Here is a 72,089-nt window from a genome sequence, read left to right on the forward strand (position 1 = left end):
CTCGTCTTCCTCAATACGTTGCCGTAGGTGAATCTCGAAGTAACCAAAATTACGAACGTCTAGTTCATCATTCACAAACTGAAAGTGTTCAACAAGGTCTGACCGCTGAAAGAATTTCTGACGAACCAGTCCTCTTATACCATTCAGGTACCAGTGGTTAAAGATCTGGTGACGTAACGGATGCAATTGTTCTTTACGTTTGACTTGTATTTTCACCAGCTCTCGGTAAATCCTTTCTCTCAACTCCTCAGGCAAGCCCAAAATGTTCTCTTGTAAAGTATCCATAAGTATATACACTGTTTTTGGAATCCTTGGGTGGTGGCCAATAGCCTCGTTTACCTTTGTGCCTGATGTAATATCCACTCATAATCAGTCTTCTTATACTTTGGAACAGAGCATAATTTAAAAACGGTTCAATAACTTTGCGTTTACTTTTCACTTGTATTTTAATCAGTTCTCGGTAAATGCGTTCTCTCAACTCCACAGGCAAAGCACGAATGTTCTCTAGCAAAGTATCCATGAATAGGTCATACTAAATCCTCTTTGGTCTGACACAAGACATGTACTGTTTGCACAGACATGGTTTCAATTCACTGTCGAATCTGAATCGTTTAGTCACTAATTTACACGTTACAATTCGTTCAGAAGTTTCGTCTTTCACTAAGTTGACATTGTATTCAAGATGTTGGTAATTCGTTAACTCTTCCTCTGGAATTCGATGCAGTACGTTTACAATGTAGTAGAAAGAATCGTCAATAACAAACCATTCCTTTTTAAAACCAGGGGGTCGTTGATCAATGTCTGTCCATTGGAACACTTTCAACTCAATCAGTCCTTGCATAGCATTCAGGTACCAGTGGTTCAAACACCGGTGACGTAACGGATGCAATTGTTCTTTACGTTTCACTTGTATTTTGACCAGCTCTCGGTAAATGCGTTCTCTCAACTCCACAGGCAAAGCACGAATGTTCTCGTGTAAAGTATCCATGAACAGATTATGGTAAGTTACTTCAATGTCTCGGTCCCACTAAGGGTAAGTAATGACAATTCGGCGACCATCGAGCATGTTCTACATAGGCCGAATCTTGCGGTACCACACGACTGGTACGATAATTCAGACTCAGTCCTTTCACTTTGCACGTCGTGTGCACTTCTTCTTGTTTGTCCCGGTATTCGTAGCCGTAGTTTTTGGGACCGCCACTGACGAAACTTAGAATCTTGTCGTCGGGATGGTCGTCTGTCCAGGCTCCTAAACGGTCTCCTTCGATGTCAGGGTGCTGTTGACTCGGGTGATGGATGTAAATGCAACTGTCCGTGTCAAAGTACAGGACGCGTTCTCCTAACAGTTCTAAAGCTTCGTACAATTTTAAGCGAGCATGAGCTGTCACCTATGCCGCAATGATGACATTTCCAAAAGGGTCGTCTTGTACAAAGTCCAGATCTTCTTCGTAATTGACCAAGATCAAATCCTCGCGAACGACGTCCACGTGTTTCATGTATTTGGTTTTGTCGTGAATCATCTGAAAGTAGCGGGAAGGTTCTGTCAAATATTCCGTCTTGGGTAAACACGGTCGTTGTGCCATTTTACCCCACAAGCAATTTAACATCACTTTGGCAAACGATCGCCTGCTTCGTTTTTCTCTATGTGGTCTAAAGTGATGCCTTCTTGTTCATAGTATTTCTCTTTGAATTGTATTTGGTCTTCGGGAGTGTGACACCAGGAAGGATAGCCGCTGGCTTCTTGTTTCAGTTTCAAAAAGGCATCCCCGTAGTCGGCGAAAATGCCTTTCTGACTGGGATCACCCTTGTGGTATTGTTGTGTCTTGGGAAAGTGGCAAATTTCGTACACTTCTAACAGTTGGTATCCCATGTCCAGAGCTTTGAACAATTCTACGCTGACCCAGGTTCCCGTCAAGGCACGTTCTTCCTGGGTGTGCTGACAAGGTTGGTCTTGGTTGCACGTTTCGGCACAAGTACGGCACAATGGAAACATCAGTTTGCCTTGACAATGGTGAGGTAAGACGGGATGGTATAGGTTCGTGGGAGGCAAAACTTTACACTTGATCAAGCCTTCGTATTGTCGAATGTTTCTCAGGTCGATGTGTTCCGTGAACAATTGTGGGTGCCCTACAGGAAAGCGACAATATTTGCACACGTAGGGATACAGTGAACACACGTCCAAGTATTTGATTTCTTCTCCTTTCTCTTCGTCGGCTTGGTACACAAACAGGTGGCATTTGTCCTTCCTCCGTACAAACTATCCCTCGGGTTCAGTGGGTCCATGAACTGGTAACTTTCCACGAGGCGTTTAAACTCGGGATCGGTTTTCATACGGTGATCGTACTCGTGTTCCCACATTTCCACCACTTGGTATCCTTCCTGTTCCAACTTTAGGCGCCGCTGACAAATGTCCTGGTACAAGTCTTCCATGGTTCGTTGTAAAACTGATTTTTAGTGCTACGATCAGGGTAACAGACGGGACATCCGTGAAATAAGCAACCGTTAAACTCGTACACGATCTTGGGGTTTTCTAAGTCCCAGCCATCGACCGAATACATTCCGATGGTCATTTCGCCCCCTCCGTTGCGGGCATGCTGAATCCACTTGTCTTCCTTGTCGCACAAGTAATGTAACCAGCGTAGGGCTTTGACCGAGTATTGACGTTTGACATAGTGGGTCGTTTGAGGGCTGATGACAGCCACGGTGTTTTCAGGCATGAATCGTTGTCGATACACTAAGGAACACGCTTTGGCAATGGTGCAAGCTTCTTTCAAAGGATCGACCCCTCCGTGTTCCATGAACAGTTCTCGAAATTTTCCACAGCAACGCCGTAAAATGTCCACGTCGGAACGACAATACTTTAGCATTTCTTCCTGAAAGTCGAAAGGGTCCGAGGCGTGAGCCTGGTACCAAGCGTAGAAAGCTTCTCGTTGTTCGGTACGCATGTTGTCGGGGTCGTAATAGTGAGCCTCAGGTAAATGGGGTAGAACGGCGTGTTGATTGGCATCCGTATTGAAAAAGTGTGGAAAGTACCCTTTAGCCATTTCTGTCATTCCAAACGTTTTAGGCATTCGACTCAAAGGCATGGCCAAATAGCTCATCGAATCTTTAAACTGTACTTGTCCCACTTGCATGAAAATGATTTTGGCTCCGTTCAAAGTCACTTTAGGACGTTCGGTGCCATGTTCCGTATAGTATCTGATAAGAAACTGTCCATCGTATCCGGAGAAATTGTGAGCCATCACTGTGGCATGACGATGACAATCTCCGTAACGTTCGATGTCCTCTTGGCTCCACGTCTTGTCGATGGGGTCTAAGACCCATTGGGCAAAATCGGCTAACGTGTTCGGTCCCCGAAAGATTTTTTCACGCCCTCCGGGAATCTTGCTGCAGTGAGGGCAATGACTGAAAATAGGTTCTTGAATGCACTTCTCGCACGCTCGATGAGCCACGCAGAAATTAGGAATGTGATTGCCGGTCTCTTGCATGCATTCGAAATCGAAAAAGTTGAAATTGCCTTTCTTCTTGTGACCGTCCTCTTTCTCTGGTGGGGGTTGGTATTTTTGCACGTAGCATTGGTGTTCCAAGTCCACGATGTGGTGACAAATGTGACATTTTTTCTTTCCTCGACATACGTGTGCCTTGGCATTATTGGTAAGTATGCCTTGTCCACAGGTTGGGCACGATCTCAGCAGTTGACAAGCACATTTCTTCTGTGAACCTTGCGTCTTCAAATGTTGTTGGTAACAGGTAGGGCTGACAAACGTGCGCAGACAAGTTGAACAAGGCACTGGTTCTTCGCTCAGACAGGGTGGAGAGGCCAAACAACCTGAGCATTTCCATCCACAATGCTTGTGTTGCTCTCGATTATTATGACCATAATCACATTTCTCACAGTAATAACCATATCTCAGGAATGCAGTGACACTGGTAATGGTATCGAAATGTTCATCGTGATAATAGACATGAATGTATTTTCCGTCCTTAAAGTCTTGGCCTCTAAACAACAGAGGTCCGCGCACTTCTTGAGGGTGCACTTTCAAGGTGTATCGTGGAGCTAGGGCATCTTGCAATTTTTGCATCTCAGGAATGCCACAGCGTGTGTCTTTGGACAGTCCGGCTTGTTGTAACAGGAGTGCTGCTTCGTTTCGCTGTTTGGCTCGATCGGATCGTTGAATAGTTTTCCAGGCTCTTTTCCATTCTACCGTGTCGTTCTTGTTGGCATAGGTTCGTCCCACCACGATGGCTCGAGCTAAACACATCTGGTCTTGAGGATTGTGAATTTGGACAAGACTACGCTTAATGCTGCGAAGCTCGTTCACCAATAACATCTTTTTGCGTCCGGTCCCTTGAGGAGGAGAGACGTGGGTCATGTCCAATGTGGCTTTTCCATCGGTGATGTCAAACTGGTCATTAGATTGTTGCACGTGTTGAATCTTGTCCATGACTTTGGAAGCGGTCAATTCTGCAGGGGTGCTAAATTCGATCCAAACAGGAGATTTCAAACCGTCATGTTGTATGGAAAGTCTCAAGCGATCGTCTTCTTTGGGTTGACATTGTCGCTTGAGTGCGGTGAGCAAAGAATCCCACACCCCAGTGATGAACACTTCTGCTTTCTCTAACGGTACATCAGCCTTGAAATCTTTAAACTTCACTGTGTATTTGTAAGCCGTGGTTCTAAATTTTCTAGAGGAGCGCTTTTCCGTCTCTCGAATGGAATAGTATTTTTCAGGGTTAACTAAGGGTGGTGAACTTGGTTTAGAGGGTTCGGATTCTGGTTCACTCATGTCCTCTTCAAAATCACTGGCATGAATTTGTGCCAAAACTTCAGCCCTGGTACAAGGCGATAAATCACGTTTCTGCCTCTTACTTTCTTCTTTTTCTTTCTTCTCGAATGAATAGGATCGTTTCATCTTGAGTGAAAAACGTCAAAATGACTCAAGTTTAAACACCATGGACTAATTTATAGTCATGGCAGACCAGCGTATATAAAAGGGTGTGTGTCTTGTCCTTTCACTATTCATTTCACTCTCTAAGCGAGCACAATGATGGAAGAGACTAGCCAAATCGAACGTTTCGTCAGAGCTTTGCGAAGGGTCATCAGAAAATTCTCTTCAGACCAGCCCACGGACTACTCTCCTTCCTTTCGAGATAAAAGTCAAGATACTTGCTATATCTGTCAGAAGAAAGGGCATTGGTCTTCAGAGTGTCCAGACCGTCAAAAAAGAAAAAAAGGGGCTAAAAAAGACAGAAGTCAAGATACCTGTTATTATTGTCAAGAAAAAGGACATTGGTCTCCAGATTGCCCAAAAAAAAACAAGAGGAGTCAGAAGAAAAGAGGGATTCTTCAGAAGAAGAGAGGGATTATTGGGAAGAAGAGAGGGATTCTGCAGAGGAAGAAAGCAGACAGGTGAAGAAAAAGAAACAGGAGAAGAAAAGAAGAAGGGAAGAAAGTGAGGAGGAAGAAGAGGAAAAGCATGTGACGGTGAAGAAATTTAAAAAACAGAGAGACTAAACAAGGAGAAAGAAGAAGTCAATGAACTTTTTTTAAAGTGTTATGATGTGAATTGTGAATTGGATTGTAACAATGGATAAAAGAATAAATTAATGATGCAAGGTAAGTGTCTTTGAGTTTTGATTTTAAAATAAGAAGCTACACTCACGCACTCATATACACGTACTATAGGGGTAAAATGGTTTTTTTTTGAGTTATTGGCAATTGAAATTGTATTTCTTTTCGAGAGACGTGGGTGGCCCTGAAAAGGGCCTTTTTTGGTGTAGGGGTGAGTTTAAGCAATCAACTTTAACTGCCTTAAGCCTTTGCCACGGCCAAGGCCTACTTCTGGACTGCGTACTGTTGATGACGATGATTTGGTTGAAATCACTAAGGGTGGTACGACAGGCTTAGTCACAGGGTTGACGTGTTTAGCTCGGGAAGGTCGTATTCTCTTCGGTCGTAATAAAGAAGTCTGATACATTTGTTTCAGACTTCTTAACTCCGCTAAAATGTCCAACAGTACCGTGATCGTTTGATTTTCACCCTCTTGTTTCTTTGCTGCTACTTCTTCTTCTTCTTCTTGTTTTTTTCTTACCTCTTCTTCTTGCTGCTGTTGCTGTAGGAGAAAAGCTTGTTCCGCTTCCTTTTGTCGTTGTATAAATTTCTCCAATTCTTCTTTCTGTCTCTGTCTAAAATTCTCCACTTGCGGTAATGAAGAAGGTAACGAAGGTTCCGGAACAAATTCTTGCGAGGTAAGAAAATCCACAAAATCCCAATTTACCTCTTCTGAAAGTAAGTCCGGGTTCCCTTGGGTGGTCTCCACTGCTGGTGCACCCCAATGAATCGTTTTCTGAGTTTCCGTCATGTTGAATCACTGTCACATAGATTGACTGCACACAGGCGCTAGCGAATCTATATAGACCACGTGACGTCACAAACTGCTTTCTTCGGATTGGATGCGGGCTGACTGAATTTTGTAACGCGTGTTTGGATTGGTGAATGAACTCAATCCGTTTCAATCCTTCCTCTACCTATAAATAAGCGCAGTTCACTGCATTGATTCACCTGTTCTCGTCGCTTCAAGATGTGGACCACAGTCGAATCATCTACCCTTGCGTCTTCCATGATGTTTAGGACGGACATGCTCATGTATGTCCGGTCCAAGTGGACCGTTGTCAACAAGTCAGACACCAGTCTGTGGATACGAAGAGTGTAAGTAGAAAGACAAGGTTGCCTCAAGAGGACACTGATTTATGGCCCTCGAGTAAGACGCAGCTTGAGGACAAGAAGATGCCGCAGATGCCCTTTATGTTAATGGATGCATTAACATAAACCCAAAGGCCCTTTTCAGGGCCACCCATATTTCTCGAAAAGAGAATGACTTTCAATTGCCTACCCTTTTTTAAATTTAAAAAAAAAATCCCATATTCAATTTCCCTTGACGCTAGATAGTCCCACGATTTATTCCCATGTTCAATTCCCCTTGTCGCTCAACAGTCCCACGATTTTTCTCCATGTTAATTTCCCCTTGTCGCTCAACAGTCCCACAATTTTTTCTCCATGTTAATTTCCCTTGTCGTCAGAGTGTCCAACGATTTTTCTCCATGTTAATTTTCCATTGTCGCCAGAGTGTCCCAGGGGTCTCTGTAATGCTAATTCCCATTGTCGCTAGGGTATCCCACTTCACTACTGCCGCATCGTAAAGAAATGTCACAAAAGTGTCATTACATAAGCAATAATTTCAAACACATTAGCCTAAAACTTCTTCCAAAATTCTTTATTCAAAACATATTCAACAAACGTCAGCTGTTTCACAAATTTGAAAGATAGGTTCACTTAAATCTTAAATCTGCAAACGTTGCAGATTACAATAAACCTGACAGTCTCAAAGATCCCCAAGATAGTTTTGATCAAGCCCATAACACTTCAGCAGAATTAGATGATATCCACTATCAACTTCTGAAACACTTTCCTTATACAGTTCTCAGTATACGACTAAACATTTTCAATTGCAAGTTTTGCAAATACCTAGTCTAGAAAGGACCGTACCAGCCCTTCCCACCATCATTCCATAGTACTAACAAGCTCTAATAATAGTTTGAGGGTGGCTGTGTGGTGGTGTTGGTGGGGTTAATAACCAAGGTTCTGACTTGGGTATAGAGGATTTTGCAGTATTGACAAGTCTTTGAGTTCACGTCATAAAACTCTGTCTAACATGAGGGAAGTTGATGCAAACGACTTCCTGAATGTGAAACAGAGTGCATAATGTTCGATCCGTACAATCGGACCGTTGTATACCGTTAACACTGTCGTTCATCGTTGCGCGCGGCAACCATTATCGATCATATAAATCAGCCTTGAGAAAAGGGAGAAAATAATTCGTACCGTCGCATGTACGTTACGACTGAGTTACCGTTTAAAGTAATCCAAACAACACAATTTCACAGTATAATTTTATTGTAACCTCAAAATGAGAATAGTTATAACCCCATGTTTGTACCTGTACACGGACACGGCTAAAAATAAATTCAAAGTTTTGGTGTGTTTCAGATGATATAACACTTTAGTTTCTGTGAAATCCGTTGAATGGCTTGCAATATATTGCTATCTTCATAACATTCGTAGTAGTCGTCATTGTGTTACAAGTCTATGCTCTATGATTTTAAAAATATAACGGACAGAATGCAGACAACAATCTTTGTAAAATTTAATAAATAATTCATTTCCCTAGAATACAAAGTGAAAAAACGAGGAAAAAGAACTTACGGTATTACGAATTAAGTCTAAATATAATCAAAAAATTGAAGACAAAAGTCCTATTAATAAAAAGTACTGAATAGAATTCAGTTGAAGTCCCGAAAAGATCCAAAAGTGAAGTTGATGTTATAACCTACAAAGTACTGATGTGTCAAAAGTCTCTTGTTGAATCACAAAAATAGTATTCCAGGTTTGAATTCAGTATAAATTCCAATGAATGTCTTTATCCAAGAATTTTGTCAAAGCACTTTTGTGTTTCCAGAGAAAATAATCACTTGAATTCAATAGTTTGAAGGAAATAAAATTCAGCCCGAACTGGTCACAACATTATAAAACTTAAAGTTAAAGCACGACTGGTAAAATCATCACAGTCACAATACAATATAATTCTCTGCTTGCTCAAGGTCACAAATTAGCATTTTCTATAAACAACCATTACCTAATGGAAAATAACCTTCTAGAATGATCTAATGAACCTTGTTTACGTACAACACAATAGCCTATAAAATTCACTTTGGAATCTACGAAACGCTGACCCAAATGAACACGTGTACCCGAATAATAATTCCGATAATAAGCTCATAAACATAGATAATAATAAAGCTATTTTTAGTTCTTTACATTTATGAAATTAAAAAAAATAATAAAAGTCAATCAGGTCAAGCAAAAATGAACTCAATTTTGGATAAGGTCAAGTCCAGCAAACAATGTTACATGACAATAACATGTAATGAGACATAATTTTTTTTTTAAACTAACAGACAGTTTAAATTAAATATAGATAACAGTTGTCAGAAATCTTTCTCCTCATACGATGATGATGATGATGATGATGATGATGATGATGATGATGATGATTTATTATTATTATTATTATTATTATTATTATTATAGTAAGTCTCCAAATGATAGAACTGAATGAGAAAATTCGCTTAAAGACACATCAGTACTAATAGCTGCCTCGCTTGGCGCTCTGCATTAAGAGTTTAGTGTTAGGATTGCTAGGTCTGGTGTCAGGATAATATGACTGGGTGGGACATCATGCTACATGTCTGTGGCATGATTCCCCAGTGCTAGACATCACTACAAACTGACACACTGCAGACATCGTAGCGACATGACTGAAATTGTTTTAAAGCCATGTTAAAAATCCTAATCACATACACACACACACACACACACACACACACATCAGTCAAGGAATAAAATTTCACTCTTACCACTGCACAGAATATGAGGAGGAACAGGGACGAATGAGAATTTCTTATGTTATAACCCGGCAGGATTCAAGTTTCTGATACACTTACCGCGAATTTGGTTCCACCGAGAACTTTATCCAAATTAGAAAATTATTCGGAGTTACTTCCAAAGTGTGTGTGTGTGTGATTCTGATTTTTAACGTAACATTTAACAATGTTTCAGTCATATCGCTACGATGTCTGCAGTGTGGCAGTTTATAGTGATGTCTAGCACTGGGGTATCATGACACATTATCCTGACACCAGGCAAGCCAGTCCCAATAATAACCTCTTATTGTTGAGCATCTAGCGAGGCAGTAGTAAGTACCAATTTTTAATGTCTTAGGTATGACTGGTCTGGTTTCGAACCAGCGACCTCCCGCATTCTAGGCAGACGCTTTAACCATTAGGCCACCGGTGCAGTTACTTGCAAATAAATTGTGGATTGAAGTTGCAAAGATGTTGGTGCTTGCTGACATTCAACACTCTTAATGTCATCACATTTTTCAAAATATGATGTTATTCTAATGACTATATTGAATACAGTCAAAATAAAGATTTAAATGGATTTTTATAGTTAAGTTTAGACAGACAAGGAACGTGAGCATAGTAGAACATGTACTGATGAAAAGTAAAAGCAACAAAAAAAAGAATAAAACGAATTTTGTATAATGTGTTTTGAGATTTTATTTTGAATTTTATTCATGAGAATCTACCAACAAACAAAACCAATACAAAAAATCGAAATATAACATGTTATCGCTACATCCCACGATGTCAAATTCCCGTTAAAAACTCAAAAATCCCACAATGTTAAATTCCCGTCAAATACCAGAGAACCCCGCAATGCTAAATTAAGTTAGAAGCTAGAGAACCCACAATGTTAAATTCCCGTTAGAAACAAGAGAACCCAACAATGTTAAATTCCCATTAAAGACCAGTTGTTGTTTTTGTAGGGTTTAACGCCATTTTCAGCACAATATAGGCTATACATGGCGGACAGTATAACTGATAGGGGAAAAACCCTAGCAAACCCAGGGGAAGAACCACCGACCCACGAGAAGCTACTGGTAGGCTTTCTTACGTACCCACGTTAGCCGAGCCTGAGACTTGAACCCACGCAGACAGAGGTGAGATCCAAGGGTTCTACAGAAGAATGCTTATAGAAATGTCCCTTCTGTCTGGTGCATACTTATAATTCTCTATAGTTGATTATATATACTTTGATTTCTTTCATAGGAATCCAGAATGACTGTGTAGATAGATGAGAATTAATTACTAGATCGTCATGTGAGTGTGCCTGCTACACATGAGTGCATATAACACCGATTGGGTAACATCCTTATTTGGTGATGTTTGCTTAGTTGTGAGGGAATATGGGTTTGTGTGTGCAGACAAGGCGGTGGGTGACGTTTACTCGAGGTCCTGGGTTCGAATCTCCGTAGAGCATGAATTAAAAATTCTCTAATCTCTATGACAGTATTATTTATATTAAAATATTAATTCTGCCTACTGTTATCAGGCATTCTTCTATATATTCCAGGAATAGCACTTTCCGTTCTGTCTGGTGTATATTTATAATTCTCTATAATTAATTTAATGAATCTTTTATAGGAATCCGGAATGACTGTATATACACGAGAATTAATTACTAGTTCGTCATGCGAGTGTGTCTGCTACACACGAGTGCATATAATACCGATTGAGTAACATCTTCTTTTGGTGACGTGTGCTTAGTCGTGAGGGAATATGGGCTCGTGTTGCAGACAAGGCGAACCTGGGTTTGAATCTCCTTAAAGTACGAATTAAAAATTCTCTAACTTGTATGATAGTTTTGACAGCATTTCAAAATATTTCGCTCTTAATCTGGCTGAGTCGAGTTTGCTTTTCAGTTTGGGTGACACATTTGCCACCTTTACAGGGAGCCAGTTGTTTTTCTCAAATTTTGTGTCATTCTGCTAGTATACACTGACGTTTTTATCCAAAGGATACAGTACTTTTTGGGGCCCCGAGTGGCCGAGTGGTCTAAAGCGCTCTCCGTTACGGATCTCTGGCATCTCACCTCTGTCTGCGTAGGTTCGAGTCTCGGATTCGGCCAATGTGGGTATGTGAGATAGCTTGCCAGTAGCTTCTCGTGGGTCGGTGGTTCTTTCTGGGGATTTCACGGGTTCTTCCTCCACCATTAATACTGGCCGCCATGTATAGCCTATCGTGTGCTGAAAAATGACGTTAAACCCTACAATAACAACAACAACAACAGTACTTGTTACAAAAAATGTGTTTACCGTACTATGAACGAAACTATTCTCTATTAGCTGTTCAGAGCAGTGTTACATTTTCTGTGTGACATTATTAAGCCAGAATTCTGATGTGCTGAACTTAAGCTTTCTGATAGTGTTGCAACATTTTATCCAGAAAAATATTTATTTTCAGTTGGGTTGATACGTGTTACAATCATGGCCTCGGGTCCTGTCTCCGCCCGTCGAGATTGAAGACACTGTCATGTTACTGCAACCCTAAAGGGATGGGACAATAAATTCATTTCCTATAGAACTTAACGTTAATATATTCAAAAATAAAACTAATTTTTTGCATTAGATCGGCATACAAGCCACACATACTTCCATTCATTAGAGTAAAAACCGTGAAAAACAGGTATTTCGTAGCATTGTTTCATTCGTGATTTATTTCTTTTTATACTTATGCTGAAAAATAAGGAGACTGCCAGGTTTGTAACGAATAACATAACTTCACAAAAGAGCACCATATGATATGTTGTCGGCAAGGAAGTTAAATAAAATATACTATTTCTTCCAACTCTCAACATTATTTAACACGTACATGGAAGGATCAAGATACACACAATTCATCACATCTACATGTAGTGTCGTGACGACAGCCAAAACTCACCTAGTTCTCATATTCCTATCATCTTTCCATCGCTCTATCCTACCTCATACGTGGCCTATTTTCTGACTGGTAGACTAATTTTAGCTTCTACTGTGAACATAAAATGCACACAAAATAACAAATACTTCCAGATATCCATCATCACTTGAATATTGCTTGAAATAATCATGATAAACAGTCTCTGCAATACATCTTCATGTGCGTACTACTATGAGCATTGTTTTAAAGTGAAGTGTCGTGCAAATAGGCTATTTCGAACTGACTGACCTTGTACCCGTATGACTTAGTTTATCAAATATTTCGAGCTCAAAAAGCCGTTGTTGTAAAGTTTATTTCTTAAAATCCATACTCTCATTATTATTTCTGAACGGTAAGTCAATTCTAAATCAAATCTGAATCGAGGATTATTTTATCTTTATGGATTAATATTATGGACAAAAGTAGATTTTATGTTTGGCCTGTTCACACTTGTATCATTGTGCAAGTTATCTGCAAAAGTAGTGAATGGTGATACCTAAGGACAATGGGACTCTAATGTTAAGTTTGATCTTTGTACCCTGCGGACAAGGGGAATTTAGCATGGATGCGATACTCTGCGGACAAGGGAAATTTAACTAAGGGAATGTATATTGACAATGTATCGGGTCTGTCCTGGGACAATATGAATTTAACAGGGGTGACGTCACGGTAATGAACACGGGGAAACAATGGCAATAATGTTGCAAGGTGGCTGACCTCAGTTGGGAAGAACAGTGTTGCAAGCAGCTGAGCTGAATACGCACTACTGTAGGGACAAACACAATAGAGACATATGCATAGAGACATGGTTAGAGACAGAATAGAGACATAGACAAAGACAACGACGTATATAAATTTATCTACATAAATAATAATAGTAATGCTAATGAGGACTTTGTATAGCGCCTAATCTTTAGAAGCTCTAAGCGCTTTACAGCATTAGACAACACCTATAAGATAAAAAAACATATAATGATATGATTACAAACACAAACACCATGAAATTAGAAAACACAGAAAAAACATGCTCAGAATATTTAAAGTAGGAAACATTATTAGGTCTTTAAGTTTGATCCTGCAGTCGAAATAAGTGAGTTTTGTGAGCACTCTTGAATGTGATCACTGTGTCTTTGTGTCTAAGGTCAGTGGGCAATTCATTCCACGTTGCTGGGCCCTGATATGCAAAAGAACGCTGTCCATATGACTTTGTTTTCATAGTGGGAATAATGAGTACACGATTGTCAGAAGAGGAGCGTAAGTATCTTGCTGGCGTGTACAAATGGGTGAGGTCGGATAGGTATATTGGACTAGAGTCCGTCAGTGAAACGTAGCACAGAGAACAAATTCTGTGTTTGATTCTGGATCGAATGGATAGCCAGTGTAGGGTACAGAGCAGCGGGAAGGTGTGGTCTGATCATGGTACTCTAAGTATGATTCGAGTAGCAGTGTTTTGAACTGTTTGAAGTTTTTGGAGTAGATATTGATACGAACCAGACAGAATTGAGTTACAATAGTCCAGTCTTGAAAGTACTAATGAACACACAAGTGTTTTAGTGGCATCAACTGAAAGATATTTTCGAAAGGAGCTGATGCGTCTCAGCTCAAGATACACAGCCTTGCATATGTTCATGACATGTTGGTGCAACGTGAGAGTACTGTCCAGACTGACACCTAGGTTTCGTACTGACTGTGTGAATTTAATGTTGGTCTTACTGATATATATTTTTTGAGGTAAAGAATGCTACTAAGAAAGTCTTTGTGTTGTGATCAGAATCAGAAAGTCTTATCATCATTCATCTGTAGCTTGTTACATGTCACCCATGATTTCACATCAGAAATGCACCACTCTACACCTTGGATGGTAGCATGAACATCAGTTGGGTGGCTAGATTTGCATATTTGGGTGTCATCAGCGTACAATTGGTAAGACACTGGATGATGATCTATGCCACTTGAGAGCGGCTGAGTGTATAGAATGAAGAGAACAGGTCCAAGAACACACCCCTGTGGAACGCCACAACATAGATTATCTGGGCTGGAGTGTATTCCATTTGCAGAAACAATTTATGTCCTGTTGACCAAGTAGGATTTGAACCACAGTAAGGCTGTATCATAAAAGCCAAATACATGCTAGAGACGGTGAAGTAATATATCATGGTCTATTATGTGTAAAATGCTGCAGACAAATCAAGGAGGTTGAGGACTGTAATCTTTCCGCTATCCAAAGAAGAGTGAATGTCATTAACTGCTTTTAGAAGAGTATCTCTTACCATGAATTAATGTAGACACAAGTCAAAGCAAAACGTACAGAGTTATTGCCAAAAGAGAATTGTACAAAATAAATTTCTTTGTAAAAAGTGACAACCTAATTCGAAGTGAAGAAAGAATAGTGTCAGTGTAGCTTTACAAAGTACTATTGTACTTCTCACCAACATTTTATCAGCTTTATGTATAAAAAAGAACACCATACAAATTATTAAATACGTGTGATTATTTTGCTTCACAATAAGCAAACCAATCCTACCCGATAACGAAAACGATAAGCAAGCAATGTATATGTATGTATGTTTCCAGATGAGTTTGAAAGCTAAGTAGAGTTATGACGTGGTCAAATAAAACACGTATAACATATTTCTTAAGCCTCAATAATTGATCACCTATGTATCTATTGACAAAGCTAAAGATCTAATTCAATTTTCAACTCTGGAAGCGATTACGTCTCTTTAATCACACACACACACACACACACACACACACACACATTCTTTTCGATGTTCAAAGAAGCTTGTTATCTATGGGGTGTCGGAAGGAAGGTCATAAGGGTGTTCTTTCCTTTTAATTTTTCCCAACAGGGGCAAAGATTGATTTCGTCTCAGATTCGGTCTGCATCCCGCATTGCTAGTCATGTCGGTCATCTAGTGAATTAAAAGAAATACAATTTCGGAAGATTGAAGCCTCATCCATTCTTAACATAAATCTTATTTTAATTTGGAATAATAATAATAATAATAATAATAATAATAATAATAACAATAATGATAATAATAAATCTCAGGACCTTTAAAAGTCAATCGTCCGTTAAAAACTACAAGTCTTGGATAATTTGTTGAGACTAATCCATTTGAAACACGCCATAGTAAGACGTACTTTATTACGTTCAGAGGTTAGCCGAATTATACATAAAATTGCAAAGGAGTTTTTCTTTCTTACTATAGGTACGTATGATTTGTGCCAAAATCACGTTGTATTACACTGAATGAGCATTTTAAATACCTTTCTTTAAGATCTTGATGAAATTAAATTGTAAGTTATAGACGTGATTAAATATACACTCTATGTCCCAGCATGCATTTAGTGGGAATCAAAATAATTATCATGGACTACGATGAACAATGTCTCTAACAAGTAGCCCCACTAATAGGTAAACAGTAACAGCTTGCATCAATTTTTTTCTATGCAGCTTTTAATTATTTGACCTGTCGGGAACAAATTAAAAAGGCACACTTTTTTATTTAACAACATACACTAAACGTGCAAAGAATATAAAATTTAATTCGTGTTTATTTCATCTTAGCAGTTCATTTAAATATATTTGATTATAAAATACTATATTGTGATGTTATTTTACATACAAATTTTCTTATGATGTGGCTGAAAAAAGTTTATCAACGACCCAAAAATGTTTGTTTATTTTTATCAATGGCTAGGTGTTTTTAGTTTTCTGGGGTTCATGAATTCATAGGTCAACCATAAGTAAATAATTTTATTATCTAACTAAAACTAAAAGTCGGTAATTGGTACATGATTACTAATTGTATTATCTAACTAAAACTAAAAGTCGGTAATTGGTACATGATTACTAATTTCATTATCTAACTAAAGCCAAAAGTCGGTGATTGGTACATGATTACTAATTTTATTATCTAACTAAAGCCAAAAGTAAGGATTTTGGTTCATGATTACTAATTTTATTGTCAAACTAAAGCCAAATGTCGGTAATTGGTGCATGATTACTAATTTTATTAGTCCTTTTGCTGTAATGGTAGCAATGCTCAGCTTGAAGAAATCGGAGATGTAACAAAGAACTGAACAACCGAAATACAAAACATAGTAGCTTTAAAAGGTACTACGAATTTAAATATTTGAAATCGTATACGTTCAAATCAACAAGAAACAGTAAATATTCAGACATAAAATTTTTTTTACAGAAAGTATGATAATTTTTAAGTGCTAAAATCATTTTAGATTTCAATCAAAATATGAGAAGAAGAAAGGAAATAAAGAAATACGGAAGAACAACAGATCAATGGAAAACAATCCATAAGTAATTAGTGATGTATGCTTGCGCTTGTGCTCTAAGCTGAATTGTGGCAAACAATATCGCGGCTAGTTTTGGCGTATGTCGATAAACTATTGCATAGCAGATATTACAACCTCTAGCTGTCCAATGTTATCAATGTTATATATTAGCTAATTGTATATTGTGATGGTTGGACAAGAACTGATCAAACTGAGTGGGTCGCCTTGGCAGTTTTGGCTACGTTCTGTTTAAATATACAGAATGTTTTTATCCAAATTGTAAAATATCTTCACCACATATACATAAAAGTCATGTAAGTAGTGAAATACCATGCACTGTCCATTTATTTTAAAAAAGACCATGATTTGAAATAAATAGTCTTGGTAATGAATAGGTGTAGAGTTCTAAGTTCCAGCCGATAACTTTTCAGCTGTACATGAGAAACTCCCGTATTACTCTCGCATGCGCAGGAGACGATGACACCATTTATGTTTTTCACTTCTAGAGAGGTTGATACCAGTTATGTTTTCACTTCTAGAGAGGTTGATTCCAGTTATGTGTTCACTTCCAGAGAGGTTGATGCCAGTTCTAGAGATATACCATATCTGAGAATAGCAAAGTCAGAATTCTTATACCGTAACTAATTTTTATCTGCTGCCAAATTGGGAAAAAGGGATGTTTCTAGCTTAGCGGTTAAAGATCACTCTTGTAAATATAAAGATGTCTATTTTTAATATTAAGATACTTTCTTTCTCTTTCTTTTTCTTTCTATTATGAATTTTTCTGTCGTTGTTTTAAATAGGTTTCAGTTTTAATATACAAATTTTTTAAATAAAAACTTGCAGACATCCAGTAGTCTTACCCGTCGACTAATGGCTGTGTAGTCTGGTGATATCTACAAAATAAAAATATTATTTTGATGATGTGAAAGACGCGAGAACCAGTACATCATGTCTAATCCTAATCAGATTAAGAAGCACGTACACACATACTCGAAATAATCTCTAACCCTTTTCAATGTTTAATTGTCATTAAAAAATATAACATTTTAGCTGATGAAAATTTCTTTGATTTACCAATTTGTTTCAGAATGGTTCTCAATGACATAGGCCTCATTTACATGCAATACTGATACCAAAGAGATTTGCACACTCACACCCACACACATGTATATTGCCTATGTATATGAAGCAATGGTTAAAATTCCCACTTTAATGACAATAAATATGAAATATTGTTCTGAATTTGTTGTTATTTCATCATTAAAGCGATTTCGTGGTGTACGTAACCATGACAACAGAGAGCTATATATTTTAGTGTGGCTACTCGAACAGCATCCAAGCTGATGGGTAGAACCTACAGAAAACTAGTAAAGTAACCTCGTACTGATTTCCTGTTGAAATGCAAATTTTTATCTTTAGTGGCGAGTACATGGACTTATTCCTTGTTTTATAATGTCATTACAAGTTCATATGACGCTGAATATCGGTGTCTACAAGACTTCATAGTTACCTCACATCTGATTAAAATTTCACGTATTCATTGATCAAAGAAAGTAACGTAAAGCACAGGCGTGAAACTGTACCGTCTCACTAACAAGCCATGTATCGAATAACACCGTCTTATGTACATGGCGTAAAACTAAAATACATTTACAATATACAATCTTGCCTGTCTTACTGATCGAATATACATAACAGCTGATAACAGCTCAGTTACAGAAACAGTTTTGCAGCATTTTCCATGTAATAAGGCGCTTCGTCAGAGTAAGATACAACTGATACCAGTAAGTAAAACTAACAAGAAACATAAATACTGAGCGAAAACCTAGACTAGTACATGTTTGAATGGAAAGAAATCTACTGCCAAAAGTTAAACGGTGAAAAGAAGAAATAGTCGAAACACGCTATTAAAATAACGAAACTACATGTACGTTTGTGCTGTTGTTAGAAATGCAAAGGGAAATAAGGTGACGATGATCTCTTTAATTATTTGACTATCATACTGAGAAGCAAATAGCATATATATACAAATTAGATAATTATTTCATTTCAATCCTTCTGAGAATCAACCCTAGATCTAAGGGTTATGCATCTATCATCTCGCGTCCGTACCATCTCGACTACGCACACAACTCCGCCAAAATAGTATCTCATATTATCACGTATCCTCTCCTTTGATCCAGGGATATCACTTTCCAACGTGATGTATAGTTATAACTTTCTATACGAACTTTTATCTGCCTTGATTTCTATCAGAGTAATTCCGAGTGACTGCCTTTAGACCAGAGTTAATTAATGGGTAGCTATGCAAGCGTGTCCGCTACAAGCAGATATCTAAATCCATGACCAGGTTTCATTTCTTTTGGCGATGTGAGGTTAGTCGAGACGCAACAAGGCAAGGCAAGGCAATGGGTGCAATTACGGTTGTTGTGACATATAGGGAAGACAATGAGTACCGTAACCAACGTTTAATTACATATTTACTGAGAGGATAAAATTAATCTTGTTTTCTTTCAAACTGCGTTCATTATAGAACAAGCTACAAAGTATACTCCGATGTGACGTCTGATGGGCGAGTAATACAAGTCCAATAGGGCGACAAGCAAGTGATACGAGCGCGTATCGCTTGCCTGAGTTTTATATAACCCTCGCCTAATACGCACCCTATACCTGTATCATCAATCAGTACCACTAAAAGATGATCTCAAATGGGTAATGATTTAATATTGAGTGTTTGAAACGAGTTGAATAATACCACCCTTTGACAGCCTTGGTGAGCAAAAGCTGGGCATTATTCAACGAATTTCGTAAACTATTACCCAATTACGATTCTTTTTATCAAATAATTTTTATTTCAGTGGAAATTATTTAGATAGAAAGAAGAATGAATAATGTGCATTCTGACAGACGCTGTACCTTTCAATTGTGAAGCGTAAAATATAGCCCCAAAACAAAGTTGAACCAGTAAATGTAGATTAAATCTTTTTGCAACTATCAACCAAAGCACAGGCATTCATCCGCATAAACATAACATTTTAACATTTTACAAAGACAAACTCATTTTTTTAACACAGAATGTCCTATGCGTACGATGTTACATTGTTTGATACGATACACAGTACCAGTGAGTCGATCAGTTATTATCCGAAAACGTAACTTTCACAACTAAACATTACATTGTTCCGATATTCTTGTGAAAGAGGGTTATTGGATGCAGAAATTCTCATATTTATTGTAATGTATTTGTGATTTGGAACAATAGGCTATACAGAAGACTTAAGCAAATTTCTTTTAGAGTCGGATTAGCATCATATATTTACAGCGTAAATATGCCGTAGTTAAATAAAGTTCTCTCAGCTGGATACCAGTTTATGTTCACATTCTTCTGTGAACAGGAGTGAGTTTATTTGTTTCTGTAAGTTAACATGTAAACCACGCTAGTATATAGGCGGATTCTATGTTACACACATACCGCAGCTTCCATCCCCACCCCACACACCGAAACATTGTATCAAGAAAGATAACGCGGAATGTGACAAAGCAGCTGGAATGTGGCAGTCCACGGAACATCTGCTTTAGTTCATTCAGAAACAAATTTAATCAGCCAAAACGTAAAGCGCCTCCTACGTGAGTGTACATGAGTTGTTTACAAAGTAGCTCCTAATACACTATTTGGCACACGTGAGTGCAATATCTTAAAATACTGAACGATTCTGACAATGTAAAGTTAACGGAGATAAAAAAAAATGGGGATATAATGAATGTTCTTATTGCATTAAACGCTGTAATGTATGTGTTATTTTTTATATATAAAAACCCCACTATAATGTATGTGTTGTTTTTGTATAAAACGCTATAATCCATGTATTGCTATTGCATACAACACCAAGATCGATGTTGGTATTGTATAAAACACTAATGCATACGTTGTATTATATAAAACAGTTCAATGTATGTGTAATGTATGTGTTTATATTATTTAAAACTATATTGTATGTGCTTTTATTGTATAAAAGACTATAATTTATGTGCTGTTACTGTATAAAACACCAGAAGATATGCGTTGTTGTATAAAACACTATGATGTATATGTTGTTGTTGCATAAATAAATCATCATACTACATTTTTGTTATTGTTTAAAGCACTATAATGTATGTCTTGTTTCTTGTATCAAACACTAGAATCCGTTCGTTAAAAGATGTGTATTTGTCTTTGTTGATTGGCAGTGAGTATCAATTATTAACTTTAACAATTTGTAAGCTGTTGCATTACTCACATAGTGTACATCACATACCGTATCATTGATTCTCTCCCCTTTTTGTAAAATGTCACTGGTATGGCTCCCTGGTGAAAAATACATTTAAATGGCATAAGTTCCGTTACTTTCCATTACCCACTATTCGAAGAATTAACATTTTCAGATGAATATTTATATATCTGTTATGATGAGCCTGATAGGGAAAATGATAGGTCTTGATGTATCTATCGGGTTTGGCCAATGTGGAATTGAAAGAAAGTTTGCAGGTAGCTTCCCGTGGGTCGGTGGTTCTTCCCGGAGCTTTCCAGTATTATTCCTGCACCAAAGATACTGGTCACCGTGTATCATGTGCTGAAAAATGGCATTAACCCAAAACAACCAACCAACCATCTTACATGTGGTCTCTCGTCAACCAATAGAAATCGTTTTTCATGCATTAATCTTTACCTGTAGTCTTTCGTTATCCAATAATAATCGCTGTTCAAGACAGTATTTCGTTCATGTGGTCTCTCGTCATCCAATAGTAATCGCTCTTCAAGACAGTATTTCTGACCTGTGGTCTTTCATTATTCGATAGTAATCGCTATTCATGACAGTATTTCCTACTTGTGGTCTTTCGTCATTCGATAGTAATCGCTATTCAAGACAGTATTTCTTACCTGTGCTCTTTCGTCATTCAGTAGTAGTCGCTGTTCAAGACAGTATTTTCTTACATGTTTTTTCCCGTCATGGTTTGTAGAAGACAGGAATGTATCATCAGAGTCTGAAATAAATAAATAGGAGCAAATTTGACGATCCACGTACACATTTCAAAATAGATAAATAATATAAACTTTGATAATTCCCAACACGTTTCCAAATAGATAAATAAGGTAAACTTTGATAATCCGCAACACGTTCCCAAATAGAGGGAGGATGTTACATGCAGAATGGACATAAATAGTGACAAATGCCATTTTTGTGGACCGCATACTTACGAATACTCATTTTAACTCTCTCTCTCTCTCTCTCTCTCTCTCTCTCTCTCTCTCTCTCTCAGTACATATGTACTGAACATTCGCTTTCATTAATGTGAGTTAAAGTTCTCATTATAATACATTCGGCCCCTGACCGACAGCTATGAATACCACCCACCTACCCCCCCCAAAAAAAAAAACACAAGTAAAGAGAAAACCAACCTAGCCACAACAGAGGAATTTGTAAGTGATAGCCTCTGTGTGTTTTATCTTTACCTATATTTACTAGCATAACCTTATTGCAGAGTACACTCACCATGTAAATTGAAACCTGTCATGGCTTGTGATGCAGTCTTAATACATTATGCCCTTAAGTCATATTACGATGACGGTTTTTCTTTAAACGTATTGAATATCGAGTGTTTCCATTGAAACCGAAATGCATAAATGTGGAAACTTCATATATATATATGAGTAGAACAGATTACAAGATGCCTTGTGAAATGACTTACAATTTATCAGTATACAATCAATATATAGTTACCAGCGCAACATATTTGACCTTCTTGTAACTAAGGAATCATAATCTAGACGCCGAACAGGCAACACGTGGATTTGTCGCTGTTAAGAAGGGAAATGGATTAATGCGGTTGCTTGTGCTTCTCAGTAATGAGTGTTATAATCTATATCTTTACGAGAAAGAAAGCCTTCGAGTGAGAGTGATTTAAGGGACAGGTATTTAAATATCGCGTGAGCATTACACTTGCAGTCGATATTTTGAAAAAATTTCCTTTGCTGACCCAATTTTGGGGTCTTTTTGTTTCATGGTATTTTCTTTGCTTCATTATTTTGCATTTTTGTATATATTTTGATAGAGATTACAATATTTTGCCCTTTAGAATCCAAGACTGTTTAGCTCTTTGAGTTTGTTTGCAAGGGTTAACCGCCTCATATTTTCAAAATTCATTGAAATAAATTAGTAAATGCTAAAGAGTGGGGGGGCCCCGAGTGGCCGAGTGGTCTAAAGCGCTCTTCGTTACGGATCACTGCCATCTCACCTCTGTCTGCGGCGGTTCGAGTCTAAGATTCAGCCAATGTGGGTATGTGAGAAAGCTTGCCAGTAGCTTCTCGTGGGTCGGTGGTTCTTTCCGGGGTTTTCTCTGGTTCTTCCTCCACCATTAATACTGGCCGCCATGTATAGCCTATCATGTGCTGCAAAATGGCGTTAAACCCCACAACAACAACAACAACAACTAAAGAGTGGTGTGAGACCCCAGTCTCTAAATTGGATCTTAAGCCCTGAATAAAGTTTAGAGAAACAATGGATCAGGTAGAATTAGGAGCAATTAGTACCAAACCAGTAATAAACTCAGTACTTACCACAAAACATAAGTAGAGGAAGATAGATTATTTGCATATCACCCCAAGGGTTGTCAGACAATAGATTTTGGAGAAACGGCGAATGCACCGAGGCAGCCAGATGTACTGATGGCCCTACATGTACAAGGAATTGACTTGGGGAAAATCGATGGCCTCCACAATGATGGATATAACAAGTACGTTTTATATCCCAAAGACTTTGACACCCCCTAATCACATCTGAGTCAATAGAAGTGAAGGGGATAACTGACCAAGTTAGAGCAACACCACCCTTTATAAGGGAAATGGAAGGGAAAACAGGTGAATTGTTTGTGTCTGGGCTACCACTTGAAATAGACACAAACGAATTGGTGCATAAAGTAGAAACCAAACTTCAAACGCAAGTCAAGGCGCACAAGATGGCCACCATTTGGGGGTTCGGGCCAATTAAATCGGGAGTAAGAATCTTACTGGTCAAGAAAGAAGATACAAAAGAATACCAGCACATTTCTATGTAATGGGCTTTAGGCTCAAAACATGGTACAAGGGATGTGAGTTAGAGAGGAAATGTCCGAAATGTGGGCAAACCGGGAATGGCCCCCAACAATGCACAAATAAACCATCAGCCCCTACATACGCAAGTAAGGTGGCGACAGTCTTAAACCCACAAATAATAGAAGATGAGGTGCGTGCAGAAATTTCAATTGCACAAACACACCAAAATACAATCCCAAAACAGACCAGTGAGACATTGCCACCAGAGATAGCGGTGTCAATACCGGAAATAAACCAAAGTTTGGAGCAATCTCAAATTACGTCAGAATGGGCAAAAATTCTCAGCCCAAATAAAACTGGAATTTGTCACACCTCACCCCGAACCAATTAAAACTAAAATTAAATTCAGTAACAAATTCGCACCATTGCAAGAAGAAAAAACATCACTACAAGAAAAGGAAGAGGAGGAAATGGAAGGGGATCAAACAGACCTTTCTGGTCTGGTACCCCTTACATCGACTCTACTACCCAATAAGAACATAAAAAACGAAAAGCCTTCTCAGAGTCAAGCTCTTCACAGGACTGAGAAATAGAGGAAAACAAATTCGACACTCCTGAAACTGCACATAAAAAGGAATTTGAAACACTGCAAAACATGACAAAGAAAAACAAAATGGGACCGGAAACTACGGACAGAAAAAATGGACAGACGGACATAACGGACAAGAAAGAAATTGACGATGAAAACGAAGAAGAAGACAAAGACGAAGAGGAAAATGACGAGGGAAGCGAAAGCGACGAGAATTTTGAAACAGGGACAGAATACGAAAGTGACACTGACGATACACATAGGACCGGAAATACAATGGAAACCGACATGGACACGGAAAATACAACTGACAAGACCAATGCTACTGATCAAAACACAACAGAAATTCCAATTAACAGTACACTAGGGGGTGACCCAGTGCCCCCACAAATAAACCCATAAATCTAATCTAACTATAAAGTAAACATTACACTTTTCTTTTTTAAAATTAAATTATGTAACAGTGAGAACAACCGTGCGACAACTTGACGAAGTGACAAAAATGGAACGAACAAACTTCCGTTTATTGTCAATAAATGCTAATGGAATAAATAAAGAAAAAATACTAAAACTTAATAAGGACTTAATTTACGATGTTTTTTTTTACAAGAAACTTACAATGGCTTCACCAGAGAACTTATATCTTTATGTGGGAAAAAACTTAATGGAATAGTAATACTAAATAATTACACAGGAAAAGACTTAACAGGGGGCGTTGCAACAATAATTAATAATAAGAAAGGTGTTAAATGGGAAAGAAAGGAAGAAGGGGATTTTTTAAAGGGCGATTACTACATATAGTTATGGAGAACATACATTTCGTTAATATGTACCTACCAGCTAATAAATAAATACCTAATAAATACCGAAAGCAACAATTTTTAGACAGACTATCAAAATATCTTGAAAAATATACAGTAGAAAATTTAATATTAGGGGGCGACTTTAATTGGGTGGGGGACAATATAGACAGAATAGATAAACTGACAACTAATGATCTAAGATTTAAACCAGAAATGGAAAATTTCTTCACAAGACATAAACTAACAGATGTATATAGAAGATTGAATATTTTAAAAAGAGATTTTACATATGAATATAAAACAGATAAGGGTAGCAGATTGGACAAATTTCTATGTACAAATTATGATAAAAAATATATAAAGAGGCAGGCATCATGAACTAAATTAATATACGTAGATACAGAAGTAAAATCCAGAAATCAATGAGGGAAAGGGAGCTGGAAATTTAATAATAAAATACTGGAAGAAGTAAATTTTATTAAAGAGATAAGAGAAGAAATTAAAAAATATATAGAAAGGGGAAATAAAGATAATTTAAATGAATGGGACCAACTTTAAAAAAATATCTAAAAAGAAAGCAATAGAATTTAGAAAAATAAGGAAAGAGAAAATTAAAATGGAAAAAGAAGAAATAAATAGACAACTAGGAAAAAGAAACACAGCAGAAGTGTTACAAAAACTGAGAAAAAGACTGAGATACTGGAAGAAGAAGGAAAAGGTAGAGAGGTAAGAGCAGGAAAATGTACAAATGTAAACAAAAAAGCAGACTACTCAGTAGAAGTGAAGAATTAAAAAAAGGGGGGGGGTTGGATGTATTGAAAATTTGAAAATAAATAATAATGAGATAACAACAGACAAAGGTAAAATCTTGAATCACATTAAAAACTACTACCATGGTTTATACAAAACAGAAGAAATAGAAGATAAATCAATTGATTAGTATTTACAAGAAATTTAATGCGAGGTGATATCGTCAGAACACAAAGATTTGTATAACGAACTCACCTCGACGTAAGAAATTTTAAATACAATGATTGAAGGCATAAAAGTTCCAAACATAAAAGAGGAAATAAAGATGTTACAACACGCCGATGATTGTGCAAACTTCATAAAAGACACTAATTCCAATAAATACTTGATACAGGAATTTGAAAAATTTGGAAAAGCCTCAGGGTCCAAAATCAACCATGAAAAAACGGAAATACTAAAAATAGGAAACTGGAGGGGAAATCAATCTGGATTACCCCCCCCCCCATCAGATCAAGGAGAAAATCAAAGCACTAGGTATATATTTCGGAAAAGGAGAAGAGAAAACAAACTGTAAGGACATGAGAGAAATATAGACAAACATGTGAACATCTGGGCACTTACGCCACTCTGCCTCATGGAACAGGCCCAAGTGGCCAAAACATACATATATACAAATATTAATTATATACTAAAGTCAAATGACATTATTAATACAACAATGCAAAAATAATAATTGATAATCCCATGATTAACTATACTTGGGATTTTAAAACACATTATGTAAAAAAAAGAAACTTTATATAAAGCAAGGGAAAATGGAGGACTAGCAATACCGAATCCAACGTTAATTAAGCATGCTAATATTTTAAATAGATTTACAAAAAATACAAATAGTGCCATAATACCCTTGGGAAGGGATATATGTATATTGGTTTGAGTTTTTTTTTGTTGTGAGAAACAGAAGAGACATTTATCAAAATAATAAATTTGTAAAAGAACCTAGAAATACCTAGAAGATTTAGATATATTAAAGAACTACTACAGATGTATAGAGATACTAAAGAGCTATGGGAACTAGATGATCAACTTACATACAAATGGATAAGGGAAATAACTACAAAAAATATAAAAATTGAATAGAAGAAGATAAGCTATATATTAATTGGGAAAGAGCATGGGGGGCACTGGGTTAAACTAGGCTCAGTTAAAATACAAAGCCTCTGGGTCAAATACATGCATGATGCATGATTGACGGGAGAGGTTGCAGTGCGACGGCATATTGCACTGGACAACAAATTTTTACAAAAGTCATGTTACTGAAATAAAATTAGTCAATTCTTATCAATTTTTATGTGCTGAACACGAATATGACAGTCAAATTGCAAAATTGGCTCTAGTTTTTTTGTAATCTGCAAGAAATTAATGTTTACATAACGAAATGCATTCCAATAGTAAAAGGTCAACTGTAATAGCCTACCTATAAAAAATCAAGTCATTGACTACATCTTAGATTTCTTCGCCTGTCTCTTGTACAGCTGTTCGGGAGCATCTCTGAGGAGTGTCCAGCAGTAGTCAGCCAGCATTGTAGTGGACCATTTTCCCTGGTATCTTTGTTCCATTGTTGCGATATATTGATGAAAACGTTCGCCGTGTTCATCACTAACAATACCACAGTTGCTAGGAAAGAAATCCAAATGGGAATGAAGGAAGTGAATCTTTAGAGACATATTGCAGCCAAGTTTCTTATACTTCATCAACATGTCTTCTACTAGTTCCTTATAGTTTTCTGCCCTAACATTTCCGAGGAAGTTTGTAGAAACTAGGCGAAAAGCATTCCATGCTTGTTTCGCGTCACCTTCCAGCAAGTTGTTGAACCGGTCATCTTTGAAAAGCTCTCGAATCTGAGGACCCACAAAAACTCCCTCTTTAATCTTTGCTTCGCTGAGTCGAGGAAATTTTTCATGCAGGTATCGGAATGCTGGCAAAGTCCGGTCAATGGCTTTCACGAAGTTCTTCATCAAACCTAGTTTGATGTGAAGGGGTGGTAGCAAGATTTTCTGAGCCTCAACCAGAGCTGGGTGTTGGATATTCTTCTCTCCAATGGCTACATTCTGCCTGTGAGTCCATTCCTTCCTCATGTAGTGCATTTCCCTTGCTCGGCTATCCCACTCGCATAAGAAACACATGTATTTTGTATATCCTTGCTGCAGTCCCATTAAAAGGGCAACTACCTTCAAATCACCACAGAGGTGCCAGCTGTACTTGTTATACTCAATGGAATTCAGTAGCTGCCTTAAGTTATCGTATGTCTCTTTCATGTGGACAGCATACGCTACTGGAATAGATGGAAGAATGTTTCCATTGTGCAAAAGCACAGCCTTGAGACTCAGTTTCGAAGAGTCCACAAATAGTCTCCATTCTTGTGGGTCATGAGTGATTTTCAAAGCATTCATGAGGCCCTCAATATCGGAACAGAATATCAGATTACTTTCCTTTCTGAAGAAAGGCTCCAATTGCTGGTGGCGCTTTCGATATGCAGTAATTGTGACATCTTCTTCTAGAAGATTCCATTGTTGGAGTCTTGATCCTAGCAATTCTGCCTTGTTCTTTGATAAGTCCAAATCACGAATCAGGTCATTTAGTTCTTCCTGTGTTATTCTGTGTGGGGTTGATGATGCACCACAGTGAAAATCTGGATCACTGCATGCTGATGGACCAGGAGAAGAACAGGTCGACTCACCTTTGTCTTCGTCAGATGAATCAAGAGAATATTCTGCTGGAGGTTCTGGAATAGGAAGTCCCTCACCATGTGGAACTGGTCTCAATGCAGACGGAATGTTTGGGTAGACTATTCTCGACTTCTTTCGCTTCGTTATTCCGCCGGAAAGAGGAGGAACCAAGCAGAAGTAACAGTCATTTAGGTGGTTGCTTGGCTCTCTCCACACCATTGGGACTGCAAACGGCATTGATGACCTTTTGCAATTCAACCACTGTGAAAGCTGTGTTGTACATGTAGCACAGCATATATGCGGAGCCCAAGGCTTGTCTTGGTCACCAACCTTGCATCCGAAGTAAAGATGATATGCCTTCTTCACTTGAGAATTGATACTTTTCTTCTGGTTGGCAAATGTCACTTCCCCACAAATATAGCAAAAATTGTCCGCGGTATTAACACACTTTCGAGGCATTACTGTTCTTTATTGTACGTAAATGGATAAAATAATAAGTTTTATGTAACAGTAGCTTGAACTGTCTCGCACAACGTCTAAAATATTTTAAATGCTGAACCTATCTGATTGGGCTTTATATAGTACACTGCTTACGTCAGCTTCAGCAGCCGCCTGGCATTAGTATAATAGGCCTACACATGTATAGTACACTGCTGACGTCAACTTACTTCAGCAGCCGCATGGCATTAGTATTGCATTGCATCAGAAAATGATGCAATCAACTGTGGATGATGTGAGCATGATGGTATTATGCAATGTTACATCATTATTCCGGATGTTGCTGCAGTCCTACTGGAGAAATTTACACAGTGAAACATAGAAAATGAGGTATATGAATATCTTCAAAACGAGAGCCAATACAAATTTTTCACGGTTATATTCGTGTTCGGCACACCAAAATACTACAGATTAGGGCCTTTTCAAGTCAGTAATGATTTCACTGTTGACCAGTGTTGTCCGAGTACCGCCAAATTGTCCACTGTGTTAAAAAAGCTATTTTTAGCAAACATCATGTTATCACTCAGTGCGAGAAAAGAAAACTGGACAGACTGAGAGTTATAGAGAAAATTAGTAAGAACGACAGATATAGAAAAGAAAACTTACTATACTTAGATGGGAAATTTGACAAAGAAACACTATATAAAATAACTGACTATATTGTAGACACAATGAAAGCCTGTGGCCAGATCATAGTAATAGGGAAATTAAAAAAAAATAATAAAAAATTATTTAAAAAATAAATAAAATTCAATCGCATTTTAATTTCAAACATTTAACAAGTAAATATACAAATCTCCCAGTCATATAACTTCCTAAAACTGAAAATTTGTAGAAATATCCCACACATAAATTCTTATTATGACTCTCAAATCTTCCAGTCATATAACTTCCTAAACCTAAAGGAAACCTTTTTTCTTCTCCATGTTTCTCTCATTCCTAATGGATATAGAAAATGACAAAAAAACAGGGAGGGACAGGGATCCCTAACTGGGGAAGTACGAGACAATGACGTCACGGGGCTACGTCACATGGCGCTACACAAAGTAAACAGGCCCGTGAAAGAGTTTAAAAATCACCCCAGGTGGGAAACTCAGGCGTACAATGCAAAGAAATAATTATTCGTATTTACTCTCGACCTAATTCACTCTGTCTCTGTTACACAGCTCCCGTACTGTGTATCTATCCCCATTTAGCGGGAAATAAATATAAAAATTACCTTTGGGATTTTTTTGGAACATGATCATTAAATAAATAAAGGCGGACTAACTCGAGCAGAGAAATACAGTAAATAAAGAAAGAGTGGACACCTGCTCGAGCCCAACCGACCTAATCATATTAATCTATGCGAAGAGCGACACAGACCAACACACACATACAATAGTTTTTTTTTCTTCTTTTCAAAACCAATAGTCCACCGTTTCATCGCCAAAATCGCCAAAATTCCAAATTTGAAATAAATATAACCATTGATAAAATATAAAATTGTAAGACAACTGGGTTACAATTTGAAATAACTGGCTATCCCTACAAAGAAAACTACATATAGCATACATACATACCATATAGCAATATACACATAGCACACACGGGATATAGGTGACCTCTAGCCATGGTCAACTAGAACATCAGGGATGGGACTTCGAGTAAGTTGATAAAAACCAATTCGGAAGAATTACCCTGTAGAAAACACTAGGAAATCCAACAAATACCCCGTCAAAAAATATTTTAAAATAAATTTTTGATCGGAATTCTTTTCTTAAAAAACATACAACACACCTGGGGGAAAACACATACATATAAACACTTTCCTTTTTCTTGGGAGGGGGGCATCTGTCTGGTGCCCCCCCCCCCAAAAAAAAGTAACCAAGGAATGACTTATTAAGAGCAAGCGATTCATTACCGGTTAGACCAGTATTTCTGATAATATTTAACCCTGCCGTAAATTGCTGCAGGAATTCAGAATTCATGATCAATACAAGGACTACCCTACATGAGTAAAAAATCTTGTAAAGACCCGGTTTTCTTCAGCTCTGCTGTATAGTCTCTGAAAATGTCACAACATCGTAAATGTAATTCAACTTTCAGCCCACTGGACCATTTTGAGACCCCAGTCCGAAGATAGATGGGGTCAAAGCAATAATAACACTCGTGTACATGACCACAACAAATTTAAATGTAAATGAAATAAACTTCGCAAGTTGATATTTTTATTCGTACACAATAGAAGGGCGAAAACTCACTGAAAGCGTCAAATTTGAAGGAAATTAAGTTAAACGGGCCATTCTTTTGTTCTTAAGTAGTAAGAGAAACAATCATACATATTATGGTGAATACCTATGTCTTCCAAGCTGAACTGTGGACTGGATGATATTGGTATGCCTTCCTCTGAAAAGGTAACGAAACTATGTAAACCATTACAGTTAATTCCATTATGAAAATATTTGAAATTTGAAGGAATCAGGTTAAGGTTTTTATGCATATAAATGACTATTATCTTCGTCTGTTGTAGCGAACTTTACAAATTGATGTGCAGCCCCAATGCTGACACAATCTTTTATGTCTAGAAAAGTACTACAATATCAGGAAAGGATCGGGCTGAGGGGGTAGGTGGAGCTTGCACGTGCCCCCCCCCCCAAAAAAAAAAAATATGAGCGCACAACAGCCTTAATCTATCGTAATGTACGTTTTCTTTACAGTTACATGGTAAACATTATATCCTGAAACCTCTCAAAATGCAGAAATTTCTGGACGATTCTCTTGAATTTCCCCTCCAGGGGTTCTATCCAAGAAACCCTTGCCTGCTCGTTTAAACCCCACAACAGACAGACACAAACTTTCATGTATCCATCCCTCATTATATCTTATCATCCCTTGAAAAAACCAAGTAACGAGCATTTTTTCTTACATCTTTTCGTTCGCAACGCAGGCATTAAATGGAATAATGAATGCATTAAAAAAAGAAATTAAATGTTCACTTTACATTATTTTCTTTAAACTTAGTATCGACTTGCCAACATTTGTTTTAATTTGGCTTGTTGTACATAAAGCAGACAACGAATGCGGATGTTTATGCGCTAATTTTAGGGATGCCCACTTTTGTAAAATCAAACAAAAGTCATAAGTGTGCAACTTGAAAAAAGATTATCACTGCATTATGAATTCGTCGATATCACTCGTTATCTTAGAGTTTTGTAGCGTTATGGTTTGTCGTATAAAGAGGTCACTACGACTTTTTTCTCTTATTAAAACGTCAGCAATTTTACTAATCGTAATAACAGTCGATGGAAAGCAAAGTTAAGGAAACGTACACTCAGGGCCGGCGCCAGACTATCTGGCGCCCTAGGCAAGGTTAGATTCTGGCGCACCCGCCACCCCCCCACCCCGGAAAATATCAATTTGTCTGCCCAATTCTTTCCTTGTTTATACCATTAAAATAAGGAGTTACCCTCCTGAATTTGGTTTCCGCGGCAAACTAAAAGTTTCGTATACGCGTGATTCCACGGAAAAACTCGTGGCCTAAAAAAACACTCGAACATAATTACGTCCTAAAAGTTTCGTATATGCGCGATTTTCACTCACTCATTTTGCTTGTTCCGGTCAGCCTGGTGTTTCGGTCAGACTGAATCTACCCGATTATTTGTCCCTGTATGAAATAAACCAGGATAAAAACGATCCTCAATAAAACTGATATGTATTTATTTATTTTTCAAAACTGTTGTTGATTTGGAGAAATGCGCCCCCTGACATCAGCGCCCTAGGCGGCTGCCTAGTTTGCCTATATGGTAGCGCCGGCCCTGCGTACACTAAACTTTGGAAAGTCTGTAGCGATATACAACCTGCCTTAAATCGCCCGACAGAGCAGAGGAAAACTGATGTGGGTTCAATAATTATGTTATACTAATTATGTCATTCGCTCACCAGCATATACTATTTTGTGTATTTTATAAAAGGAGAGCATCGAATTCAGTCTGTGTAAACCAGATCAAAATGTTATCTCCTCAGTAACCTATTATTTGATGGGTATTATATCCCTTACTCTTCATTATACTGTTTCTGAATTATATATATATATATATATATATATATATATATATATATATATATATATATATATATATATATATATATATATATATATATATATATAAAATGTACGCTGTATCATTGATATAGCAAGATATGTATAAATTTTGCATTAAAAGCAAACGAAGTTTGCCGAGTTTCCTTTAAATGAAAACTTTATACAACAAGTGGCATATGAAAGATACAGCGAACATAATACCTATATTTTATTTATAATACATACAAATATATATACTTGCATGCATGTTATATATATATATATATATATATATATATATATATATATATATATATATATATATATATATATATATATTGTACGCTGTATCAATGATATACCACGAGATGTGTGCATTTTTACATTTTTCTTTAAAAGGAAACGAGTCTATGCTCTTAGAACAAGTAAACAAAAAGAGTGAATACAACAAGCTTTTTAAATTTAACAAATAATTTATTTCCCTAGAATACAAAGTGAAAAATAAGAAAACAGAATTTACGGCTCTACGAATGAAATCCAAAATAATCCATACTTTAAAACAAAGATCCTAGTAATAAACCGTTCTAAGCATAATTAGCTAGAAGATTCCGGACATAAAATTTGACCCTTGATCAGATTGCAGACATTTAGGAAGGCCAAATTGATTAAAAAAACTTGATCAAAACCTTTACTATTGTTTTAGTTTTATTATTCCTCAAAGGAATTGCCTATGGGAATCTTGTTGATGCACACATTATGGTCACCGGTATTGGTTACCTGGCTTTGTCATAGGTAAGGGACCGACACAATCTACCATTATTCTGCTAAATGGATCGTCAAATGCAGGAATAGGTTGCAGATGAGCCTTAGGTATCTTCTGATTTGGGTTATCCTACCACTTGACAAGGATGACAAGATCTACAGTATTTACAAGAATCAGTTTTAATTTTTGGCCAAAAGAAGTGATTCAAGATATTGTGATAAGTCTTATCAATCCTTAAATGACCAGCAAAAGGAGTTTCATGGGCCAGACTAAGTAATTCCTGTCGTTACAATTTTGGAACTACAATTTCATAGTTCACTGACTACTCTTCACCAGCAGATACCTCGCGAGGTCTTCATTTTCTCATAAGAATTCCATTTTAATGAAATAACAGACAGGTACTTCTGTGGCTTCAGTTTCATTAATGGCCCTTTGAAACAAACAGATCTCAGGAACGTTTTCCTGTTCAACGACAAGTGATGCATTTGCTTCTCTCCCTCCTCGTTCTCCAATTGCAACTGCATTTGTTTCTTTTCTTTCTGTAACTGCATTTGTTCGTTCTGTAATTGCATTTGTTCTTTCTGCAACTGCATTTGTTTCTCCTCTTTCTTCAATTGCGATTGCATTTGTTGCTCTCTCTCCTCTTTATCTAACTGCATTCGTTTCTCCTCTTTCTGAAGTTCAAGCGTTTTTTAACTCTAATTCCATCTTGTATTTCAATTTTAATTCCTTTACTTTTATGTCAGAGTCCGATACAGATTTACTGATCGAAACCAAAGCACTTTTATCCAAAACAATCTTTTCCATCAAATACTGGACCAATTTTTTTATTTCTTGCTTCGTTAAAGAACATTTTACCTCAGAAAGATCATATTTTCTGGCAAGTTGAATCAATTCATCTTGTTTCAAACAGTCCAACTGCTACTGAGTAGGATTTGGAAGAAAAAATCTCCACTTTTGATGACGATAAGTTTGCGATGATATTGTGTACCGTATAAAATTCATTTTGAAAACGGAGATTATTAATACTTCTATCGTTTTCTTCATGCCTCACAAGTGATAAATGAGCGGACAGCACACAGTGGCAAGGACACCGTTGCAATAATATATATATATATATATATATATATATATATATATATATATATATATATATATATATATATATATATATATATATATATATTCAACTGGGAGGAGATCAGTAAAATACACACGAACCTATAAATATTTAACCGATTTTTCATTGCCTATAACCTTAGTTATATTAAAAGTCATAAGTGTTTCGAAAGGTTGAGACCTCAAACATTTCAAAAGCTATAATCCCTTAACAAATGGAAGACGTACCGGGTTATGATAGTCCCAACCATGTACAATGCAAGGAGTTCTGGGCGTTGAACCTTTATGATAGGCCAAACTTAAAATGCAAGGAGCACCGGGCTTATAGATTGTCTGATAGTTAAGTAAAGCGCTGGTGATTCTGGACCCTGAACTCGTATGATAGTCCTGACATGTACACTGCAACTGTTCTGGGCCTTGAGCCTGTATGATAGTCCAGACATGCACAATGCAACTGTACTAGGCCTCGATCCTGTATGATAGTCCAGACATGTACAATGCAACTGTACTGGGCCTTGAGCCTGTATGATAGTCAAAATATATACAATGCAACTTTACTGGGCCTTGAGCCTGTATGATAGTCCAGACATGAACAATGCAACTGTACTGGGCCTTGAGCCTGTATGATAGTCAAAATATATACAATGCAACTGTACTGGGTCTTGAGCCTGTATGATAGTCCAGACATATACAGTGAAAATGTACTGGGCCTTGAGCCTGTATGATAGTCCAGACATGAACAATGCAACTGTACTGGGTCTTGAGCCTGTATGATAGTCCAGACATATACAATGAAAATGTACTGGGCCTTGAGTCTGTATGATAATCCAGACATGTACAACTCAAGGGGTAATTGGTCTCGAACATTATGGTAGTTGAAACATGTAAAAGGCGAGGTGTACTGGGCCATGACAGTGGATCAAAACCCAAACATTCTATATGTAAGGGGCACTGATCCACGACAATGTATCACAGTCCAAACATGTACAATTCAAGGGGTACTTGAGCTTGCAACTGTATGATAGTTCAAACATGTAGAAAGCTAGGTGTACTAGACCATGACACTGGATGATAATCCAAAAATGTACAATGTAAATGTACTGGGCATTGAGCCTGTATGAGAGTCGAAACATGCAGCTCTTTTTCGATAATACTATTTTGAATTTGATTGGCATATTATTCTACTTTTTTCAAAGATGACAAATTCTTCTACTTACACATGCTCCAATAATGCATCATAATACAACAGCAGTCAAACGTCAAACTCCAGTTTGAATATCGTTAAATAATTCTTACCCGTGTGACCAGGGTGGATCGTAATTTTATTCTGTTATGCCTTCTATCATATCTATTACTTTAACCGCATTTATTTTCGGTTTGCATTGCAAATACTGGTGTGATCTAATACAACTTTATATTGGTCTATTTAGCACGTTACAGAGACAACTATTAATGAAAACAAATATCTGGAAAAAATAGAAATATTAATTTGTCTCCAGCTTCTTGGGACAAATTATTCTTTTTGTTCTACAGGACTATATTAGTACAGCAGTAGTTGTGTTAGTAAGAATGTTATTATTGGTAGTAGTATTAGTAGAAATACTAGTAGTAATATTAATACTAGTAATTTCGTTAGTTGTGTACTTTATGTTTAATTTTATGCAAGATGTTAAAGAAATTTTGACGTGTGCGTGTAAACGTACCCTTCTCGGTATTTTGAAGAAACTGAAGGAAGAAAACCAATATGATTGTTTGTTTCCCTTTTTCTTTGAGCGAATTTTATTAAAAGGCATCTAGGGAAAATGGTGGCTATACTCATCATTAGTTATTACATAATTGTTACAAAAAAGCAATATTTAAAGAAAATCTGATTATGTAACAAAAATTGAAATTATTAAGAGGATAACTTACTTGGCTTAAGATTCAGATATTTAAGAATGTCAAGAAATACTGGGTTATTTAAGTGAAATCTCTTAAAAAGACTATTAAAGAAACAATGCAATATGAATAGCACATTTTCATGGACTATTTCTATACATTTCAAACGGTAAGTGTAGTAATCGGGTAAAACATTATGTTTACTCCTAATGAAATACTGTGAGAAGACATAGGTCTGTGCTTCCTTTTTGAAATCTCACGAAATAAATGAGAAAGTTTACAAGATTCCTAAAGCATGACTCATTAAATCTAGCTGAAATTTTAATAAAGACTGAAGAATTAACTGATTATGATAAAATTACTTTTCACAACACTATTACGGAGCGTTTTGACTATTGAAATATTTCAATTGAGCTACATAAACAACGTCTTCAGAATTACTTGTCAAAACTAATGTTACTACTGTAATAAAAATATACAGTTTCCAGTACACAATGCAGAGTGGAATGACCAAGTCCAGTTTATGATTCACAGTGGAATGACCAATTCCATTTTTGATGCATGGTGTACTAACAAAAAGACAAAGCTTTCGGTGCTTGGCTGGCAGTAGAATCACAAAAAAGGTTCCAGTTTATGGCACATAGTAGAATTGACAAAAACCAATTCCAGTTTAGGATACATTTTACACTGGCCTAAAAATGAGATCAACAACAGAAAATGTTCGTTACTGATTTGAAAAGAAACAAAATGACAATGGAATATAATAAACACGTGCTTTTTGAGAGATGTGTGAAAAAGTATCGGCAAGCATTTAAATACACGTCCTTATAAATATTTGTCTGAGTGGGATTTAGTCCATTTGGTTGGGATAGTGGTGGTTATCGCATGTCAAGTGGGTTGAGATGATGATGGTTGTCGCATGTCAAGTGGATTGTGATGGTAATGGTTATTGCATGTCAAGTGGGTTGGGATGGTGATGGTTATAGTATGTCCAGTGGGTTGGGATGGTGGTGGTTATCGCATGTCATGTGGGTTGGGATGGTAATATTTATTGCATGTCAAGTGGGTTGGGATGGTGGTGGTTATCGCATGTTAAGTGGGTTGGGATGATGATGGTTATCGTATGTCCAGTGGGTTGGGATGGTGATGGTTATTGCATGGCAGATGGGTTGGGATGGTGGTGGTTACCGCATGCTTGTATAAATAAAAAAATTGGGCTCCTGTATCGTACAACTATTTTTGTTTCAAAGACAAAATGAATGTTGCATTTGAGAAATTAGGTCATGCGAAGATTGTTGAAAAAGAACTTAACAGCGTGTCGGACTATTTTTATATTTTTGAAGGCGTTTCTTTAATTAACAGGGATGATTAATGAATTTCATATTCGAAAGTGATTCAATATAAAGCCTGTAAATTTAAGTAATTTAAGACAGATCGTCGAGTCTAACACTTACCGCAGCCAAGTCGTCAAATCCTCCATTCCGTGCAAAGTCGCGTGGAAGCAAGCCATCTTTGTTTTTCATCCTCAGGGAATGGTGACTGCCAGGAAGTTTAATAAGCTGCATGCAAAACTGTGTCAACCCATACTTTGCACCAAAATGTAACAGAGTTGGAAGCACAGACTTTGAATGCGAATCTGAAAATGAATGAAAACAATCTATTTTCTGTCTCTAGCTGTGAATATTATAAGAATGGCAGATTGTGCTTGAATTCATATACCAACAATATATTCGCAGTTTGTTCATTTCTTATCCTTTGACATCAACAAAATAATAGTAATAATAATAATAATAATAATAATAATAATAGCAGAAACAACAACAACGTTTCAAATCGTGCCGCTTAATGGGGTGGTATTTGTATTCAAAGAATATGTCTCAATTACATTTTTCTTGTACATGTAGAAGATATCTACCTTTCTGGAGCAGATATACCGAAATGTTTCAGGAGCTAAGTGGAAATATTGTACTGTCACGAGTGGCGAAGTTTCCGTATATTTGCTAAAAAGTTTCTTTCTAATGAATATTTTTTAAAGCTAAAAGCCGTTGATTTGCATGGGTTTTCTACATTCTGTGCCGATTACTACATCAATAAAATAAAGTTCCCAAATTTTACTATATTTTGTAAAAGCGATGTTTTACAATTTACCTTATACATCATGCTTCAAACTGTGTATTTTGTCAAAATAATGACTGTGTTAAAACAAGAAGGATGACATTTTTATTTTTTTAACACATTTCATACGCGGATTGATACTATCGGGTTGAGGTAACTAGTAACATAACAGAGCGGTTGTATCTTATATACCTCAGAGCGTAACATCTTTAAAGAAAAGATTTTAATCATCGCGAGTGATATTTTAGGGTTCTTTATTTTGTTTATTGCATAAATGTGTACTAGATTGTCTACAGTTGACACACTGTAGGATTTATAGACCCTTATGTCGATGGAGAGAGAGAGAGAGAGAGAGAGAGAGAGAGAGAGAGAGAGAGAGATCAAAAGAAGAAGAAAAATAAAATTGGCCTAACTATGCAAATACGGGTCTGAATAACACACATAAAGTCAGATATTCTTCGTAAATGGAAAAAGAAGTTCCAAACGTGATATCACCTTCGTGGCGATTAAGACGGTAACGCAACGGTGGCTCAGAAGAATATAGTTCAGTAAGGATATATTTCAATATATAACTATGAAATTCATGATAATTTTTTAAAATTAGTATCGCTCTTCTTACATCCATTAACTTTTAGGGATATAAGAGTAACGTCGTATCTTAATCTCACCTCCGGATCTTTGGTCAAAGAAATTGCTGACTGAGTTATAATCAGCAGAAAGCAAGTCTACAAGTTCCATATCAAGATCCTGTCGGTTTTCTGGTACAATATGAAGACACTGACAGATAAACTCGACTGGGTTGATGACGCTATGAAGAAGCGAGGTGATCTGTTCCATCTTCGGTTCCACGCAATGTACGTGCAGCCTGGCTTTTCCGTAACTGACATTGTTAGCAAACACCTCAATTATTTTTTCACCAGGTTTTGCATCTGAAAATATTGATGTGCATAAAGTCCATTTTTATATAATTTTTTAAAATCTTTTATTTATATTTTATCAGTGAGTTTGAGTAAGTTACATTTATTGGAATCCCTCCCCGATAAGGAAATAAATATTTGTATATATTTATCAGAAGTGCATGAAATTCAGAACGAAGCAAAATACGACGGTAAAATATTTATTTGACATAATAAAAAAAACTATGAATACAGAAGCTATAGATAAAGTGTTCAAACACTTTGTAAGATCAACAATGTGGCCCGATATGCCAAACTAATAGATTAAGCGCCATGATGATACCATAAAAAATATAAGCTATGGTTGACTTCAGTTACCTCCAATAATAAAGCTGTATGTCATAGAGTTCAGGTGTTGTGCTTCTTGTTTCACACCGTCCCACTCCTGAAGGACCGTAACTTCTGTGCCCTCGTCAACTGGCTTGTCGAAGATCAGGATAACATGCTGGTGAGGCTTAGATGAAAATATTACAGACTCTATTCAGTTTAGTCGTAGATTAGTTTATTTAAAAAAAAAGTGGAAACAAATTTTCACCTGCTAAATCAGCGACAAAAGCACTGTTGAATGATTCAGATTAGATAGACTTGACATGCTTGTTACCAATAAACAGTCCAATACGAATTCGAGATCAAAGAACCTAAATAATATAGTTTTCCTTTACCATCATGCATAATCATAATCGGAAGATACGACAAAACACACGGATTCAGCCAGGAGTTTCACATCTGAAGTAAGCGAAGAAAATGTGATTTTTACTTTGGAGATTAGTGTTTAGAGATCTAATTAGCAAACAGTGGCATTAAAGGTGATTTTAATGTTATCATATATGTGTTTCTTGATGCATTTATCTATTAAAAGTTGCCATTAAAAATTTAAAAAATTCCAAAAACAAAATCCATTACAGAAAGGTATAGATTAGATTAAATACGTGCAAAAAGTATCGGAAGATAATTCTACTTGGAACATGTTTATCTGTGTCACAAGAATATTCATGTTTATCTGTGTCACAAGAATATTCACGCTTATCTGTGACACAGGAATATTCATCATAAAACTTCTTTAAGCAATATTATATTAGAGGTTTCCATGTAGAGGAGAAATGTATACAAATTACTAACGGAAACTCTTGCATTTCACACTTAAATGAACTATTCACTTATACGAATACTCTCTACCTTTATGTTCTCGGGCTGCCATACTTGAAATTGTGTCACCGAGGAGGATGGTAAACTGTTGCATTCAACATTCTCTACAATTTGCATTACATGTATTCCGAGAGTCGAAAGACCAGTTCCAGACCGGAATTCCAATAATGACCACCTGTGAGAGTTTCTGACACGGGATGCTAAAATCTTGCTAATCTCATCCCGGCTCTTAACAACATGGAAAATCAGAGCCACGGAGAAGTCTGGATTTGGGAACAGCTTATTAAGGTCCGAATCTTTTCTTGACTGTATGAAGTCATATGACTCGGGTGTAATTAATAGTATAGAGACACCGGAAAAGGAGGCTTGTCTGGTATCTGTGTCTTGCAGTTTATGGAGATTGAACTGTATGTTATATCTTTTTCTTGCAAAGAAGTCTTTGATTTCATGGGCCAGAGTACCTCCGTCACTCTGATAAAATATGCTATGGTACACTTCCTTTGACATTGTTGTTAATGGGTACAAATCTGAAATATAAATTCGTCGAAGATAAATCGTTGTCTAGCTATTGTATTGAATTTTGTGAAAATGAAAAAGGAATCGTATACCAATAGAGAACGACTTAAATCTTAAAGGCAAATTTCTTTACTTGATAAAATTAGGGAAATTAAAAAAAATATAGTTTGATATGTTGATTTTAGATGATTGTCAATAAATAAATAGCAAGTAAATGCACATTTAAATAGAAAGACAATAACTTGTCGCTGGCCTACCCGTTGTTTTAAGTACAGCACGGGCCTACCTGCTGCTATAAGTATTGTTACAAGCCTGGGATATTTGCTTGAGCGAGCGGTGTCAAACCCTGGCGCGATTCCGCTAGAAGTCACAAGTTTACCCCAAATTTCCAAAGACTTCAATACAACTTCAGACGTGAATTAGAAAGCCCGACGTGTCCATTCTATACATACATTTTGCTCTAATCAATGCAAGATCACAGATCTCACAACTTGCCAAATATCAATCAACCGTACATATGCATTGTTTCTCTTCATCAACGTTCCGTACCGTCAGCAGTTCACGCCGAAGGAACTATACAACTATCCCTTAACATAGGGAACTATTTTAACTACGCCACCTTAGGCTAGGCAATTCAAGGTTTCAAGGCACAAGTCGCCAGTACAACTGCATCACATTTGCCATCATGGCTACATAAACGGTATCTTCCGAGTCTCTTCTTATTGATATAATTGTATAATTTACCAGTTTCCTACCGGAAATACTGCCACTGCGGTCACATCACCAATGTACACCACTAGATTTTAATAGGGACTATAGTACTCCAGGGATACTCATGTGGTTTTGACCTGAATTCACTAAACGTGAATCATGGCATCATGGAAACTCACTAACACTTCACTCCGTGACGTCTGCTCCGAGTAATTGGCTAATTATTTCGGGCTAAGGAATATTTACATTGCACCGAGCTCAAATAATCAAACACGTAATCACGAAAATCTAAGAATTCCTTAAAACGGGGCGCTATTACCAAACGCACATACTCCAAATTTATTACAGGATAACACGGATCTACCTACTATTATAATTATTATGCATACTAACCTTCTATTATAAGTACAGCAAAGACCTACATACTACTTTAGGTACATCAAGGACCTACCTGCTATGATAAGTACAGTACGAACCTACCTGCTATTATAAGTACAGCATGGACCTAGCTGCTAGTATAAACATAGCAAGGACCTACATACTACTTTAAGTACATCAAGGACCTAACTGCTATTATAAGTACAGCACGGACCTACCTGCTATTATAAACACAGCACATACCTACCTGCTATTCTAAGTACAGCAAGGACCTACCTACTATTATAAGTACAGCACCGACATACCTGCTGTTATAAGTACAGTACGGGCCTACCTGCTGTTACAAGTACAGTTCGGACCTACCAGTTATTATAAGTACAGCACGGAGATACCTGCTATTATAAGCACTGCACGGACCTATATGCTGTTATTAAGTACAGCACGGACCTACCTGTCATTATAAGTACAGCACGGACCTACCTGCTATTATACGTACAACACGGACCTACCAGCTAGTATTAGTACAGCAGGGGTCTACCTGCTGCCATAAGTACAACACGGACTTACCTACTATTATAAGTACAGCACGAATCTACCTGATATTATAAGTCAAGTATGGTCTACCTGCTATTTTAAGTACAGCAAAGAACTACCTGCAATTGGAAGTACAGCACCGACCCATCTGTTATTATAAGCACAGCAATAACCTGCTATTATCAGTACTGAACGGACCTACCTTATACTTTAAGTACAACACGGACCTACATGCTGTTATAAATACAGCACGTTAGGTGTAACATATAAATAATATATCCTGTAAAAGAAGCTGTTGGGAAAATGTTTTATATAATATATGTGCAATCCATTTTAATCTAGAACTAATTATGTATCTCCCAATAAGTTTAACATTGTTCGGTTTGCTCCTTTCACAACACGCTGTCATTTGAGAGATTTCACAAGTTTCCTGACTCGTTGAAATTCAGTTTTTAATTAAGGTAACAAATTAATTCCTTGGCAATATAATAAAGTGAAACGTACAAAACCAAGTGAAAAACGTTATAAACCTACCTCAATATTTCCCCTTTGTCACTCAAAACATGCCTCTACTTTTTCGTATCATGAAGTAACCTGATCAGAACCGTCAAAGTAAATCATCTGTCCTGATGTAAGACTTACTTACGTATGCACGGGTTTCTTTTAAAGTCTAAAAAAATAAGTCTTTAGTAAACCATAGTAAAAGTGTATGCGGAAGTTTTAATCCCTCATCAGCTATTTCTTCTCTCGTAGTTCATGTCCACCGATACAGAAATACATTTATATAATTCTAAATAATAGTGCATCGTATGACTTCTTTATATTAGATACAAGTATGGGGCAGGATGCATGTCGTTAATTAGGCAGATGCATCGTGGTGAAAATCTCACCAGAAGTTACCATTCATACGAAGTTTCATACTTATTAGTCACTTAAGCAGTAAGACACTAATGGTGATACTATTAACAACGTTGTTTGTAAGTGACGTGGTACCACAGTGTAGCAATATGAGTGGTGGCGGCGATAGCTGTTGTAACAGTAATCAGATGCGTTGTCCATTTAGTATATATGCATGGAGGGGGGTAACCCAAATGCATACGCTTGCGTATAGGGGGGTCGGGTGGGTCTACTGAAAATGTAAGTACGCATAGGAAACGTGTGTGTGTGTGTGTGGGGGGGACCTCGTTAATAATTTGTCTAATACGTAACCTGTTCGATTGGGTTCACTCGGCGTTTGAATTTTAGCGGACACTAGAAAAACTGTTTAAAGTTATGCAGCTTATTTCTTTGATGCAGCCAGACATTCAACATCAATGGACTGATGGGCTGTCTGTTTTATTAAACACATTAATATTGTTAATCCTTTATGGTTTCTGCATGGATTAAATATAGACCGTTCTATAGAGTGGGAGTGGGGGTGAGTCAATCGTACGTACGCAGGTAGGGGGTGTAAAAAAAAGTACGCATGTGTACGGCTGGTGGTGTGTGTTAAGCTTTGCCAGATTTTTCCGAACGTACTAAATGGATGGCTCCTAGGATCAAAAATAATAAGTAGTTGAGAAAGAAATAACTAAGCAGGAAAAGATTGGTAGGTCATTAATACAACAATCAAAATTAAACTGTCAAAATTTGTTCTAATCAGTAGAATTGGGATGGTGGCATTATTGTGTAAATATAAATTAACATTGCACTCTCACTATGGAGTGTATGGAATTTTGACATTAAATCGAGGACGGTATGGGGGATATGAAAATTTAACATTATGGTGAGGACGGAATTGTCTCTTTGAAAATGTTAAAGGGATGAAAAGACACAACAAAACACTACAGACAGATAAACACGTACTTATTAGACGGGGAAAATCTTTGGAAACTCTGGCGTATGATTCTGTATCGGGGGATGTAGTTGTAACATTGACCAACTTTTGAGAGAGAAAATAGCGCAGTGGTTTCTTGACCTTTTTTTATTATAGTTTTCTTTAGGTTGACAACGTATTTTAAGTGGGTGGCATGGCTAAGCCATTATGATACACGGGAAGCAACATCCTACTAACCAATGTTGTCAACTCTGTCAATATATTTACTGTTAAATGTTTGTCTTCTAGTGTACATTGTACGTTGTTTTCTCCATTCACGTGTCACCAGCTGAAACTAGGCATTGTTAGAGAAGAAAAATGACTAAACTAATGTTTACCAGTTATAATTTATTAGAAAATGAATCAATCTGACCCGGTACACCAAAGTGTCGATATGAGAATATAAATTCAATGTCACAGAACTGAAACACACTCATTTCAGTAACTGAAATTACTAAAAATGCTATAGTGAACAGCTAATTTAGGACACTAGTATAGAGCTGCCGATTCTGAAACCCCTTCGTACAACGATGAATAATATGTCAAAACGCTACCAAATTTTGTGCAGAGAAAACCCCGAACGACATGGAAAGAAGGAACACCATAAAGATAATGCGAATGTCACAGCTTCCCCTAGTGGAATGTATGTTTAAAGCACTAAGTTTCGTGTCACTAAGAGAATAACAACAAATGAGAATATAAAATATTTTTAAAAAACCCACAAAACCTCACTGTGGTAGCACTGTAGGTGCGCGCAAAAGAGTTGCTAGCATATAATGCAATTAACGATCAAACATATAAACAATTTGACATGAAATAATGTTTTTCCAGAAGTAATTAATACTAGTGATGATATATAGATGACGGTCTGTACTGGAAGGACAAAACATGCTAGACAATAATGCTTACCCAGTGATGATGAGACAAGTCTGAAAAAGAGACATGTACACGAATAGTTTTGAAATATCTAGTTTCTCACGATAGTTTGCACGATATCTCAGACGTAGACGTGAATAAATATCATACGTGTTCTGATTCAGTCTCATCTGAAGCAGTTACAAAATCATTTGAATAATGTGATCCATCAAAATAAATACGAGCTCTAAAAGTGAGAGACTGATAGCACAATTGTTAAAGACTTGAACAACATATTCATTGCAAATCAGAATGCAGAAGTAGAACCGTGTAACTGAGAAAGCACAAGCACAGATATGATAACAAAATAACTCTGAATACAAATATAATCAGCAGTTTAAAAACAACCAATAATTTGTCTAATACTGATTTTAGCAATCAAAATATTAAATATTTAGACATTACCGATACGAAATAATATGTTAATTCTGAGTTAATTAATGAATTGACGTGTTATGTGCAGTACATATGAACTAGATACAAATCTAAACCTTGAAAGAGAAGATGCCAATGATTTGGATCAAACATTTGAACTGGAATTGAAATTGCAACAGATAATGAAAGGAAATCATATGATTAAGTCGTAGCATTCCGACATTACAAGCTGACAGATCCATTATAATAGAGAAATTTAAAAGAGTAAAAAATTGGCTCGTATAGTCTTGCATTGGTTGTAGGAATGGGTACGGTAAAAAAAAAATAAACAGAAACTAATCATGACGAAAATGAATTAAATGAGGAAACAGCGTGAATCATTGCTGTAGGAGCCAAAACAGCGTTAGAGTAACCTGATTCATTTTAAAAGGTAGTCGGTACTCTGTACAAAACAGACAAAATAATCCGGAAAATCTTTTATTTCAGCAACAGAGAAGATCACGATTACAGTCGAAGGTTGCAAAACATATTTTTTATTTCTAGGATTAGAAATTAAGACAGCAATTTATCAAGTCAACAAAGTATTTTCCGAAATACAGTACAAGAACACAAAACTTAGTACGATAAGTAATGAACACATTTGTATGAATCTGGCTTGATTTAAGACAATCACATAATAATAGATTTCTTGCTTGAGGCCGTACTTTTGTCATCATTGAAAAAGGATACAAATGCAAATCAATATAAACGAAAATAGATATGCCCACAATATGTATGTTTTGTTGCCTGCACAGATAAATATTCATAATAATCAAATAAGATTGGTTATGTTGCGATACAAAGTCATTATTACCTGAACCATATAAGATAATAATATGCTAGTTGACAGACTACAGTACCACTTGGTTTTCATTAAATTTGTTGCAAATATAATAAAGAAACTTTTGTGTGACATTATTGCAATATGTTGCGTACATCAGGTAATTGTCACCAAAGGATGTCAGTGTAATTCTCATAGGTTCTGGATATAAAATGGTAATGTAGTCATCACAAACCATATAATACCACACTGTAGAAACATTAAAAGACAATAAACGGACAAAGCTATTAATGTGTCTGGAATTCCATTTCGACTGCAAAGATGAAAAATAGTTTTATATTTCACTTTCATTCCTGATGACTGTTAAGTTATTACATAATATGTGTATCACTTTGTAACTCGTGGCATTATTCCTAAATCCCCTGTTTAGCATGCTATTCTTGGGCTTCGATCGGCCTCAAAGCGCTCTGGTTCAAACATTCGTTTTGGAGTCACCATCTAAGATTGCTTGCAAGAGTTCTGTGGATTAGCTATTTTAGAGAATTGTCTACATTAGCATACAAACTGAATAGATGTTACGTCAAGAACTTTTATGGTTTCGATCTATTAACTTAATATTGTGTGATTTCCATTTCTATCATTTTCATAGTTGCATTCTGATATTCATTTCTGCAATGTCCTGTCTGATCTTTGCGTTTTTGTTTGTACTCTTCAGCTCTGTTGTTTCTCTCTTTCCGTGTTTTTGAGGCTACGCTTTAGCTCTGTTGTTTCTCTCTTTCCGTGTTTTTGTTTAATATTCTTTCCATGCCTTCTGTTTCTATAGAAAATTGATTTTGTTTTCTTTACGATAATCTCTAAAGTAAAACAGATTTTATTAAATGAATATTTTGCAGTATGCAGCTGGTGATATATATTACTTGATCAGTTTATAATTTTGTTAAAATATGTCTCTTTCTTAATTTGATCCACACTCTTGTTTTGCAGGAAATCCCTACTCATATACTAGCGGAAACGCATACCAAAACTAGAATAGTTTTCATACTTGGAATCAGATTCATTATGCATCCAAGTTATGCATTCATATATGGTTTATTTAGGATAAATAGCTAATCCCAAGTACTTCTATTATCTATAGACTGATATTAAGAACTAAAAACGGATGATATATGAAGGCACAGACTTTGGCAAATCAGTAAAGAAGTGCACTCCATGAAATAGGAGTGAAATGAATAAACGAAAGCAAGCAAATAAGTAATTTTTTGTACGCATTTCAGGATTTTTAAAAAATTCTCTTTGATATTATTAGTAGATATCAATAGTGTCCTTTCGATGTGGACATTTTGATAGCCACCGGGTTACAGGTAATATGCCTGTCAGTCAAGGGACTGGTTTGGCTGGAAGAGGATCAATAAGGCAGCCCTCATTGATTGACCCAATCTTTTTGAAAAATATAACGCTTCTTGCATCTCTATTAATCGTCATGCAACAATATAATTAAAATGCAATAGCTCAGTACTATCTGAACACTGTGGTCTACTGCGCTTAAAATACACTATTACATTGCCTATTTTAACTCATATACAAATACCGTAAAATAAATTGCCTCTGAACATTTAAGTTACAGTGTTTTAGTTAATAATATATTACTTAAAACTATTTATGTGCTAGACGTAATATTTGGCTGTACCACACCCACCCACCTGTTATGCCTATTCGTATTATGAATAGCCCTTAAAATTTCTGGAGTGACTCTGGTCAAATGTGTTGTTGTTGTTGTAGAGTTTAACGCCATTTTAGCACAAGATAGGCTATACATGGCGGCAAGTATTAATGGTGGAGGAAGAACCCGGGAAAACCCCAGAAAGAATCATCGACCCACGAGAAGCTACTGGCAAGCTTTCTCACATACCCACATTGGCCGAACGCGAGACTTAAACCAACGTAGACACAGGTGAGTTCTTTAGACCACTCGGGGCCCCGTCAGATATGTTGGACTTGCACCAAGAGCATTTGTTCCTATGGCTCGAGCAATTTAATCTTTAAGTTTAATATTTATTTTTTTGCTAAATTGTGAGAGATTGATCGTACTATAATCGTATACAAAATGACAAAATAATGAAACGACAATTGAAAAACTATAAATTTACCTTAAAAGCTTATTACTGCACTTGTATTAGATATCACCCGTCTTTGTTGGAGAAAACACCACTTCTTTTATCATAAATGTTGTCCAATGTGCCGAGTTGATTTCTTGTTTTGTTCTGTACAGGTGATCTTACATTTATATGAAGTGTTACTTAGAAATGAGGGGTACTTGAAGGGAAAGAATTTGACGACCATAAAGCGAACGTCCCGCAAAGCGTCACAATACGCTAAATAAAGTTATCTTTGCGAATTTAAAGTTTAGAGAATTTGTAGATAAAAGAGGGCTTTTAAGTTTTGTATCTGTACTCGCATTTGCTGATGCAAAGAAAGTCTTTACTTTGGCAGGGATTACAGAAATGCGTCGGGTACTCTAAATTACTGCACACAACACTATTTCAGACAGGTAAAATTCGCTTATTTTCCTTTCAGAGAGTGAAAAGTCACGACTGGAAGAAAGAATGATTTTGATTTGTTCCTGCACGTACGCGCTAGTCTGTTCCATTTGACAAATAAGAGACAATGGCGGCAAGTCAATCTGGGTTGTTGCCTGGGATTAAAAATAAAAACATTTCCTTTTGACTGCGAGTTTAATTGGATACAGCGTGTTCACTAGTGCATGTGCAGTCACTCGCATTGTACATAGCAGCCGATACGTTATCGTGGTTCCAAAAACTCCTGAGTTGTTGTTATTGTTGTTTTGGGGTTTAACGTCATTTCTTGGCGCACGACATATTATATTATGGCTGCCAGTATAACTGGTGGAGGAAAAACCAAGGAAATTCCCGTTATGAACCACCCACCCAAGGGAAGCTACAAACAGTTTTCATACATACCCACATTGCCCTAGCCCCTAACCGCGGACAGTGGTCAGATGGCAGTGATAGGTAAAAGCGAGCGCTTTAGACCACTCGACCACCAGGGGCCCCGACTCTTGATGGGCTTTAATGTTTATAATAATAATAATAATAATAATAATAATAATAATAATAATAATAATAATAATAATGATAATAATTTTTAATAATAATAATAATGAATACGACAACGACGACTGATGATAACACAGGGAAGTTGCATGAAATGTCCGACAAGTTTAAAGGCTCCGTTGAAGCAATACGTCAATAACACCATAATAACTAAATGTCAGGACAAATGTGGACGAATTTCAATATATAGTTCAAGAAGAATGCTTAAAGTGTTATGTATATTTAATTTGTCTTGCTTGTAGGTTTATGTGCACGATTATATGCTATGCATCTTTAATTTGTGTTGTGTAATTAATCTTTGTGTTTAATTGAATATATGAGATGGGCTTACCTGATTACAGTATTGTTTTATAAACAATATATCGCATACTTAATTTTTCTTTATGATCGTAGATTATATATTAAGATTATTATTATCATTTGCAGGAAACATGCTTACTTGAGTTTAGCTCATTGGTATTCACTCGAAATATCCAGGTGTACATGCTGCTTGCCATGTTCTTTATTTAAACTTCAGTAATTGACCTGGGCAGCTTTGCACGACGCAACGGAAATTTACGAGTACAATCCTCGTAAGTTTTAAACGTAAGAAACTCTTATATTATTTTGCAACTGTGTTTCACAAGGCTGTCTGGAGGAACACTGCGTATGTCTAAGAAAAAACTTTTGGGTAAGGTGCTCTCTTTTATGGAAGGTAGAAACTAAATCAGTAAAATATAAAAGGGCACTTGCAAGATACTTACAAAGGACTGCGACGATGATGATGATGACCTGAACAATAATAACAATACAATGACCCCCAAATATGTCGGGCAAAACATGCATTGATTATTGGTCGTATTGAATGACACACGCACACACATATATATATATATATATATATATATATATATATATATATATATATATATATATATATATATATATATATATATATATATATATATATATATATTGCGTATAATTGATTTAATTTATATTTGATTTAATTTAATTGTTCGTAAGTTTTAAAATATTTTTATTCTTAGTTTCGTTACATGTTAAAATAATGTAGATTTGTTTAGTAGGAACTCGATACTTGTCGAGGAAATAGTTTGACCTTGACTATTCATCTGTAAACACCTTAAGATGACATAGTTCCCGACCTTGATTTAGAAATCAGTCAGAGAAGTAAACGACATTTTATTTTTATTCCATTTTTAGAGTAAAACGATAGTAGTGAAAGGGGTGAGATTAACGACAATGGGAATTAGCATTACAGACCCCCCCCGGGTAAGATTAGCGACAATGGAAATTTAACATTAACCACCCTGGGTAAGATTAGCGACAATGGAAATTTAACATGGGCAAAAATCCCTGGGTAAGATTAGCGACAATGGAATTTAACATTGGAGAAAGGAAAAAGAAGGAAATATCCATTCTAGGGACAAAGGCATTCGAACAATGGAAAAAAAATATCGATTCTAGGGACAAAGGCAATTGAACATGGGGAATAGAGTTTGGGTCTGTCTAGGGACAAGGGGAATTGAACATGGGGAATAGAGTTTGGGCCTGTATAGGGACAAGGGGAATTGAACATGGGATTTTTTTTTTTAAAAAAATTTTAAAAAGGGGTAGGCAATGGAAAGTCAATCTCTTTTCGAGAAATGTGGGTGGCCCTGGAAAGGGCCTTTGGTTTCATCATCATCTTCTTCTTTTATTTCCTCCACTTCTGTAGCCATCTTCTAACTTTTGCCATCATTCCTTTCTTCTTCTTTTCTGTTTCCGGTATCCAGTCCGGGTGACCCATGGCTCGGAACTTCTGTTGGATTTTTATCCAGTTAGCGTTCAGTTTCTCTAGTTCTTCCTTTTTCTTTCTGTTTTCTTCTTCTTTTCTATCTTTTGCCCACCTGTCCTTTATTTTCTCCACTTCTTCATCTATCACCTTTCTCATCTTTTCTTCCCCTTTTTTCAATCTTTCAACAGTCCTTTTGACAAAGGGCCACTCTGACCTTTTTTCTATCTCTTCCAAAACCTTCTTACTTCTTCTACCTTCTCCAGGGCCTCTTTTAATGTTCCCACTCTGACATAAGGGGGATTTATTAGCCCTCTCAGTCTCTTCACTTCTTCTTCAATTAATCCTTCTATCATCTCCCTGGCTAATTTTAGTTCGTTCACATAGTGCACACTGGTTCTTAACCTCCAATCTCTTTCAATCCTTTCAACTCCATATTCACCATCTACGATCCAAAAATAAACATGCCTTAAATCACTGAACAGTTGGGAAACTTCCATCTTCTTTTTTATTCTTTGTAGAATGGTTTGAACATCAAACCTTGTGGGTTCTTATAGTGAAAGCGCGGACGTGAAGGAAAACATCCCCTACTTTTCTCATTTCATATAATATACTATCCACATAAGTGAAGCAACATTTAACAAACCCCAAATCTACTATTTACACACGCAAATCATTAAAACTAAATCCATAATCTACTATCCACACAATCGTACGTGAGCGGTTACAAAACCCAAACTATACTCTCCACATACGCTAAGAAACAATAAACAAATCCATAATCTACTATCCACACAATCGTACGTGAGCGGTTACAAACACAAACACAAACACACAAACACATACACTCACACTATGAAAAAAGAGTCAGTGTTTATATTCACACTACTCTACATACACACATTGGCAAACCGATTGTTATTTCTTTTCTAGAGTATTGGGTAGCCCTGAAAAGGGCTGTTGGTTTTTAACTCCAGATGCACCTATCTAATGCTGGAACCTTCCTGGCCTGGCGCCACACACACATCTTCTTCCCCAGTCTCTTTTCACTCTTTTTTGGGGGAGAGCAGAGGCGGAATATGTGGCTTCAGAATCCCAATTTTCTGTCTCTGGGATTCTGAAATTTCTTCTCTCCTTTTCCTCCTCTTCTTTTTTTCTTCTTTCCTCCTCCTCTCTCATCCTTCCCTCTTCGACAATGGCCTCCACGGCCAGTTCGTTCAACAGGCGCCTGGCATATTCCACGTGCATCTGGAGTTCTAGAAGCTTTACAATTCTGGTATTCATTCTCTTCATCAATCAACAAGGGTAGCTAGACTGCCCAGCGAGTTTCAATTTATACTGAAAGCGCGGACGTGATGGAAAACATCCCCCTAAAAACATAAAATTAATCTTACCTAGATCATGACCAAAACAACGCGCAGACCTAAAAGAAACACTCACTCACTTTTTTATACTACCCATCACTATTCTAAAAACATTTCATTAATCACTTCAATATACTATCCACATACTCAAAGCAATCCAATCAAACCCCCAAATCTACTCTCCCCACACCTCAAACAGCCAAAAACATGATCTTAATCTACTATCCACACCAACGTACGTGAGCACTTACAAACACACAATCCTATACACAAACACATACCCTCTCACTATAAAAAAGAGTTAGTGTTTATATTGACACTACTCTACCTACACACATTGGCAAATCGGTTATTATTTCTTTTCTAGAGTATTGGGGTAGCCCTGAAAAGGGCTGTTTTTTTTGTTGTTTTTTTTTGTTTGCAATGGCAATCTTTTAGTTTCTAAGAATGCGACGTCCTCTGAGGATAGACTTTCTGACGATAGGTCTGCTTCTTCGGAAAGAGAAGAAGAACTCTTTGGTGTCGATACGACAATCGACAAAGCCTCTCTCAGGTTCAGGTTCCTGCTGCTGCTGCTGCTGCTGTTGTTGTTGCTGTTGCTGCTGTCTCTGAAGTCTGTACTTCTCTGTCCATTCTTCTTTCTCCCTGTTCACTTCTTCTCTGAAGAACTCTTCTATCAGATCTTCAGTGACTTTTAGCATTCTCACATTCTCTATCTCTTCTGGCTTCGGTATCAGACTGTGTCTGACCCTATGCAAATTCACGTAGGCTTCGTTTAGCTTAGCTAGTTTGGAGCACATCTTCGTAGGAGGATGAGTCGACAATGGATGGTTAGACTGGAAACTACCCCGGTTCTTAAAGTCAAAACGCGGACGTGAAGGAAAACATCCCTCTACGGTTTTCGAGCCGCAACGTTCAATGAGTGTCATGAGAGGGATAGTAAGAAGTCAAAGAGCATGAATCAACATTCTTATAGCCAAACAAAAGGCAAAGGCATTTTTTTTCTTCAAAACACAACATTTTTTATTCAAAATCACTTAACACTAACCAACAACTCTAACATTTTTAACAATAATCCAACAATATAACATCAAACATTTTTTTCAAATCACAAACATGTTTTTCAATTCACACTCTACTTTAAACAGGGTTGACAACGTTGTGAATGAAATTGTGATTTCCACTGATGGAAGTCATTAGGCCATTGATGGACACTACGTTTCCTAGCTTGAGACAAAAGATAAGCATAATGGTCACAAAACCATTGATCTACTTTCACATCGTTTCTTGAAGAAGAACGATGATCAAAATGAGTCACTAAATGTTCTAAGGAATAGCCCAGGCTGCGATGATGCAGAAAATACACACAGTACTGTCCACACACCAAGGAATCTGTGCCTTGTAATTTTACATTATTGAATCGGGTGGTCTGAGCATTTCTTCTCATAAAGTCAATGATATCGTCTTCCAAAGGGGGCAATCCGTACGAATCGAAATATTCCACACATCCTTCTTGAGGAAAGTAGACGGCTACCCAGTGGGTTCCTGGGAGATGACTGTCGTCCGTGTTGATGACATAAGCTAGATGGTCTTGAGGTTTGCGATGAGGGAGTTCATCTTTAGCACAGACGACAGGATTCCAAGAAGCAGTGTACGAACTGTGGTTCAAAAGGTAATAAAGTTCCCAGGTATCCATGTTTTTTTTTCTTCTTCACAGGTAATAATAAGTCATCAATTCGATCCTGACTTTTTGCTTGAAAATGTCTGACAAATAACCGTTTCTTCGTTTCGTCTCCCCACTCTGATTCAGGACAGCTTCGATACGATGAATCTCTTGAGTGGTTAATGGTGGACAAGAATGTTCACGCAAGTCTTTATACCACTGATGCAACACGACTTCGTCCGAGATGAGACTCCAAGCTTCGTCCAGATACTCATTCAATTTTTCTTCTTGACTCAGCATCAGGCATTTATCGTGTTGAATTTGACTGGGATGATCGTTTTGACATCCATAGCACTCTTTCTTGATCAATTCCGTCATTCTTTCGAACAAGTGTTTGGCAAAACAGGAGACTAAATGGGCTTCTTGTTCTGGCCATCTTGACTTCATCAAAACGTCATCGTCTTTGTCTTGGGATTCTCCTTCCACGGTCTCCTCACATTCCATCTCCAAAGTTTCTCCACTAGGTAAAGAGGGATAACAGTCTTCCATGGCTTCTAATAGTCTAGAATGACTTCTCTCAAACTGTTGATTTCTATGGTATTGTCGAATTCGGCATACAGGAGGACGTTCACCGTCTCTGTTAGATTTGTAGTAAACTGAATTTCCACACGAATCTGGCCAGATTTTATAGGGTGGAAATGTCCCTCGTCGCTGCCTTGGTCTGGAGTGAAATCGAAAGCCCACAAAGCGTAGCCTCCTGCGTAATCCTCGTACGTAATGCCGTGACTGGTGTTGGTTCCTAACTGACCAGTGGCTTCGTACAGGGACAAGTACGACCTCAAGTAATTCTTCTTGTCAAAGTTAGGTTCGAAAGTTCGGGTACACAAGGTCTTGCCATCGCGACTGACTTCGATCTTGGACACGTCAAAGTGTTTAAAGTGGAAAGGATTTTTAGCCAAAGCTCCGTTGAAGGCTGCATTCTCGACGATACCAAGGATCAAACGTTTGGGTAACTGTCCTTGGAACAGATGATCTTCGATCATGGATCGCAGCCCCGTAGGAATGGTGAAGGTTTTCACTTCCACAGGTCGTATGGGATACTTGGCGGTCGTTCTGCTCAACGTCTGACTGATGTCGTTACCCACTTTAGGTAACACGTCCACGCGTCGTACGTAGAGCCTGGCTTCCTCGATGACAGTTTTGCAAGCACTAGTACCTATCAAATGGAAAGCGGCACTACTACGATTCAGTCTCAGGCGGAGATTCACTCCGTTCAGCAAATACTTTTCTTGTAACCACATGTCCAAATGCAAACGATCCATCAGTTCTAAACTATCTCCACTTTTGATTCTGTCTCTTCGTTCTACAAATCCAGCATTGTGTTCTTTGGTTGTATTAATTTCGAATTCTTCAAACTGGCCTGCATCGTCAGTTTCCCAGACCACACAGGCATTGAGATGTGTGTTCTTGGCGTCTATTCCGTACGTCAAGAGATTTTCCAGGTACGCTCGATAAGGGTAAGTATCCATGCTGCTACTGACTAGTTTGTTATTCAAGTACAAGTCCACTCCACTGAACAAGGAATGCATGAAATTGTTGACGGGAGCTATTACCTCATCACCATCTAGGGGCGTATTATCCTCATCGACAACTTTGACTTTCAGGTACAAGTAACTGCTATTCAGATCGATGTAATCTTCGGGCTGTCCTTTGATTTCAAACTCGATTGGAGCTGAGGCTGTCAAAGAGGAGACGGGGTGAAATTCCACCCACTGTGATTCTTGCATGATTATCATGGTGGGGGTCATGGCAAACAGATCCAGTTCCGACTTGGAACAAGCGAAAGATTCTCGGTGCATCATTTTGTTCTTTCTCAATAATCGAAAACGTCTAAGTCTCGAACGGTTCTTCTTTTCTTTGTCTTTCTAGCTTTAGACGTGTGAAGTCTGGTGAAAGGGTGTTTTCTTCGTCGTCTCTTTCTGCCTTGTCCTTGCTGAATGCCTGACTCGGTAGCGTGCAGGGCATTTATAGGTGTTTCTCGTCGGCCCAAAAGATCTTTGCCCGTTTGCTGCAAGACATTTTTGCCTGCCCTCATGAAGGCTTCTTTAGGGTTTTGTTTATCGATGATGACATTTTGGAAAAATTCTTTGCCTTGTGTCAGTGCCGCATATTTCAAGGCGTGCAATCCGCTTGTCACCATCGGTTTCAAGACTGGGGCTACCGAACGAAAGGCCGATTTCAGCATATCTCCTAAACCGTGTCCTCGCTGTCGAGCAACCCCTCGGTACACTGGATACATGACTTACGAGTCGTGAGAGAACCGTTTTCGAAAATGGAATTTCACCGTGACTTTTCCTTTGGTGAATGGAATATTTTGTCCCAGATCTCCTTTTATAGCAATGTTGACAGTGTCCAAATAAGACTTACTGACAGGCAATTAGTGAGGATGGACAAATTCGCGGTGAACGTGGTAAGTGTTTCCACCTTCCTCGTCAGCGTTCGTGGCAGAATCCACTTTGAAAGGAATGACACGCAGTAACGGTACGGAGGTGTGTCCCACCACGTTGTACTCCACCACATCGGAGTACACAAACATCAAATTCAGTCCTTGGTTCAGTTCTACCGGGGCACGAAATAACTTGCTAAAAGACTCGTTGTCGTAAACGATGGGTAATTCGTTTTTCTTGATCATGGCCATTCTCATGTCCATGTCTCCGCCCAACATGTCAAACAATTCAGGACAAAATAAAATGGACAGGATTTTACTCCCGTCAAATTTCATCAAGAAGCGACGAGCTGTTTTGTGGCATTCCATGGTGATACTTTTTTTGACACTTTCCAAAGCTTTCAGAAACACGACATTAAACCTGGAGGTAATGGTGCTCACCAAATGTTGACCACTAAAATAATAGCCTGGGGGAACGAACAAGTGATAGGTGGTGTACTTTTGATTTCTTGTGCCAGGGGTTTTCTTGTCATATTTGCCATGGGTATCCAAGTACTGTTGCATTTGCTCGTCATAAACGTCCACATCAAAAAAGTTTTGATTGGGAAGGACATTGAGGACTTGGGTCGGGTGAATGATTTCCACTAAAGCCACTTCCCAATGGGCTTCGTGATCTAATGGTATGGCCTGAGGTAATTTGGCCGTGTAACAGCACAACGCCTTGTTGGGAAACACCTCCATGGAACTGTCACTGGGTAAGGTTAAGTAAAATTGGTTTTGGTGACTCATAATTCCAGAGTTCTGTGGCTGTCCGAGGGGTTACTGGACGTCAGAGGTGTGTCTCCGCCCAAAATGGGGTTCTGATTGTGGTTGTTATTGGAGTGGTGACTGGCACTGGCACTGGACACAAGGTTCCCGTGGCTCCCGTTCGAGGAGAATTTCAGGGAGGGATTGGGAAGCAGGTAACCGATGCAACTGCTCAATAAAATGGTCCACAATTGTTTGTCTCAAATTGGCGATGGCTGCCCCGATGACACAATTCACCACGAAGATTTGGCAGGAAAAAGACGATTTGCGTTTTAGGCACACGTTCTCCACACCACACCAACAAGGGTTGTTTTTGTAAATCTTGCAGAGAAGAACTGGGTGAAGGAGTGGTCGACGTAGCTGCGTCTGTGTGAAAGGGCATGATGGTCACATCTTTTTATAGTCGATGACTTGCGAAGCGTCGATCCAAGAATCAAAACTGGGTGGATATCCTTTCCAACGTACTTTGACTTCTTTGACACGTCGTTTGCCCACTTTACGGGTTCTGCGTTCGAGAATGCTTTCGATGTCGTACACGTCGTCTTCTTTTTTGGTGACACGTTGTAACTCGGGCAAATAAAACGTTCCTTTGAGCACTTCTCCGTTCATGTCTTCCAATTTATAGACGGCAGGATGACGGCCATGCACTCGTTCAGTGACACGAAACAATTCGGTGGTCCAGTTAGGTAAGTAACCTTTGTCGAAAGTGCGTTTGGTTTTGCCAATGCGCACCCAATCTCCTACGGTCAACTCTCCACTTTTCTTGGGGACAGCCCTCGTCGGGGACGTACCAAACAGGCGCTCGAACACCAACACTTCGTTCTCGGGAGTCACTTCTTGCGGGGCACGTCCGATGCTTCGATGGTAAGATTGGTTGTACGCTTGCACCAGGTGCGGTAAGATGTCGATGTACTTCAGAGTGTGGTGATGCGTAAACTATTTCCACATGCGTTCTTTCAAAGTGCGTTGAAAACGTTCCACGATGCTGGCTTTGGTTTCCGGATTCTCGGTGGTAAATAAATGAATGTCACGTTTCTTTAATTCTTTTTGGAAAGCTTGGTTCAGAAATTCGGTGCCTTTGTCCGTTTGCCATCGAAGAGGGTGACGACCGCTTTGTTTCAACACTCGTTGCAGGGCTCGCACTAACTCGCTGCTCGATTTGGAAGTCAAGGGCACGACCCAGGCAAATTTGGAAAAGACGTCGATGACACAAAACAAATATTTGTAGCCACGATTGTAGCTGGCCAAATGAGAGACATCGGCTAAATCGGCTTACCATTGATGATCGATGCCTTCCACTCGGGTGCGACTTCTGGCAAACTTGCGTCGAATGGGTTTGTGTAAAGTGTAGGTAGCTTGTTCTTGTAACCATCGTTGCACTTGAGGTAAACGGAGACTTTTCAGTCGAGTTTTGGCAGCACGATACAATTTTTGAACTCCTGCGTAACCTGCAGGATGGGAGGGATCGTAGTAAATGCTGGCTAAGACTTTTTCCATTTTTTTGTGTTTGTCTGTTAACAAGACACCCACTCTTGGAGGATGCTACTCTTTTTCTCTTGGGGTACTTTCTTGGATTGCAATGCTTTGCGTGTGCGACCGGCAATAGGTGTTGAAGAGGAGGATGTCTGAGCGGGGGATATCGGTTCTTGTTTCACTTCTGTCTTCACTTCTGTCTTCACTTTCTTTTTCTCTTGTGATGAAGAAGGGGTGGCCATCATCTTTTTAATCCATCCAATTCTAGAGGTAGGTGGTGTTGTTAACTTGCGTACTTTTTCTGGTGGAGTTTGAAACCCTTCCTCTTCTTCTTCTCCTTTTTCTGTCTTGGTCACTGGTAGTGGTGGTACTGGTACTGGTGATGGTGCTGGACTTTTCATGAAGGTCTTAAAATCTTTCAGAGTGGGTAGAGCTGTTTCGTCTAAAGCTTTTTGGTGAAAGAGTTGCAGTCGTTGCAAGAGTTGACCGTACTTTTGCGATTTTTCTGTTTCGGACAAATCTCGGCGATCCATCAAGGACTGCAATTCGTGTTGTAACTGGGACATCTCGCTCAAATGGGGATTGGGAGGTAAATGCGGGGTGCGTTGTTCTTGCCACCGATGGTATTCCATCCATCGTTTGTAAGGCACTAAAGCTAGTTTTCGTCCTTCCATGGGGTTGTCAAGGGTCGATTCTGAGATCTTGGGACTTCCGAGGGCCTTTTTATCTTGCTTCCACTAGTCCTCCCAACATGGTTCCCAAGACTCCTTTCAGTAAGGGGCCTAACAAGAGGGGTAAAATGCCTCCACGTTGGACCAACATCTTCTTCTTCTGACGAATGGGAATTTTCTTTTGAACCATTTGGCGAAGAACGTGACGATGTTTGCCTAAGCATTGTTTCTGGTGTTTGGACAAAGGGATCGTGCCTTTCAAGACGTTCAAACAACATTCGCACACGGTATCGATGACCTCTTTGGAGGCTGATTGAATGAGTTTTTTTCGTAGAGGTGGAGAAGCTTTGGACAGGACAGATAACATGTCCCCATGTTTGACTAAACGTGGAGGTAGTCCTTTTCTTTTCTTTCCTTGGGGCTGTTTAGAAGAGGGATGTTTTCTGGAGGGTGACATCTTTGAGTCTTCAGGAGCACCAAAAAACACTGATACCCCGACTTGGTCACAGGCCTTTTTTATACTGGAACGCGTCGCCACTGATTGTCTTTACGTCGTATCAGTTTGAGGACAGGCATGACACGTCGTGCAGGGGTACATAACGGACTAAATCGAGCCAGTTCTTGCTTGGACAAATCCAGTAAACTTTGTAACATGCCCGATCTTTCTTGAACTTTCATTTTGGGAGAAGGTACTTTGTGAGCAGCAGCCACTGCCACTAAATTGGAGGGTCCTGCCACTGGGGAAGTTCTTTTTGGGGTCATCAACGGAGAAGTTCTTGGTGTGATCAACGTCTCCAAGTACTCTTCAGTTCTTGGTGTCATCAACGGAGAAGTGGATGAACTTGAGGCTGCCGCAGACGCAGTCACCGCCGTGGCAGGTCGTGGTTTGCGAGTGTAAAGTTGCGTCCTGGCCGAAGTGCCTCTCTTGCTGCTAGTTTTCTTCTGTGGACTTTTCTTTTTCTGGGGGCTTCTTTTCTTTTTCCGGGGTGGCGTCTGGTAAGAGGAGGGTCCCGCCACTGGAGAAGTTCTCCTTGGGGACCTGGTCTTTTTCTTCTTCTTGGAGCTTCGTTTGACTTTGTTCTTGGGGAGAAGTTTGGGGGCATTAGGATCCCATCTTAAGAGAGAGCGAATGATGACCCCTCCTAGAGTACCGCTCCCTCCAGGTTTCAAAATGATTTGTTTTTTGGTTTGAGTGTCGATGCGAGGATCGGCCAGTTGGGTCAAAGCGACTTTGTTTCGATCAAAAAGCGTTTGGTTTGATGAGGAATCTGAATGATTCCTTGGAGTAATTGACGTGCCGTCACCGTGAACCATAGTAAGACTTCTTTGAGACTAGGTTCTAAGACAGGAGCTCGTATTTGTGGATTTTTTTCTCGACTGATGCCATACAAGGCACGAATCAATTTGACGGGAAGATGCGACTGAAGGGACGTCATGTTCAAAATGTGTGTGAGACAGACGAAAAGGGTCTGAGGTTTTTATAGATTTTTTTGTGGAATGAAGTTAAGTCGTGGACGGAGACGTGTACAGGACAGGCCCTCCGTCTTGGCCCCAGTGGTGAAACAAGTGGGTACGAAATCGGAAATCATCGGGAGTCGTAGGTTTCAAATCGACGAGTAAATAGGCGTGTGGAGTTTGAGTGGCATCGTCGTACGCCTGAGTCAGCCAAGGTGTCCTTAACTGTTTGGCTAAGACTTGCACTTGCGATTTATCTCGAGGACTTTTAAAGAAGACCACGTAATGCGCATTGAAACTAATGGTGCGATGGGCTTTACTTTGTTGAAACAAATTTTGGGTGATGTAAACGACACTGGCATTACGGTGATGCCCTTTACGCGTGAACCACAGTTTAATTTCTTCTTCGTCTTCTCCTAACATGTCGTCGAAAATGACCAAATGGGTTTGACGGGAGTCAGAGACGATGCCGTCGTCTTCTTTAGGAATGCCTTCCACAAACACGATGGAATCGCCTTGACTTTCTCGCAAAGAGGTTGTACGCCGATTGCCACTCTTTGTAACACCACACTATCCGCTGAGGTGGTCGATCGATCAAATGATGTTTATGTTCGATCAAACGTTTGACGAATTCGGTTTTGCCTGAACCGCTAGGTCCGGCAATGAGCATGTTAAAGGGATGACGAAGATACAAAGCCTCCCAACTGGTACGATCTAAGTGTTCGTCGATGACTTTGACAGTGGAGGAAGAGGGAGCAGAGACAGCAGAGGTAGCCATAGTGTGAGGAATGTCACTTGTGACACAAAAACAAACAAGACGAGAGTTTATATACTTTTTTCAGAACACGTTTATTGAATGTTTAAAACATGAATACGAAAGACAAAAAATACATAAAAGCCAAAGGCTTAAGTACAACGATAAAAGGCACATGATAACCATCAACGTGGAATAAACACAAGTGTCTGTACAACATGTTTTGGGTAATGTTCTGACCAGTTCTATAGGGGGTAATGTCACACAAGTATCCTCCCGAAAGCGTCTTTCAGGGATGTCCACGACAGTCCTGTCCTGGGTGACTGGTTCTTCTGGTACTGTCACTAACACAGGTTGAAAAGTCGCAAGGCTCACAATCTCATTCCATTTCAGAAGCCCCACACTTGAATTGTGCCTTTCTAAACTTGTTTTGTGTTTCTCTGAAAGTATTCATCTTGTTCACTTGGTCTTGGTAGTCACAATGAACTATCGATCTTGCCTAGGGTTCCTTTTTATATACAGACCAATACCGACGTGTCCATACGGTAAGGTGAAATGATTGGGAAGTCGCACTCGCTTCTGGTACACGATTTGATGGACTTTTTCCAAGGGTCGACTGACGATGTGGTGAGTGGGTAAACGTACAATCTTGTTCGGTTGATAGGTGGTCACTTTAAAGTGTTCATCCTCTCCGGATTGCAAGGCTTCTTTCAATACCCCAAAGTTGACCACACGACTGGTACGATAATTCAGAGTCAATCCTTTCACTTTGCACGTCGTGTGCACTTCTCCTTGTGGGTCCCGGTATTCGTAGCCGTAAAATTTTTTGGACCGCCACTGACGAAACTTAGAATCTTGTCGTCGGGATGCTCGTCTGTCCAGGCTCCTAAACGGTCTCCTTCGATGTCAGGGTGCTGTTGATTTGGGTGATGGATGTAAATGCAGCTGTCCGTGTCAAAGTACAGAACACGTTCCTCTAACAGTTCTAAAGCTTCGTACAATTTTAAGCGAGCATGGGCTGTCACGTAAGCCGCAATGATGACATTTCCAAAAGGGTCGTCTTGTACAAAGTCCAGATCTTCTTCGTAATTGACCAAGATCAAATCCTCGCGAACGACGTCCACGTGTTTCATGTATTTGACTTTGTCGTGAATCATCTGAAAGTAGCGGGAAGGTTCTGTCAAATATTCCGTCTTGGGTAAACACGGTCGTTGTGCCATTTTACCCCACAAGCAATTTAACATCACTTTGGCAAACGATCGCCTGCCTTCGTTTTTCTCGATGTGGTCTAAAGAGATGCCTTCTTGTTCATAGTATTTCTCTTTGAATGTCTTTTCGTCTTCGAAGTGTGACACCAGGACGGATAGCCGCTGGCTCCTTGTTTCAGTTTCAAAAAGGCATCCACGTAGTCTGCGAAAATGCCTTTCTGACTGTGGTCACCCTTGTGGTATTGTTGTGTCTTGGGAAAGTGGCAAATTTCGTACACTTCTAACAGTTGGTATCCCATGTCCAGAGCTTTGAACAATTCCACGCTAACCCACGTCCCCGTCAAGGCCCGTTCGTCCTGGCTGTGCTGACAAGGTTGGTCTTGGTTGCACGTTTCGGCACAAGTACGGCACAAAGGAAACATCAGTTTGCCTTGGCAATGGTGAGATAGCACGGGATGGTATAGGTTCGTGGGAGGCAAAACTTTACACTTGATCAAGCCTTCGTATTGTCGAATGTTTTTCAGGTCGATGTGTTCCGTCAGCAATTGCGGGTGCCCTGCAGGAAAGCGACAATATTTGCACACGTAGGGATACAGCGAACACACGTCCAAGTATTTGATTTCTTCTCCTTTCTCTTCGTCGGCTTGGTACAGCAAACAGGTGGCATTGGTCCTTCCTCCGTACAAACTATCCCTCGGGTTCAGGGGGTCCATCAGCTTGTAACTTTCCACGACACGTTTAAACTCAGGATCGGTTTTCATACGGTGATCGTACTCGTGTTCCCACATTTCCTCCACTTGGTATCCTTGCTGTTCTAACTTTAGGCGTCGCTGACAAGTGTCCTGGCACAAGTCTTCCATGGTTCGTTGTAAAAACTGATTTTTAGTGCCACGGTCAGGGTAACAGACGGGACATCCGTGAAACAAGCAACCGTTAAACTCGTACACGATCTTGGGGTTTTCTAAGTCCCAGCCATCGACCGAATACGTTCCGATGGTCTTTTCACCCCCTCCGTTGCGGGCATGCTGAAACCATTTGTCTTCCTTGTCGCACAAGTAATGTAACCAACGCAGGGCCTTGACCGAGTACGGACGTTTGACATAGTGGGTCGTTTGAGGGCTGATGACAGCCACGGTGTTTTCAGGCATGAACCGTTGTCGATACACTAAGGAACACGCTTTGGCAATGGTGCAAGCTTCTTTCAAAGGATCGACCCCTCCGTGTTCCATGAACAGTTCTCAAAATTTTCCACAGCAACGTCTTAAAATGTCCACGTCGGAACGACAATACTTTAGCATTTCTTCCTGAAAGTCGAAAGGGTCCGAGGCGTGAGCCTGGTACCAAGCGTAGAAAGCTTCTCGTTGTTCGGTACGCATGTTGTCGGGTCGTAATAGTGAGCCTCAGGCAAATGCGGTAGAACGGCGTGTTGATTGGCTTCCGTATTGAAAAAGTGTGGAAAATAACCTTTAGCCATTTCTGTCATTCCAAACGTTTTAGGCATTCGACTCAAAGGCATGGCCAAATAGCTCATCGAATCTTTAAACTGTACTTGTCCCACTTGCATGAAAATGATTTTGGCTCCGTTCAAAGTGACTTTAGGACGTTCGGTGCCTTGTTCCGTATAGTATCTCAAAAGAAACTGTCCATCGTATCCGGAGAAATTGTGAGCCATCACTGTGGCATGACGATGACAATCTCCGTAACGTTCGATGTCCTCTTGGCTCCACGTCTTGTCGATGGGGTCTAAGACCCATTGGGCAAAATCGGATAACGTGTTCGGTCCTCGAAAGATTTTTTCCCGTCCTCCGGGAATCTTGCTGCAGTGAGGGCAATGACTGAAGATAGGTTCTTGAATGCACTTCTCGCACGCTCGATGAGCCACGCAGAAATTAGGAATGTGAATGCCGGTCTCTTGCATGCATTCGAAATCGAAAAAGATGAAATTGCCTTTATTCTTGTGACCGTTCTCTTTCTGTGGTGGGGGTTGGTATTTTTGCACGTAGCATTCGTGTTCCAAGTCCACGATGTGGTGACAAATGTGACATTTTTTCTTTCCTGAACATACGTGTGCCTTGGCATTATTGGTACGTAGGCCTCGTCCACACGTAGGGCACAATCTCAGCAGTTGACAAGCACATTTCTGCTGTGAACCTTGCGTCTTCAGATGTTGTTGGTAACAGGCAGGGCTGACAAACGTGCGCAGACAAGCAGGACAATGTACTCTTTCTTGTCCTTCGCTCAGACAGGGTGGAGAGGCCAAACATCCTGAGCATTTCCATCCGTAATGTTTGTGTTGCTCTCGATTGTTATAGCCATAGTCACATTTCTCACAGTAATAACTGTATCCCAGGAATCCAGTGATAGTGGTAATGGTATCGAAATGGTCATCGTGATAATAGACATGAATGTATTTTCCGTCCTTAAAGTCTTGGCCTCGAAACTACAGAGGTCCGCGCATTTCTTGAGGGTGCACTTTCAAGGTGTAGAATGGAGCTAGGACATCTTGCAATTTTTGCATCTCAGGAATGCCACAGGGTGTGTCTTTGGACAGTCCGGCTTGTTGTAACAGGAGTTCTGCTTCGTTTCGTTGTTTGGCTCGGTCGGACCGTTGAATAGTTTTCCAGGCTCTTTTCCATTCTACCGTGTCGATCTTGTTGTCATAGGTTCGTCCCACAACGATGGCTCGGGCTAAACACATCTGGTCTTGAGAATTGTGAATTTGGACGAGACTCTTTTTGGTGTTGCGAAGGTCGTTCACCAATAACACCTTATTGCGTTGTCCGGTCCCTTGCGGAGGAGAGACGTGGGCCGTTTTCAGTGTGGCTTTTTCCATCGGTGAAGTCAAACTGGTCATTAGATTGTTGTACGTGTTGAATCTTGTCCATGACTTTGGAAGGGGTTAGTTCTGCGGGTCTGCTAAACTCGATCCAAACAGGGGATTTCAAACCGTCGTGATCTATGGATAGTGTCAAGCGATCGTCTTCTTTGGGTTGACATTGTCGCTTGAGTGCGGTGAGCAAAGAATCCCACATCTCGGTGATAAACCCTTCTGCTTTCTCCAATGGTACGTCGGACTTGAAATCTTTAAACTTCACTGTGTAGGTGTAAGCCGTGGTTCTAAATTTTCTAGAGGAGCGCTTTTCCGTCTCTCGAATGGAATAGTACTTTTCAGGGTTGACTAAGGGTGGTGAACTTTGTTTAGAGGGTTCGGATTCTGGTTTACTTATGTCCTCTTCAAAATCACTGGCATGAATTTGTGCCAAGACTTCAGCTCTGGTACGAGGCGATAGATCACGTTTCTGCCTCTTACTTTCTTCTTCTTTCTTCTCGAATGAATAGGATCGTTTCATCTTGAGTGCAAAACGTCAAATGACTCAAGTTTAAACACCATAGACTAATTTATAGTCATGGCAAACCAGCGTATATAAAAGGGTGTGTGTCTTGTCCTTTCACTATTCATTTCACTCTCAAACCGAGCACAACGATGGAAGAGACTACACAAATCGAACGTTTCATCAGAGCTTTGCGAGGGGTCATTAGAAAATTCTCTTCAGACCAGCCCACGGACTACTCTCCTTCCTTTCGAGATAAAAGTCAAGATACTTGCTATATCTGTCAGAAGAAAGGGCATTGGTCTTCAGAGTGTCCAGACCGTCAAAAAAAAAAAAACAGGCGCTAGAAAAGACAAAAGTCAAGATACCTGTTATTATTGTCAAGAAAAAGGACATTGGTCTCCAGATTGCCCAAAAAAGAAACAAGAGGAGTCAGAAGAAAAGAGGGATTCTTCAGAAGAAGACAGAGTTTCTTCAGAGGAAGAAAGCAGCCAGGTGAAGAAAAAGAAACAGGAGAAGAAAAGAAGAAGGGAAGAAAGTGAGGAGGAAAAGACTGTGACGGTGAAGAAATTGAAAAAAAAGAGAGAGTAAAAAAAAAAGAAACAGAAGAAGTGTATGAACTTTATAAAGTGTTCTGTTGTGAATTGTGAATTGGATTGTAACTATGCAGAAAAGAATACATTAATTATATAAGGTAAGTGTCTTTGAGTTTTGATTGTAAGTAAGAAGCTACACTCACGCACTCATACACAGACACGTACTATAAGGGTAAAATGGTTTTTTTTTGTGTTGATTTTTGAGTTATTGGCAAATTGAAATTGTATTTCTTTTCGAGAGAAGTGGGTGGCCCTGAAAAGGGCCTTTGTTTTTTTTTTTGGTGTAGGGGGTGAGTTTAAGCAATCAACTTTAACTGCCTTAAGCCTTTGCCACGGCCGAGGCCTACTTCTGATGATGATGATTGGGTTGAAATCACTAAGGGTGGTACGATAGGCTTAGTCACAGGGTTGGCGTGTTTAGCTCGGGAAGGTCGTATTCTCTTCGGTCGTGATAAAGAAGTCTGATACATTTGTTTCAGACTTCTTAACTCCGCTAAAATGTCCAACAGTACCGTGGCCGTTTGATTTTCACCCTCTTGTTTCTTTGCTGCTACTTCTTCTTCTTGTTTTTTTTTTCTTACCTCTTCTTGTTGCTGTTGCTGTTGCTGTAGGAGAAAAGCTTGTTCCGCTTCCTTTTGTCGTTGCATAAATTTCTCCAATTCTTCTTTCTGTCTCTGTCTAAAATTCTCCACTTGCGGTAATGAAGAATGAGACGAAGGTTCCGGAACAAATTCTTGCAAGGTAAGAAAATCCAGAAAATCCCAATGTACCTCTTCTGAAAGTGAGTCCGGGTTCCCTTGGGCGGTCTCCACTGCTGGTGCACCCCAGTGAATCGTTTTCTGAGTTTCCGTCATGTTGAATCACTGTCTCGCATCGACTGACTGCACACAGGCGCTAGCGAATCTATATAGACCACGTGACGTCACAGACTGCTCTCTTCCGATTGGATGCGGGCTGACTGAATTTTGTCACGCGTGTTTGGATTGGTCAATGAACTCAATCCGTTTCAATCCTTCCTCTCCCTATAAATAAGCGCAGTTAGGTGCATTGATTCACCTGTTCTCGGAGCCTCACGATGTGGACCACAGTTAAATCATCCACCCTTGTGTCTTCAATGATGTTTAGGACGGACATACCCATGTATGTCCGATCCAAGTGGACTGTTGTTGATAGGACAGATACTAGTCTATGGATGAGAAGAGTTTACATAGAAAGACAAGGATGCCTCAAGAGGGTACTTGTGTATGGACCTGCAGTTAGAAGGAGTTTAAGAAGAAGAAGATGTGACAGATGCCGTCTATGTTAATATTAACATAAAACCAAAGGCCCTTTTCAGGGCCACTCCTATTTCTAGAAAAGAGACTGACTTTCCATTGCCTACCCCTTTTTTAAAATTTAAAAAAAAAAAAATCCCATGTTCAATTCCCCTTGTCCCTATACAGGCCCGAACTCTATTCCCCATGTTCAATTCCCCTTGTCCCTAGACAGACCCAAACTCTATTCCCCATGTTCAATTGCCTTTGTCCCTAGAATCGATATTTTTTTTCCATTGTTCGAATGCCTTTGTCCCTAGAATGGATATTTCCTTCTTTTTCCTTTCTCCAATGTTAAATTCCATTGTCGCTAATCTTACCCAGGGTTTTTTGCCCATGTTAAATTTCCATTGTCGCTAATCTTACCCAGGGTGGTTAATGTTAAATTTCCATTGTCGCTAATCTTACCCGGGGGGGGGTGTGTCTGTAATGCTAATTCCCATTGGCGCTAATCTCACCCCTTTCACTACTAACGATTGGTTTTGTTACGGTCACAGTGGAACTACGTGCTGTTACACGTAAATAATTCTCCACAATTCTGGGGAGTTTACCCTCATCCGGGAATGTGTTTTGCGTTTCAGGTTACTGTGTAATCATTTGTTTATATAGAAATCTCTGAGTTCGAGTTCTAAACACTGGGATGTAAAAGTGTTTCTTTTGTTGTGTCGTTTTGGAATGATTTTCAATTTTTATTCAGATTATTTGGATTCTATAAGATAATTCTTTTTTCCTGGAAATATTTGAATGCTCCCACAGAATTATTGGACAAAGACATATATTTAGATTTTATTCAGAATTCAAACAGCGGAATATTGTTTTCTGTGGTTCACAAAGGACTGTAAACATCAGCACTACACTGATTACAGTATACGTCATCGCCTTCCATTTTGGATTTATCGTCGGGACTCGAACTTGAATTCTTTAGAACATTTCATTACTAGGATTTCTAAAATTTAATTTGTGGATAATTCTTGGATTATATTTATATTTAATTCTTAAAACCATAAGCACTTATTTTTTATTTTTACATTTACTTTCCAGGGAAATAAGTTATTTGTTACATTTTTTCATAGCTTGGAGTTTTCACTCTTTCTTTTGTGTTTTGTTTTATTCGTTAGATACATAATTTCTGATTAAGGAAAATATTGTTCTTAAATATGTGAATGGGGAGCATTTATGAGTTGCAGTGCTCAGGAACTGTCAGAGATTCTGCACCCCATTCTCCTGTCCAAAAATTAAAGCCTCAAGACCGGACGGGGGGAGGGGTTGTCGTTTCCAAAGATCTTTTCTCTGTCTCTGTCTCTCTCTTTCTCTCTCTCACAAGCACACATTTCTTAAACCCAAAACAACATCAACAACATGAAAATACAGCTGCTATTAAAAATGTTGACATTGTGAAAAGGTAAACACTCAGAAGACAAAATTTAATGCAGAATGAATATAAACGTTGGAAAATAATTTTGTCTTTTGATTTAGATTTACCCGTATCTTGATTTATGTCTTTACTGACATCAATATATTCCATAACACAGTGGATGGAAGTCCTATCTGAATATCAGCACTTCCTGACCCTGGTATACAGTACAGACAGGAGCACGTTTTTGCCGTAATATTTGACAAAATGTCATTACAATGGATGATATAAGGTCCTGCTTGTTTATATATGTCTGGACCATCAATAAAGTGAAATGCATCGTCAGATTAATGTTTACATTATTTTACAGAGAACGTGTATAAATATGTTTTAAAATATCTTTGTTAGAGAAAGACCCACTAATCGGTTATACACTGTCAGGAAACATTTCCAAAGTACCCACTCTCTGTGACTCGCTCTCCTGAAACATACTGACGGAACAACTTGCCATTTACAGCTGCAAGGTACTGCCGTAAAGTTATGTAAAATTGTATGGGAAACTTTGGAAAATGGCAGGTAATTCTCATTAGTGATACACCCGTAATCACGTACGAATGTCGCATGTAAAGGCTTAAGAAAATGTTGGGGTACATTGTTTTAGTGAAATGGTGCTTTGATCTTTTTACCATCTTAGAATGTTCTAGAAATGAACTTCGGATCCTCCTCCTGGTCCTCATATTCTGGTTCGGGTTCTTATATAAGGGAGAGGTAAACCGAATTACTGATTCCATATCTTAAGATCAGTCTTAGTAGAATCAATTTAAATTGTCTTTCAGTTGATATTTGCAAGGATTTATTGAAATTCATTCAAATCACCACTGGAGTCTATTCGGAATATTCTTTTGGAAGTGTGATAGAACTTTTAGGTCTGTTTGGAATTTAATGAACAGTACTGTAAGTCCTTTTTAAATTTTCATTTTGTGCGCTATGGAATTTGTATTTGTTGAAGTTTACAAAACTTAATGATTTTTTCTTTTAGTTTAAGAACAAAAAGTAGTAACAGAAAATTTGGGGCTTGTCCGGGATACGATTTTCTTTACCATATTCTTTAAGAAAATTTCCATTTTGTTTTGATATTGAAATACACATAGTTTTGGATTGTTTTCGTCCTTTGTATTTTAATTTCACATATTTGGGACATCTTTTGTGATACCAAAAAGCTTTCACAATGTCAACAAAAGTGGAGAATATCATTTTAAATCCTATCCATGATTACAGTTTTTGAAAAAGAAGTTACAGCTACAAAATATAGAATTAGAATTAAGAAATTATGTGGATGCAGAGAGAGAGAGAGAGAGAGAGAGAGAGAGAGAGAGAGAGATAGACATAATATGACAGAGAGAACAGGAAGAAAGAAATAGAAATGCAAAGAGAAAAGATAGCA

General features: G+C 38.4%; 1 protein-coding gene across 4 annotated transcripts; it reads right to left on the reverse strand.

The window, feature by feature from the left end:
• Positions 1–10,154: 10,154 nt before the first annotated feature.
• LOC149806006 (uncharacterized) lies at positions 10,155–49,539 on the reverse strand. 4 transcript variants are annotated; one of them, XM_089950835.1, is made up of 11 exons: positions 49,452–49,539; positions 46,104–46,123; positions 41,231–41,727; positions 40,373–40,508; positions 39,767–40,027; positions 38,438–38,619; positions 36,809–36,830; positions 31,498–31,548; positions 21,641–21,744; positions 17,583–17,615; positions 10,155–15,335 (listed from the first exon to the last, which is right to left on the reverse strand). In XM_089950835.1, the coding sequence occupies exons 3-11, from the start codon at positions 41,705–41,707 to the stop codon at positions 15,213–15,215; spliced, it is 1,389 nt and encodes a 462-aa protein (XP_089806961.1). In that variant the 5' UTR covers positions 41,708–41,727; positions 46,104–46,123; positions 49,452–49,539; the 3' UTR covers positions 10,155–15,212. The 4 variants fall into 4 exon arrangements, with proteins under 4 accessions (XP_089806961.1, XP_089806962.1, XP_089806964.1 ...); XM_089950836.1 differs by lacking the exon at positions 46,104–46,123; XM_089950838.1 differs by lacking the exon at positions 31,498–31,548.
• Between the last annotated feature and the right edge of the window lie 22,550 nt (positions 49,540–72,089).

The sequence above is a fragment of the Sinohyriopsis cumingii genome, chromosome 2 (genome assembly GCF_028554795.1).
Source record: "Sinohyriopsis cumingii isolate HCF-2022 chromosome 2, ASM2855479v2, whole genome shotgun sequence".
In the NCBI taxonomy this organism is placed as follows: Eukaryota; Metazoa; Mollusca; class Bivalvia; order Unionida; family Unionidae; genus Sinohyriopsis; species Sinohyriopsis cumingii.

Bases quoted from the DNA above. Each gene is read 5' to 3' on its own strand.
- LOC149806006 (XM_089950836.1), bottom strand. From the start codon at position 41,707: ATGTCAAAGGAAGTGTACCATAGCATATTTTATCAGAGTGACGGAGGT. The intron at 38,620-39,766 runs GTGAGATTAAGA...ATTCATTTTCAG, and splicing joins CTTTGACCAAAGATCCGGAG to ATTCGCATTCAAAGTCTGTG. The intron at 36,831-38,437 runs GTAAGTGTTAGA...TTCTTCCTTCAG, and splicing joins GATTTGACGACTTGGCTGCG to TTTCTTCAAAATACCGAGAA.